We start from the raw sequence: 72,089 nt of genomic DNA, 5'->3' as shown, positions 1-72,089 counted from the left end.
ACCAAGTGCGATTATATTTCAGTAGGGTACCGCTAATCGTGTGCGACATCTTCTCATACTGTTGGGTGAGACTCACTTTGGCAATGACCGCAGCTATCCGTTGCTTTGACGCAAGTGTGATGTGGGTGATCAGTAATGCCTCGTGGACTGTTATGCCGCGTGGTAGCATGTGGAGCAGGTAATGTTATGGGGCAGGTGGCAGGTTTATCCCTACCCTGGATTTTATCAGGTCTTGAATTTGTTGCCAGTATCGGCTGAGTGCAGGGCAGTACCAGAATATGTGGCTTAGGGTGCCTTCCTGTTGATTGCATCGCCAGCACGTTGCCCGGGTGCCCGGGTATATTTGGGCCAACCTTTGGGGCGTATAGTACCACCGAAGCCACAGCTTGTAGGCCGCTTCTACATGGTCTATACAGTGTGTAGCTTTTTTTACCAGTGACATGGCCCCCACCCACCTGTGCGGCTCAAAGGTACCGTTCAGCTCCCTTTCCCATTGTAACATGTAGGATTGTTTTGTTGGTCTATCTAATCTAGTAGGCGGGGATAGTGGGTTTTTGTTTTTTTTTGGCCCAGGCACATCGTGTCAAAATAGTTGTGGGGTTGTGTGAGCGTGGTTATTTTTTTGACGTCCCCTATTATATGCTTTATGCGTTGTAAGGAAGAAGGTATTTTTTATGGAGGTCGGGGAATGGTAGTAGACCCTCTATTCCCAGGAGATGTGATATTCTGGTCACCCCTTTTTCTGTCCATCCCTGCAAGGGGAGGTCGTGAGTGTGGCGCTGGAGACTAGTCAACGGGGCAAGGGCTTCTATATTCCCGCTGGTCATTTTTGGGGCCCATCTGAGCCACATCTGAAGTGATCCTCTCGTTGTCGAGAGTATCTTGGGATGGTGGGGTTGGGCCTGTGCTGGAATCCACAGTAGGTCACCGAGGGATAGAGGTGCGCTGAATGTGCTCTCCAGGTGGTACCACATTGGGTAGTCTGAGGAAGTCAGGAGGCGTGCTATCTGGGACAGGTGTGTCACTAGATAGTATTTGGTTATGTGGGGTACTCCCACTCCGCCCCCTCCCATGATCATGCTAATGTTCGCCAGGGATACCCTTGGTGGTTTTCTTTTCCATATGTGCGCATTAATGAGGCTTTGGAACGCCCGAAGGGTGTATTTAGGGAGGGTAATCGGTAGGGCTCTGAAAAGGAATAGTATTTGTGGGAGGATGACCATTTTGATGGAATTTATTCATCCTAGCCAAGATGTGTTTTTGTTGCCCCAGCTATCCAACCGTCGCTCTATGTCTCCCATCAATTTCCCATGATTATGCCTTATGAGTTTGGTTTTTGTGGGCGTCAACTGTGTGCCTAAATAAGAGAGGGTATCCTTCCTCCATTCGAAGGGGTAAAGTGCTTTTAGAGACTCGAGGTGGAATCTGGGCAGGTTCATGGGTAACACCTGTGTCTTTGCCACATTGTTTTTATAATAAGATACTTATAATAAGATAATAAGATATCTTGTAAGAGGTGCAGTAGAGTGGGGAGGTAGTCTGAGGGGCTGGTGAGAAAGAGGAGAATGTCATCCGCAAACACTGCCAATTTTTGTTGTCCAGTTGGGGAGGGGACACCCGTGATGTTAGGGTTTGCCTTGATTTTGCGGATTAGGGGCTCCAGTGCTAGGATAAAAATGAGGGGTGAGAGTGGGCAACCCTGTCGTGTGCCGTTCGTCAGATCAAAGCGTCTAGAGACGAATCTGGAGCTCATGACAGTAGGTTGAGGGGAAGTGTACAGGGATAAGAGTCCTGTCAGAAATTTGGGTGGGAAGTTAAACCTCCGACATGTAGCCCCAGTGGAGCCTGTCGAAGGCTTTCTCTGCATCTAGGGCAATCATAAGGCATTGTAAACGGTCAGAGTCCATGAGTTCCATTATGTCGAGAGCTCGTCTGGTGTTGTCCTCAACCTGGCGAATGGGAACAAAGCCTGACTGCTCAGGTGAGACAAGTTGGCATAGGAGGGGGCAGATACGGTTCGCTAGGACCTTGGCGATTATTTTGTTGTCGGCATTAAGGAGCAAAATCGGGCGGTAGTTTGCGCACAGGTCTGTGGGTTTGCCCAGTTTGGGAAGTGTAACAATTGTGGCTTCTAACATTTCCGGGGGTATGTTGCCCGTGTCTAGAATGTGGTTAAATAGTGCCGTGAGATGGGGGAGTAACAGGTCCTCAAACACCCTATAATAGTGTGCGGAGTAGCCATCCGGTCCTGGGGCCTTGTGCCTTGGGGTGTCACGTAAAGCCCGAGTGATCTCGGCGGGTAGAATCGGATTTGTCAGTGCTGTGGCCTGCATGGTGGAGAGCTGGGGAAGGTGTATACACTCCAAGAAGGTGGCGATGTTCTGAGGAGTGGGCTGGTGCTGGGTGGGATCCCCGGAGAGATTGTATAGTTTTGCATAAAACGCAGCAAATCCGTCTACAATCGCTTTGGGGTTCATAACTTTGGTTCCATGACCATCCTTGACATAGGGGATTTTTACCTGGGAGATTCTCGCCTTGAGCTGAGAGGCCAGCAGTTTACCCGCCCTGTTCCCCTGCCTGTAGTAAGTCGTTTTCATCTTCCTAATGGCCCGTTCGGCCCGTTGCATTTGTAGTGTTTCTAATGTGGTCCTAATTTTTTGGACTTCGAGTCAGTGGGTGAGGCTTTGTGTCATGTTTCGGCTAACTGTAAATCCTTCAGTAGGGAGTCACTTTTCTCAGATAATTGGCGCTTCAGTTTCGCCCCCATCTGTATGAGTGCGCCACGCGTGACTGCCTTGTGGGCCAACCATGTCGTGGTAACGTTTGAGTCAGTGTAGTGATTGACTCCGAAATAGTGTGTTAGAGATCTCCTGATCACAGAGGCTTTCTCGGGGTCGTCTATGAGAGACTCGTTGAGTCTCCACTGGCCCCGCCCTTGGACTGGATGTAGTGTAGTGAATGACGATGCGAGGGGGGCATGGTCCGACCAAGTTATCGGGGCAATAGCGACCTCCGCTAGGGTATCCAGGGTTTTAGTATCGACCCAGCATGATGTCGATGCAGGAATATTGGTCATGGACCCTGGAGTAAAAAGTATAGTCCCTAGAGGCTGGGTAGAGTGCCCGCCAGGTGTCATGCAAATTATGGAGATGGAGGAGTGTCGTCAGTTTGTCCCCCAGGAGCGTAGCTCTTGGGTGGGAGCCTGGTGCCCCTGACCTATCTAGGTCAGGGTCTAACATGCAATTAAAGTCTCCGCATATCATCGTCTGTCCCTTCTTTAGTTTGTCAACCCTTCTCAGTGCCTTTCGTAAAGGTTTGCTATAGTCACCTGTGCATCATTGAGGAGGCCCAACAGGATCAGGAGCCTACCATCAGGGCTTTTATATTCCCTTTCACATTGGAAATGCCAATCTGAGTGGAATAGTGTGCTGACCCCTCTTTTCTTGTTAGGCGCTAGGGCGTGATACGCTAACGGATATGAGGAGGACGAAAACTTTGGGGGGTTCGTAGTTGAAAAGTGGGTTTCCTGTATACATGCGACCGAAGCATGCAGGGTCCTTAGTTGAGACAAGGCCAGCCTACGTTTTTGTGGGGTATTTAGGCCATGGGCATTCAGGGACACCAAGAGAAACTTGCTAGGGGGGTTCCTTGCAATTGGGGTTGGGCGCTACATAGGCACATCTGGGTGAGAGAGGGTGTCTCGTGGATTTAGCGCAATAAGGCTTAGGGAGGTCTTTGGTGAGTACTTCATCGCTTATCCTATGGTAGGAAGGAAGCATCTCAAGTGTAGGGCCGGGGCATGGGATATAACATAGCTGATAACAAAACGGTGATAACAAAAATATACAACATAAACAAAGTATATACAGAGCATATAGCTAAGAAGCATTATGTGGAGGACCCCACCGCCGAGCGCGCACCCTCTACTGCTCTGAGAGGGGGCTACAGCGGCGGGTGGTGTCCCAAGAGAATTTCAGGGGCGGGGGGGGTTCTTCAGCATTCGGTGGGGCCTATACGCCTGTCACAGACCAACCACTTGGCAGGGCTGAGAAATAGAGGAGGGGTGACGCTCTCAGGGCCCACAGGGAGAGACGGTAAAGGCCGGTGGCAGCAAAGACTGCGGTATAGGTCTAGGCCGGTTCGTGCGCCTCATCTTGGCCCTCTAGGGAAGAGCAGGGTGTGGGGCAGGGGTGGAGAGACCCTTCGCCCATTAATGGTGTAAGTCCAGACAAGTCTCTCCCTTGGGTAAAGTTCCTGGTTCCCGAGTGGGGCGGTAAGCCCAGAGTATGAGGTGGCGGGAAAAAGTAGTGTTAAGCTGGCTGAGCGTGGTAGGGCTAGGGCACAGTTGTACTCACGTGCAAATGAAAAACCCTGTTGTTACCACAGTTACATAGCGCGGACGTAGGTCTGAAGGATGCCACAGGCTTTGGAGATTTAGCCGGGACCCGCCTGAGTAAGTAAGAATGGTAGCTGCAACACCGTGGGGGCGCCATTGGCTAGGCCTTTGTCCAGCTTGTGGCCACTTTCCACAGTGGGGCCGGAGGCGTGGGTGTGTTGTCAGTGGGGAATAATCCCCAGGATTTGAGTGTCTCCATTCCCTGGGTCGGGTCTTCAACTTTGGTCAGTGATCCATTTCGCCATATCAAGAGCTTAGTGGGAAAACCCCATCTGTAGGGCACTTTGTGGTTTCTGAGGCACTTTGTAACATTAATAAAGTCCCGTCTCCTGGACATCGTCGTCGGTGATAAGTCAGCATATAGTGATATCTCCTCATATGTAGGTGGCATTTCGGAGGCCTTTCTTTGCGCTGTAAGGATAGCTTCCTCCGCGCTGTAATAATGTAATCTGGTCACTATGTCCCTTGGGACATCTCGAGCGATATTGCTGGGTTTTGGTACCCGGTGCGCCCGATCAAGGCGTAAGTCTGCTGGTGCCAGGGCTGGTTGAATAGCTTGAAAGAGGCGCAGTAGGTAGGACGGAAGTTCCTCCTGTGTTACCTTTTCCGGCACTCCCCACACGCAGATGTTGTTGCGGCGGGAGCGGTCTTCCAGGTCCACCATTTTTTCTGTCAGGCGCCTGTTGTCGTTTTCCAGTTGCTGCAATTTGCTCACTATTGCGTCATTGGCTTGACACAGTTCATCAGTTTTTTCCTCCAATACATTTACACGTGTCCCCACTTCCAGGAGGTCTTTGCGCATATCCGAGACCGCTGTTTGAAAGTCGGTTCTCATAGAAGTGCGCAGTTCATGGAGCATGGCTGCTAATTTCTTCTCTGACACAGAGAGGTCACCTGTGGAGGATTGCCTTGACTCATTGTCAGAGCCTGTTTCAGATGTGTGCGTTGGTGAGCGGGAGCCGCCGTTATCTTTGTCGGAACGGAGCCGGTCTTTTTTTCCTTGTCGGAAAAAGTCCGACGATCGTTGGGCTTTTGGAGGTGCCATGTTGGGGTGGGAGGGGTGTTCCCCTTACCTCTGACGTCGTTTGTGGAGTGGTGTAGGCTGTTTGTTTAGGCCGGTCCGGTCACGGAGCACTCAGAGCATGCGACCGTTCAGTTGGACCGGAAGTCCCGGCCCCCCGCCTTCTTTTTTTGAGTGCTTCAATTGCACCAATAACCTTGCTAGTCTGAATGGTTTTATCTAAAATTTCTTTCTGTGCTAATTTTGGGTGTTTGTAATCCTTCCAAGAAGTGGTCTAAACTCCCCAGATTAGTCTTATTGGCACTATTATATAGTCACTTATATATATTAAAACCTGGACCGATATCTTTAGGGGATCTGTAGATCTTATCTTTGTATATTAGTTTATCTATCCTATACACAGCCTGCTGTTTTTTTTTAATTTGTTAATACGCAATCTGTCCACTCTGTTACTTTATATGTACCAGTTTTGTTTTAGTCTTTCTAAATTGTTGGAGATTCTACTCATATTGATTAATCTAATTCTATCAGCACCTTCTCTCGTTGTTATATCCTTTTCGCTGCTCAGGAGGGCCTCGTTCAAATCTCTACTGCCTTTTATCCCTCTTCAGGTCATCCTCTACATCCCATACAACTGCATTATGATCTGACCGACGTTTTTTGTTATAAAACAATTGAAGATTATACTAGCTTTAGTGTACTAATAATCTTAATTTTAGTAATGACAGGAGGCAAATATTTGCATATCTTTCTTTACTGAAAACTCCAGCAGCATAGAAACAGTAACAACCAATCAGAGAAAAGATATGGTGCCCATAAAAGGCCCTGTCTATGACATCACTTCCTCTTTCTTTGAAGCGAATGATAAATAACAACAAAACATAACCAAATTACGTTAACAATTCAACAACATAGTAGTGAAAATTAACTCCGGCAGTTCCATGGTGTAACGGTATGGAAGGTGAGTCTTTGTCCCGAAGAGAAGACGTTCATGCTGAAAGAAAAAGAAAAAGGTGAAAGGTCTCTGGTGTGGTAACATGTCCGCATACAATAAACATTAAGAGCCTGAAACACCAATGGATATTAGGATGTGTAACCTATTGATATACATATAACTTCGAAAGCAAAGACGTGTAAGAAGTAAAAGCACAACATAATTCAAGGAACATGATCAGTTATACAACCGATACATGACTTTCAGGCTATATGTCTAAGTAGTAATAACAATCATAACATGCATGCTTTCCTGAACACCAAGACATAATCTGTATAACACGAGATAACATGGGAGGGATCCTATAGGGTGGGAAATATTCGCCTCCTGTCATTACTAAAATTAAGATTATTAGTACACTAAAGCTAGTATAATCTTCAATTTTACCACATGACAGGAGGCTTCATATTTGCGTTTTTAAAGCTTAGAATTGACCAGTGTGAAGGAAGTATGAGATGTTTGCCGAAATAGAACGTTCTAAACGTACCCTCTCGCGCTCAAACCGCGCATCGTATAATGTCGGTTAGGGAAGCGTCGGACGAAAAGGACTTGTGAGGCCGCCGCTCCCTTGACCGAGTGGGCTCCGAAACAAGGTTCGACGCCCGCTAGATACAATAGCCAGCGGATCCATCTGGCCAGTGTAGCGGTAGACACCTCTCCATGAGGTTCCACGTAAGAAAGTCAGGAGTAGACCCGTCGTATGAGTACGAAGGGGTAGTGAATTCGGTATACCCCATTAGCGTTCCGACCACACCTAGTTTGGTGTCTGACACAAAGTATGGGTATGACACCGAAGATGAATTGGATTTAGTTTGTCTCGATATGGTAAAGGTAATCCCGTCTGGTGTGATAGAGAAAACCATCCATATCGAAAGCCCTAACGTCCGTCACCCGTCTAAATAAGACAAGGCATAACAAGAGGGCTAGTTTGGCTGAAAGTTGTTTCAGTGACAAACAAGGATTGTCCTGCTATTCCCAAGGAATCACAGCACCACATCCACCTGCCCGAGGTGTGAATACTTGGTAAAACTCGATAATTCGGCACCCTGTAGTAGTCGACAAACCAGTGGCTCTTGACCTATTGGTCCGCCCTGTACCGGAACATGCACCGCCGATATGGCGGATCCGATCACGTTGAGGGATCGATATGACTGCCCCAACGAGACCAGGTGTGACGGATAGTAAGGATCGGTGGGGCAGGTGAGGTAAAGGTGATGTAGAATTATTAAAAACCTGTATTGAACCTGTGTTGAATTTTTGCACTCCATTTTAACCCACATTATCTGACAGATCCTCCATTTTAAACTACATTACATGACAGAATTTCCTAACAGCATTTAGCGTAATGAATAGAGACTGTATTTTCTATAAAGACATGACTAACCCCGGAATTATTGAATCTCCTGTAACATGCAACAAAGTATAGCCAAGGCCATAGCCAAGGCCATGAGAAACTGGCCTAATGAAATGTTCTATTCATAAAAAGAACCCTGCACCTGACCACGAGTCTGACATCACTAACTACCCAAAATGACGCTCAAGCCCCCCTCCCCACCGAGTAAGCCTCGTGCTGGGTAAGATGGCGCTTGAGCCATCTGTCCACACCCGTGTCCAGAACAATACCACCTCCCGGTGGGAGGACACCTAGCTAACCACTTAGTTCTTGAGCCAATTAATAATATTGATGGGTTGACATTGACATAGCCACTTAACATTTAATCCAATTAATGATGTTTATTTACTGATATCTTGATATTCAATGATGATGTAATTTTGCTGTTATAAGGGTCTGCGAGCCCGCTTTTGATGAGATGCTAATACATTTTCTCGAAGTTCTTTTAACCTGAACTCCATGTGTCAGTGTGAACTTACTTCTGCGTATACGCAATTTCATCATCTCAGATTTGGACAGGAACAGATAGACATTTAAACATATTTGTTTATTTCTAAATTAATCTACATCAATTTGGCGCATCCAACGTGGGGCACTGGGATATGGCCTCTGGCCGGTAAGCCGTCCTAAGGAAGACGCTGTTGGACGGAGGAATCCGGGGGGAAGGAAAGGAGACTGATCACCTCCCTGTACACGGTAGAGACTACTGCAGAGCCTATCTGGTATGATTCCAGCCCCTTTGGTTGACCCGTCCACGTGTCTGTGACTGCTACCGGGAGGACATCAAAGACAGGTAATATCTTGCCCGGTGTCTTGTTGTTACCCACCTGTTTACCTGCATTTAGTCTATCTGTTGCCTGGGTGTGTTGGTATTGGTCTGTCTTTAGCTTAAGTGCCCGGGTAGAGTGTTTATCTGTGCACCCCTTTTGGGATAAAGGGGGGTGGACCTGTGGTAGTTTGCCTGGGGGTCCTCTGTTTGTTTGTTTACCCCTTTTGGGATAAAGGGGGGTGGACCTGGGGGTGTGTGCCTGGGGTCCTCTGTTGCCTGTTTACTCCTTTTAGGAGCCACGTGGCTGTGGCTGTAGGGAAAAAGGGGGGTGGACCTGTGGAAGTTTTCCTGGGGGTCTTCTTTGCCTGTTTACCTCTTTTAGGAGCCTCGTGGCTGTGGCTGTAGGGAAAAAGAGGGTGTTGGATCTGTGGAGGTTGTGTAGACTCATAGCTTCCTGGGGGTCCTTCTGGTGTCACTTTGATAGCCTAGCTAGCCTCATTGTGCACATAGCTCTGCTTGCAGAGAGGTGGTACCCTCCAGCTTCGAGTGCTGAGGCTGGTGGCATTCCAATTGTTATTTGTGGTGCGTGGATTCGGGCAGGCATTGCTGTCTCCATCACCACAGGGTAGTGAGACTTATGAGTGGGTTCATAGGGGCGCTACGAGGGTGAGGATAGTGGTGGCCACACTTAGTGGACTGCTGTAACGAGGGAGGCATATGGATTTCGGACCGGTGTTAGCTGTTATCCTTGGCCGCTGGTAGTGAGACTTGAGGAAGTCATTCTCCGAGCGGGGACACTACGAGGTTGAGGGAGGTGACTTTGGTCACATGAGTAAAGGAAAGGGATTACTGTTAATTTTATTTGAACTGTGATGCATGCACTGTATTTCAATTGAATTGTTGTTTTGTTTAATTGGGAGTCATTCAAACTCCTGTGTCTGTCTCTAAATTTCACTTTACTTTTACTTTTACTCTACTTCCTGTGTTATTTACACTTTCCACTCCTATTTCTCTTGTGAGAGAAGTGATTGGTCACACACTTCTCACCTTGCTCCAATCCGTGACTACCACCTCGGGTAGGCGGATTTAGTGACTAGTCTACGTTTTGGGAAGACGCACTTGGGGGGACCCACCCTCCCGAGTGGCAGTCGAGCATTGTAGACGTTCTGTCTCATTTTCCTTTCCCTATATCTGGGACGCCTTTTATAGGGGGATATGGGACAGGAATTGAGTAAGCCTGGTAAGGGCTGGCTAGCATGTGATTTAGTTGAGGATAGAGAGGGTGAAGAGATGGTTAAAGGAGTTGAAAAGATTGCTAAAGTGTGTAAAATTGCTGTACCTTCATGTGGTAGATTGCAGCCAGAAAGCTGGCGTAGATTACTGACAGAGAAGAAAGGCAAGCTTACAGATAATGATTTATTACGTACTGCTGAAGCATGGTACAGAGTAGCGAAGGCTATTCAGGAGGAAGGTTGGGTTGAGGAAGAAATAGATCACAAAGGTGTAAAATTGTTTGTGTATCATAATAATTGTGTTGCTGGGGCATTCCCTCAGCCAGCGCCCCAAAATGGCGCCCAGGGGATGTCCATCCCCAAGGTTCAGTCAGCAATAAGTAATAATCCTCCCATCACCCATCCCGTCATTTCCCCTGTCTGTCCGGTCCTGAATTCTGATGGATCATTATTTTCCCCATCATCATCCCTAACATTCCCATCATCCTCATCCATCCCTGCACTACCTTCTCTGCCTAATCCAAGCATTTCATCCGCCATTCCCTCTCTACGCTCTCTCTCCGTCAATAATCCTACCCTCCCTTGCTACTGTCAATCCTACTACACCCACTCCGGCTCCTCCTACTACACCTGCCTCTGCTAATCCCTTTCCGCTCCTTCTCCTTCCCACTCCTCCCACAGCCCAGGTTCCCACCCCTTCAGTTTCATATCCGTATCTCGGATGTCCCACCTCCTCCCCTAATCCCTGCCCAACTAAACCAACCTCCCAAGGTTCCGCCCAAAACCCTACCCAATTATCTTGGCCCTACCCCTTCCCTTACCCCTTGGCCCTGCCCTATCCAAACCAAGCCTACTTCCTTTCCCAAGCCACTCCCCAGACCCCGGTCATGCCCAGTCCGGCACAGTCTGCCCCAGATGTGCCCACATCCAACATGGCCGCCACCTCTTCCCTTAACCCTAACGCAGCTTCCTTTCACGCCTCCAATATGGCGGCCCCCAGTCATCCAGCACCCCTAATGCCGGTACTTCCCGGTGATTACTCACCCCAAGCTCATAATCCACTGGCCACTCCAGCTTCTGGGATTCCCTCATTTCCCCCGGTTCTGACACCTCAAGTGGGCCCATTACTCAGAGGGGTCCAGGTCATGAATGAAGATGAGTATGAGGAGGGATCCCAGGGCTCACAGGATGCCACGGGGCCCCCGCCCCGCCGTTCCCTCGATGATCCTTTCGGACATACGGGCCGGGGGGATCGGGCCCCTCCTAAATATGTAGCTTTTAATCCTACCCAAGCTAGTGCCCTGATGAAATCACTCCCTGACCCAGAAAAACAACCTATGCCTTTTTACCGAGGAATAGTTCAGATTCAAAAGACTTATTCTGCAGCATGGCGTGATTTACTGAGCATTTGTGCTATTAAAGCCGGGGATGCATACTGGCCCAGCATGGCCCGCCACCTCAGTACAGATCTGCTTCTAAGTGACATTGATTACCCCTCCGGAGTAACTTTTTGCAACCAACTAAAAGAATGGGCTAAGGACAAACTTGCAGATCAGGCTGCTGGCCTTACTGATATTGTGCAAGACAAAGGATAATCAGTGGAAAGGTTTCATGCAAGACTGTTTCAATTGTTTACAGATTTGGGATTCTATCTTACAGTCAAGATCCATTCTCAAATGCTGTCTGGTGCGTTTGTCCAAGGTGTTAAAGACTCTATACGTAAGGGAATCATTGCTGCACGCCCGGAATATAAGGTAGTCCCTCTGGATACCTTACTCTTAGTTGCTAGGGGTTTGGAATCTGCCCAGACTCCTAGAAGGCCCAATTCAGCTCCTCTCATGGTGTCCCGCACCGGACCTGTCCCTAAAGGCACCAAACCCGAGGATGGATATTGCTTCAATTGCAAAGCTAAAGGACATTTCAAAAATGACTGCCCTGAACCAAAAAAGGTGTCCAAGCCTGCCCCTAGCCCCAAGGCCTCAAAAACAGTTCCAATAGTTGAGGAACCTGATGATTAGGAAATTGGCAAGCCTGTGTCATTAACCCCTGTCATGGCAGTGTCTTCAGGGGATAAAGGGGGGCCACTTGCCACTGTGACTCTACCCATTGAAGGACAACCTACTACATTTCTTGTTGACACAGGTGCAGCCCGAAGTGTTCTACGAGAACAAGACCTGCCAGACCCATCATTTCTGTCAAATATTGATGTCTCTTGTGTAGGAGTGGATGGCCAACCAAGACACAATCCCTTAACAACTCCATTACGAGTTGGCAACTACCCCAGCTTGCTTGCTCGTTTTGTGGTATCCTCCACATGCCCAATTAACCTGTTGGGCGCTGATGTCCTCTCACGCCTGCAGGCATCTATCATCTTCACTCCAGATGGACAGGTAGAACTATCTACCCCTCTATCTGTATCAGACACCTCAGCCTTGTGCTCCCTGCCTCTGATGCTGCATTTAGAAGAACCCCATGGGGAAGCAAAGGAACAGAGGTCCAATTTTCCAGATGCCCTAAAGACAAGGGTACCTGCAAAACTATGGTCCTCAGGCCCAGAGGACATAGGTCACCTAAAAGTTCCACCTAAAACTCATTCCAGGAGCTAAGTTGCCAAGAAAACCACAATATCCTTTAAAACCAGCTCAAGCTGCAGCTATTTCAATTCAAATCAAAACACTCTTGGAGAAGGGTGCTCTCGTGAAATGTGAATCAAAATGTAACACCCCATTATTTCCTGTGAAGAAGAAAACCCCAAAAGGTGAACCAGAGAAGTATAGAATGGTTCAGGATCTCCGTGCAGTGAATGAAGCAACAGTCCTGGACACCCCTATTGTGCCAAACCCACACACTCTGCTCTCTGGGGTCCCACCTTCTACAAAATACTTCACAGTCATTGATTTGGCCAATGCCTTCTTCAGTGTACCACTGGATCCAATTTGCCAATACCTGTTCGCTTTCACACATGAAATGCAACAGTACACATGGACTGTCATGCCCCAAGGGGCACAAAACTCTCCAAGTCAGTTTGCAAAGGCCATGTGCTCTATCCTTGATCCATGGCAAGCAGACCATCCAAATGTTGTCCTGCTCCAGTATGTGGATGATTTACTGCTCTGTGGAGATGACATACCAACAACTGAAGAATGTTCAATTAGTCTTCTTTGCTATTTAGCAGAACAAGGATGCAAAGCTTCACTTCTCAAGCTGCAATTCTGTCAATCTACAGTAATCTTCCTTGGACATTGTCTATCTCAAGGCAGCAGACATCTCACTCGGGACCGAGTTAGAGCAGTACTGGATATTCCACCTCCAAGGACTTCAAAATCTCTACATGCCTTTTTAGGCCTCATTTCCTATTGCCGAGCATGGATCCCAGAAGCCTCTCTGCTCATGCAACCACTCTATGATGCACTCAAGTCAGACCCATTCTGCCTGACCAATGAAGCACTGGATAATTTCAATACACTAAAACGTGCCATTGCATCTGCTCCTGCTCTAGGCTTACCAGACTATACCAAACCCTTCAAATTGTTTGTCTCTGAAAGACAAGGCCATGCTACAGGAGTCCTTACCCAAACAAATGACTTAAGAGGCCGTCAAAGGCCTATTGGATTTTTCTCCTGCCAGCTGGATATCGCGGCCAGAGGGACCCCTTCTTGTCTTAGGGCAGTTTTTGCAGCAAGAGAACTCATTGAAAGAACTGCAGACCTGGTCCTTGGCCACCCTCTCGTTGTCTTGGCCCCTCATAACATTTCTGCCATCATCAACCAAGTACAACTCAAGCATGTGTCTCCTGCAAGACACCTACGCCTCCAATGTCATCTCCTGTTACCTGACAACATTACCATACAAAGATGTCAAGTTCTCAATCCGTCCACTCTTCTCCCACTTCCTGAGGGAGGTATCCACTATGGGTTTATCATGGATGAAACCTACATCTACCTTCTTACTGGTACCATTAAGAAAATGCATCCTGATTTATCCTTTCATGATGAACAAGCTCCTCTCTGCGAGGGACCAGGATATGCCTTCTGTACCATGTGGTATAAGCCAAACAGCACTCCTGAGCCTTGCTACGAATATGAGCTTTATCACCTGGTGGAGGTGAAACTCACTGCTCAAAATTTATACTGTGACTCTGAAGGCAACAGCATGGCCTTGATTCAATTACCTTCAGAACTCAAATACTTGTACCGTCATTGGGATACTGCCATTCCACATGTCCCTGTCACCAAGTTGAAAACAAAATCATGGAATGATCTTGGGCCCATGGCTAAATTATGGGCCACCATGGATGAATTACAGCTACAGGAAAATGGCATTGTCAAATACCCAACAACTGACCATCTTGAAGCATGGCCACGCCACTTCCTGGAAAATGAATTTCAAGATCTGGTCATAGTGAATGATTATGACCCAGAGACACCTCATGACTGTTTTGAACAGATGAAAATGGAGACAATACATCTACCAACTGTACATGAGAATCCATTAACAAATCCTGATTTCACTCTGTTTGTGGACGGTTCAAGGTATGCTGATGAAGAAGGAAAATACCACACAGGATATGCCGTAACCACAACAGATGAAGTTATCAAATCATCATCTTTACCACCAGCAATGTCTGCACAAGAAGCTGAATTGTAAGCCCTGACTTCAGCATGCAAAATCTCCGAAGGAAAACGTGCCAACATCTACACAGATTCAAGATACGCTCTGGGTGTGGCACATGACTTCGGCCTAATTTGGAAAACAAGAGGATTTCTTACCACTGCCGGTACACCAGTCAAACACAGCTCTGCAATCAAGGGACTAATGGATGCCTTCTTACTCCCTGAAGAAGTGGCCATCTTGAAAGTTAAGGCACATGGGAAGTTGGATACAGATGAAGCAAGGGGCAACCATTTAGCTGATCAGGCTGCTAAGCAAGCAGCAAGAGAATTGCAGGAAGTGGATGAAGAAGTGTCCGGACACAAAGAAATTCCTATTTTTGCCTTGCAGACCCTCCCTACTGACCTAAGAATCTTACGGGAACAGCAAGCAACAACTGCCCCCGAAGAAATACAGAAATGGAAGAAGAAAGGAGCAGTCCTAAAGGATGGAGTATATTACAACAACTTTAGATTCTGCCTTCCTAAGAATTTATATCCAGCAGTTGTCCAATGGGCACATGGACCTGCACATCTGTCAAAAGACTTAATGGCCGCCCTCATACAAAAGTATTATGAAGCACCTGGAATCACAACATTGATCAACAGCTTCTGTAGGGCCTGTGTCATTTGTGCAAAATGCAACTCAGGAAAACCAACCAAAGTGCCTTTGAAACACCTGGCTAAGCCCATGTACCCATTCCAGAGAATTCAGATTGATCACATACAAATGCCCAAGAGTGGGCCTCATGAATATGCACTAGTAATAGTGGACATGTTTTCAGGCTGGCCTGAAGCCTACCCAGTAACCAATATCACTGCAAAAACAACTGCAAGACGCCTACTTACAGATATTGTATGTAGATTCGGACTTCCAGAAGTCATTGAGAGTGACCAGGGCCCAGCCTTTACAGCAACAGTGACTAAAGAAATTTGGAATGCTCTGGGAGTGACCCTAGCTTTTCACACCCCTTACCACCCACAAAGTAGTGGTAAAGTGGAACGCATGAATGGCACCCTAAAAGCCAGAATGTTAAAAATGTCACAAGAAACAAAGATGCCCTGGCCAGAAAGCTTGTCAGTAGCTTTATTCAGTGTTAGACACACACCTAGAGGGAAGCACTCACTATCCCCATATGAGATTCTATTTGGGACTGCACCCAGACTAGGTTGTTATTACCCGCAACAGTTGCAGCTTCAAACTGATGTTTTAGTAGACTATGTAACTGAACTTGCAAATGCCTTGAACAAAATACATGCCCAAGTTTTCTCTTAAATTCCAGATCCCGAATCTGATACGGGTACCCACAACCTGCTTCCCGGAGAGGGTTCTAGTCAAGAAATTTGTGCGGAAACATACCCTGGAACCAAGATTTGATGGACCATTCCAAGTTCTCCTGATCACTTCAACCTCCGTCAAGTTGGCCGGCAGGCCACATTGGATCCACGCTTCCCATTGCAAGAAAACTCCTGCCCCGGAGGAAGCAGATACCGCACAACCATGTACCTCTGGTACATCATCTCCTTAATTAGCTTAATTAAGGCCCAGCAAGTAGCCATTACCAAAGATGCCAGTGGGTATACCTTCTGGTACAATTCTTCATGCACCCGTGTGGCTACTTACACTTTTGATTACTGTGACATTGTAGATTGCCCATTCCCTACGTCACAAATTCAAAATATCTATAGAGATATCCCTCATTCAAAAGACCCATATGTTTGTGTAGTTGACAAACAATGGGGGCATAATTGTAACCATTGGGGGGCGGCGGGATGGAATGCCGGGCCTGCCTGGGGTTACAAACCAAAAAGTGCCTTATCTAAAGTAGATGATCATGGTAGGTCCCTCCTCCAAAGAATGACCCTAACGAAGCCTGGAGGGGGCACACCCATGAAATTAATCCTAAATATTGAGCATCCCAGTCCAACAGATGCAGATCAGTATGTAATGGGAATGTATTGGAAGAAAGGTTCCTATAACAAGCTAGGGCACTTCTACCTTAAAGATATGTGCCACTCTCCAGAGTGTCAAGGGGCCACCCATATGGTCTCAAATCCATTAAAACCACACATCCAGTCCTTTAAAGACATGATGGCCATTGCAAACCCCACTTTTGAAGATACCATGGCCGCTGAAACAGGTTTTAATGATGTTAATCTATGGTTGGAATGGATGAAATATAATGCCAACAAACATAACAGAACCGCATGCTATGTGTGTGGTGGTGCCCGGCCTCACCTCGGCACCGTACCTTTAACTTTGCCAGTAGATATAGAAGAATGTGTTTTGAGTCTTTTTGCCTACCACTACAATTTCAATAGGTCCCTATGCAAAGCATGGACAGTGGAATATCCTCTCTTAGCCAAGGATGTCAAACCCCCTGATGGTGTTACAGTTTATAAAGGTAATTACACTTGTTATGCTAATTATGATGGAATTGGTAAATTCTTGGGTAACTTCTCCAAAGGGTATTGTGCCACCTACAGAACTGTCTCTATGAACCTGCTGCAATTCCATACTAGGTCATTGGGGGATATTTACTGGTTGTGTGGGGATTTACAGCTAAGATCCAGGATGGACAATGAATGGTGGGGGGAGTGTACTCTAGCTAAAGCCATCATGCCTATACATATTATCTCTGACACACACCCTGACACACATGAGTCCAAACACACACCAGCCAAGGTTAAGCGTGAGGCCCCAGTAAAGGGCAGTTTTGACCCACATATATATATTGATGCCATTGGGTTGCCTAGGGGGGTGCCCGATGAATTTAAAGCAAGAGATGAAGTTGCTGCAGGATTTGAATCACTTTTTACCATAGTTACTGCAAACAAGAATTTGAATTGGATAAATTACATTTATTACAACCAACAACGCTTTGTTAACTACACCAGGGATGCCCTCCAGGGATTAGCCGAACAGCTGCAGGCTACATCCCAAATGTCCTTCCAGAATAGAATGGCCTTAGACATGATTCTAGCTGAAAAAGGGGGTGTATGTAAAATTTTGCCCGACACCATGACATGTTGTACTTACATCCCAGAAAACACAGGCCCTAATGGTAAAGTCACCTTAGCCATAGAAAAATTAAATGAGCTCTCTGAAGAGTTAAAAAGGATTTCTGGGATAAAAGATCCCTGGGAAAGATGGTTTGGTTGGATGACAGGTTGGCAAAAAGCTTTAATGCATATTGGTATGGCAATACTAATTTCTCTTTTTATCTTTGCTCTTCTCGTTTGTTGTGTCCTCCCTTGTCTGAGAAAATTCCTACAGAAGACTGTAGACCAAACAACACCAACTTTTGCACATCTGGCAGTTGATGACCAAGATTTTCAAGATCTCAACTCACCCTGTATACCGCTGCAAACTATCCCTTTTGTTGATAAAGTGCAAGAGTTCTAGGTAGGGACCAGCTTAGGGACAGCATCCGTCTGTAATGGGTAAAGTCTCCCGTGTGGAGAAGTGGTGGGCAAGCCATCGTGGGCCACCCATGGGAGTGAAGCGTTCGAGAGCCATGCTGACGGATGAGTTAGCCTACTAGGGTCAGATTAAGGGACAGAATTGTACTTTGCATTAACACCTAGCTAGCGGCCACGGGGTTTCTGTGCCTTTGGGCTAACACGTCTTCTGGTATTAACAAATAAAGTTTATCTTTTTAGAATCTAACATTTCATAGGGGGGACTGATGTAGAATTATTAAAAACCTGTATTGAACCTGTGTTGAATTTTTGCACTAACTCCATTTTAACCCACATTATCTGACAGATCCTCCATTTTAAACTACATTACATGACAGAATTTCCTAACAGCATTTAGCGTAATGAATAGAGACTGTATTTTCTATAAAGACATGACTAACCCCGGAACTATTGAATCTCCTGTAACATGCAACAAAGTATAGCCAAGGCCATAGCCAAGGCCATGAGAAACTGGCCTAATGAAATATTCATAAAAATAACCCTGCACCTGACCACGAGTATGACATCACTAACTACCCAAAATGACGCTCAAGCCCCCCCCCCCCACCGAGTAAGCCTCGTGCTGGGTAAGATGGCGCTTGAGCCATCTGTCCACACCCGTGTCCAGAACAATACCACCTCCCGGTGGGAGGACACCTAGCTAACCACTTAGTTCTTGAGCCAATTAATAATATTGATGGGTGGACATTGACATAGCCACTTAACATTTAATCCAATTAATGATGTTTATTTACTGATATCTTGATATTCAATGATGATGTAATTTTGCTGTTATAAGGGTCTGCGAGCCCGCTTTTGATGAGATGCTAATAAATTTTCTCGAAGTTCTTTTAACCTGAACTCCATGTGTCAGTGTGAACTTACTTCTGCGTATACGCAATTTCATCATCTCAGATTTGGACAGGAACAGATAGACATTTAAACATATTTGTTTATTTCTAAATTAATCTACATCAAAGGGATCGGAATCCCTTTCCACCCACCAAACACTCCAGGCCGGTCAGGCAGAAATATAGCATTTCCTGGTGCCGGGAGCCTATGAGTCCCATCAGAGGTCTTAGTTGATGCCATAGGTCGTGGACATTTCAGGAGGCCCTGAAATCGTCCAGGCCACTAGTGCCAGTCGTCCTTCCATGACAAAAGGAGTGGGCTTCCCCTTGAGGTCCCATCAAAAGTAGAGGGAAGGTAGGGAGTGGTAGAGGGTCTTCGGCGAGACGTCCCCAGGCGATCCGGGAACCACGGTTGGCATTGTCCGAGGGGTGTCATGAGCAGGAGCGATATCCTGTGTGTATCGAAGCACCCTTGCCATTGTGGAGAGCGGTTGGGTCCATTTGTATGGGTTCATCCACCACTACGCATCCGGAGGAAGAGTCAAAGATCGATTTGTCGATCCAAGTTTGCAAGTGAAGTAATCACCATCGAAATTCCGTCCTCACTTCTGCCGACAGTGGGATCCAGTGGTCGCATGAGTGACCGGCGTGTACGTATCTAACCAGCAGTCGTTGCATGGCCCTGTAGTGTAGTGGGCCAGGGAATATCGGTTGTATGGAGGAGGAGAGGAGGAGAGGAATCCCACAATCCGGTGAGTATTCTGAGAGGAATCGTATCCAACCTTAGAGTGTGTCCGACATCCATCCGTATAGGGGTAATCTTGTCGGGGACCGACGCGGAACGTAGTTCTCCAAGCCGATGTCAAAACCGAGGAACTGACCCAACACAGATGGGGGAGCGAATTGTCTGCGTACTACCAAAAAACCCGTGGAGACCAGAACGTGAACGTCAAATTTGACTGCAAACGTAGCCCGGATTCGCAAAGGGTCAACAAGTCTTCCAGGTACACGAGACATCGCCCGTCCAAATCCGCGGATGTGAGCCCTCACCGGCTTCAGTAGCTTTGTGGGTACCACAGAGTCGTAAACTGCTGTGTTAGTCCTCATCACTGGGATCGGAGGAAAACTAGGTAGTTTAGGGTAACGGATATTGACAAGTATGTGTCCTCGGGTTCCAGATGTGTAAACCAGTCGTTATCGTTCAGGAGGTCTAGTAGAAGGTTGATTTTCTCTATCCTGAAGCGTTTGCATACCACGTAGGAGTTCCCTTGATGATAGATTGACTCACTAGTAGATGAAGCGGTTGGTGGTTCGGTTCCGCTACCGACCAGTCCTCCCAAAAACACCTTTCCCCGAAGAGGTGTGGAGGATTTGCTTCAGCGAGGTCTGGGCTAAAGTTAGTGTGGTGGATAAGTTCCCGCCGTCAAATAGTAGGTCTTGTGCTTCTGGGCCGAATACTAGTCTTTCTTAGGTCTAATAGTGTGTTGTCGATGCGGACCAGTACAGGCTTTGCGCCCGCCGGCGCATAGTGCGTCCTTTGCTCTGCCCAGGGGTTTCAAGCATTGAGTCCATCCTCCGAAGGTGGTAGGGTTGAGTTGTGTACCCTGGTTGAGTGCCAGATTCGCAAAATAAAATATCTCGTAATCAGGTCTGGTAAACCAAGTACTGTATTGTGTGTTGTTGAGTTCGGGTGCGACTGCCACTTTGTCTGGCAGCAGTGGTCTGGGGTATCTGTTCTTGGGGTGTGCGCATACATCCATCCCCAGTGGAGCCCTTCTCTTGCCGTTTTGACATGAACGCTCGTGGGGCTGAGGTCTCCAGCAAGCAGTTTGGGGCAGAGCTCATAACAAAAAAACCTTCTACACTGAGGCCGCTACTGCATCGTTTATCAATGCCTAGAAGTCCTGGGGAGGTTGAGAGTGTCCTCCATAACCCATTCTCGTCCTGTTGGGAGATAGTGGTAGTCAGTGAGAGTAGTGTTTGAGAGTCAGCACGTAGGGGTGCTAGACTCCTGGAAGCACTGGGGGTCACCCAGGTAAAGCGGCTTGAATTGCCCGCATCAGATTGTCTGAGTGTATGAAATACTCGAGCCAAGTGTAGAGGGGTCGCCTCCAGTAGTTTAATCCGGCTATTGGGAGCTGAGGCGTAGGCGCGATTGACCGGTAGCGCTGGTCCGGTTAGCCGGGTTCACCATAAATGCACGCCAGAGCTGTATGCACGAATGTAACTATACAGGCTTATTATAGAAGCGCGTGGGACCTGTCTCCATAAGGTCTGCAGCCGCAGGGCCCACGTGTATTCGACTGGGGTCATCCCAGGTGGTGTGCCATGGTAACCCAGAGGACACCCACATTATCATTGTTGGCACCTTACAAGTATTGCATGCATGTCTGGGGGTCACCCCAGGTGGTGTGCCATGAAAATTTACCCAGAGGACACCCACGTTCAATATGTACGCCAGGTACAGTAAATGTACGGATATGTATCCCTGTGAAGGGTACTCCGCAATACACTCAGTTCACTCATGATCCTGCCTGCAAATCGTATCCAGCAAGGTGGTACTGTTGCTTTAATGTAAAACTGCCAGGCAGTGTTTAAACATCCATATATGTATGCAGTAATCAGTGATAAAGTTGAGGCGTAGGTCTTCCGTGCATTCCATCGGGGTTCACCCCGGGTGGCGTGCCATGGTAACCCAGAGGACACCCACATCAACGTAATGGTCTATGAATGACCTTGCATGCATATCTGGGGGGTTACCCCAGGTGGTGTGCCATGAAAAATACCCAGAGGACACCCACATCAACGTAATGGTCTATGAATGACCTTGCATGCATATCTGGGGGGTCACCCCAGATGGTGTGCCATGAAAAATACCCAGAGGACACCCACATCAACGTAATGGTCTATGAATGACCTTGCATGCATATCTGGGGGGTCACCCCAGGTGGTGTGCCATGAAAAATACCCAGAGGACACCCACATAAATGTGTACGGTCAGGTACAGTAATATAGTATGACCCTGTGTAGGGTATAATAGTACAGTACGCCCCTGTGTAGGGTACGGTAGTAGTATGTCCCATGTAGGGTACATTAATATAGTATGCCGCTGTGTGGGGCACAGTCATATAGTATGCCCCTGCGTGGGGCACAGTAATATATCATGATCCTGTGTGGCGTAGATATAGTATATGACCCTTTAGGTCACAGGAGAAAAACATTCAGTGTCCATACAATGCTTCGCATGCTGAAATAAAGCAACCATTTAAACAAGGACAAATTGACAGACACACACAAACTTACTCTCACTGTTCTCAAAGTGCCCACCAGGGGATTCGAACCAGAGCACTTTGCAGGCCTGAGCCTGCTGTACTGCTTTCAAAGCCACAGCAGCTCACTGTATATATATATATATATATATATATATATATATATCTTCAAGCATATGGCATGAAGTAAAATTGCCGTATGGCCGAGGGTTGTGAGAGTCATGGTGCAGCTAGACCTGCCTTATGGTGGCCTGTGCCACAGCATGGTTTGCCTTTGCTCCCTACAGCATAAGAAATGGTCTAAACTGACAAATGTGTAAGCACATCACGTAGATTGTTTAGTGACTTAATGGGAATGATACAGTCACAGGGCTGTCCTCAGCTTTCCTTAATACAGAAAAGCAGTGTCCTTTAAAGGACCACTCTAGTGCCAGGAAAGCATACTCGTTTTCCTGGCACTAGAGTGCCCTGAGGGTGCCCCCACCCTCAGGGACCCCCTCCCGCCCGGATCTGGAAAGGGGAAAGGGGTTAAATCTTACCTTTTTCCAGCGCTGGGCGGAGAGCTCTCCTCCTGCTCTCCTCCTCCGATCCGCCTCTTCTCCTCCCCGTCGGCTGAATGCGCACGCGCGGCAAGAGCTGCGCGCGCATTCAGCCGGTCACATAGGAAAGCATTCATAATGCTTTCCTATGGACGCTTGCGTGCTCTCACTGTGATTTTCACACTGAGAATCACGCAAGCGCCTCTAGTGGCTGTCAATGAGACAGCCACTAGAGGAAAAAGGGGAAGGCTTAACTAATTGATAAACATAGCAGTTTCTCTGAAACTGCTATGTTTATAAAACAATTAGTTAACCCTAGCTGGACCTGGTACCCAGACCACTTCATTAAGCTGAAGTGGTCTGGGTGCCTAGAGTGGTCCTTTAAGTGTCTCATACAGGCTATACTGATACAAAAAGACCAAGTCTCAGGAAAAGCTACCTCATGTACCCGCAGGCACCCCATGCAGAGGTCACTCACGATGAATACTAGTAGAGCTCGGCGATCGGGTGATTCCCGAACCACCAAGCGAGCGGGGAAGGCGGCCGTCGGGATCTCGCGAGCCGCGAGATCCAAAATGGCCGCTGCCCGCGTGTGGAGGAGCACGACAATCGCGCGGCAGAAAAATCTAAGGAAAATTAAGATAAAACTAATCTGATCTAGCCACCCTCCACCCGTCTGCATACAGTCCCCCAAATATATAAAGGGCAGGTCCGCGGGGTGAGCACGGCACGGGCAGTGACCGCCAGGCATAACAAAGTAAAATACAGAGTGGGAGAAAAAAGGAAGAATGTGCAAGGGACAGGTTATAAGAGGGCCAGATAGCAGTAGTTGAAAAAATCATTATGACAATTGTAATACAGTGTAAAAAAGAGTATACCAGAGAGGTAAAATACTCTGACCTGTTGTAGGCTGGAGCAGCAAAGAAAGAGGAAGTGATGTCATAGACAGGGCCTTTTATGGGCACCATATCTTTTCTCTGATTGGTTGTTACTGTTTCTATGCTGCTGGAGTTTTCAGTAAAGAAAGATATGCAAATATGAAGCCTCCTGTCATGTGGTAAAATTCTTAACACAGTTTACGATCATGTTATAAGCTAGTATATCTATCCTTGCATATGAACAATGTCTGTGTGAAAAGTGAGTGAAGCCATGATCTTGTGGGTGGAGTAATCTCCACACATCATGTAAGGCGGCCTTTTTCACAAGAGTAAAAAAAAAAAGTTATACAGTATCACACAGAAGTGAGTTCACCCCTCACATTTTTGTAAATATTTTATTATATCTTTTCGTGTGACAACACTAAAGAAATGACACTCTGCTACAATGTAAAGAAGTGTACATCCTGTAAAACAGTGTAAATTTGATGTCCCCTCAAAATAACAACACACAGCCTTTAATGTCTAAACCATTGGCAACAAAAGGGAGTACACCCCTAAGTCGAAATGTCCAAATTGGGCCCAAAAGTATTAATATTTGAATGTGGTCACCATTATTTTCCAGCACTGCCTTAATCCTCCTGGGCATGGAGTTCACCATAGCTTCACAGGTTGCCAATGGAGTCCTCTTCCACTACTCCATGACAACATCATGGAGCTGGTGGATGTTAGAGACCTTGCGCTCCCCCGTCTTCCATTTGAGGATGCTCAATAGGGGCCAGTCCATCACCTTTACCTTCAAATTCTTTAGCAAGGCAGTGGTTGCCTTGGAGGTGTGTTTGGGGGTCATTATAATGTTGGAAAACTACCCTGTGGCCCAGTCTCTGAATGTAGGGGATCATGCTCTGCTTCAGTATGTCGCAGTACATGTTGGCATTCATGGTTCCCTCAATGAACTCCCCAGATCTGGCAGCACCCATGCAGGCCCAGACCATGACACTCCCACCACCATACTTGACTGTAGGCAAGACACACTTGTCTTTGTACCTCTCACCTGGTTGCCACAACACACGATTGACACCATCTGAACCAAATAAGTTTATTTAGGTCTCATCGGACCACAGGACACGGTTCCAGTAATCCATGTCCTTAGTCTGCTCGTCTTCAGCAAACTGTTTGCGGGCATTCTTGTGCATCATCTTTAGAAGATGCTTCCTTCTGAGACATCAGCCTTGAAGACCAATTTGATGCAATGTGCGGCATATGGTCGGAACACTGACAGGCTGACCTCCCACCCCTTCAACCTCTGCAGAAATTGTGGCAGCACTCATACATTTATTTCCCAAAGACAACCTGTGGATATGATGCTGAGCACGTGCACTCAACTTCTTTGGTCGATTATGGCAAGGCCTGTTCTGAGTGGAATCGGTCCTGTGAAACCACTGTATGGTCTTGCCCACCATGCTGCAGCACTGTTTCTAAGTGTTGGAAATCTTCTTATAGCCTAGGCTATAGTAATACATCTTTATGTAGAGCAACAATTTTTTTTTCAGATCCTGAGAGAGTTCTTTGCCATGAGGTGCCATGTTGAACTTCCAGTGACCAGTATGAGAGCGTGTGAGAGCGCTATCAAATTAAACACACCTGCTCCCCATTCACACCTGAAACCTTGTAACCCTAACGAGTCACATGACACCGGGAGGGAAAATGGCTAATTGGGCCCATGTTGGACATTTCCGCTTAGGGGTGTACTCACTTTTGGTGCCAACAGTTTAGACATTAATGGCTGTGTGTTGTTATTTTGGAGGGGGACAGCAAATGTACACTGTTATACAGGCTGTACACTTACTACTTTATATTGTAGCAGTGTCATTTCTACAATGATGTCACATGAAAAGATAAAATATTTACAAAAACATGAAGGGTGTACTCCCTTTTGTGCGATACTGTATACTCTTAGCAACCACTTTCCTAAATGTAACCTCTTGTTCTATTTATGCAAAGATTTCCTTTGAAGCCATAAAGATAGCTTATGAGGGTCCTCAAAAATGTCTGTCATTCCCCTGTATCACCATTAACTTAATCTGATTGTTCCTCAAAATACTAATTACCATTACAAAGGCTTTTCTGCTTTTCCTGATATACCAGGACAAGACTTATTTTCAAATCAGAGTAAGGAAAAGGTTTTCCAATGTTTGCTCTATGTTTGATCATGACTTGTTCTTTAAGACTTCCCTCCACCCCACGCACATTTGATGTGGGAAGAGAGAGAGACATTTGCTGGACCTCCTAAAATGTATAGTTTTTTTTTCTGCAATTGTAATTTTAAATGTCATTACCAGAAATATACAACAGTGGTGCTCACAAAACCACACTATCAGACAGCTGAACAGAGCTGATGTTGAAATAAATTGCATTAGACATCTAGGTCTACAATTTTGTTTTGTTTTGACGCACAGTAGTGGTGGTTAGCACCTCCAGCATTTTTTGCATGTTTTCTATGTTCTACCATGATAAATCTGTTATTGTTATATAACGTTGTTCTTTTTCGTTAAACATTTTCGTTAAAGGAACACTATAGGATCAGAAACACAAACATGTATTCCTGACCATATAGTGTTAAAAACACAGTCTAGCGCAGTTTTACCATGCTGCTTGCACAAGCTGTTCATTAATAGTGGTCAATATTTGATTGGTAATTAATGAAACTCACTTTTATTGCTTGTTATATAATTTTTTCTTTTTTTTTAATAAACATGAGGCATTTTCTAAACTTGCTCCTTTGTCTGGTCTCTCATGGAGTGTCCCTTAAGTATTTGGGGTGCGGTACAATCTGGATAGAACTACAAGTCCATAGCAGTAGAGGTTTCAACAATGGGCACTTGCAGGATTAAGATTTCACGTCAAACAGCCAGTAAATATTTACAACAAGGCCAAAAATAAATATTGTAGAATATAATATGGAAAAATAATGACTGCATAACATTAACAAATTGAGAATCTTAATGCTTTTGGTGTTCTATACCGATCATAAAAATTCTGTTATTTGGAATATTTGAAATTAACGCATTCTTCGTAAATCAAGTAATGATTTAATGCAACATAAGCAATTTGCAAGACACTACATTTCTTTGAGATTTATTTGAAAGATGTGCAAACTGTAAAAACATTTGATGCAAAAGCATAGTTTACAAAAATAGTTTTATTAACACTATACATTTTTTTGAATATGTATCAAGATGTGACACGATCTTATAGATCAATAAAACATTTACTACAATAACCAAGCGCACGTTAGTACAACTTGTAAGAAAAAAAACACACCATTTGTACAGTCAAGGATTTTAAAATTGTATACAATGCATATTTAAAAATGTACAATGGGACACTAGCAGGGTAAACAACATTTTAACGGTGTGAAAAACATAGCTGCTTTCATAATAGAACTGTCTAGCCTTATTCTAGCAAATAAATATTTGTTTCAGTGTGTTAAAGATTATGGCAGTAAGAGCCTTTAGTTAACATATTTTATAATATTGTAAGGCGCTTTGAATAAGTTGGCACTCTATAAATGCCAATATTAATAATGATAATTTCAGCCCACGTTTACATTTTTTCCCCCCCATGAGAAACATCCAAGTATAGGACTGAAACTGCTACATGCTGTTACCACTATAATCTCTTCATTAACAACAGCTTTTGGATATTACAAGAAGTCCAGTCGATAAAAAATGAGTTTGCCCAATGCTGAAATTACCCCTTATTGCCATTTCCCCTTTTACCTACATGCTGTGCAAGCCAAAAGGCAGCAAAAAAAAAAAAAAAAATGAAAAACAAGCTATAGGTAGGTCTTTGAGTTGTGGCTAACTGCTGCCCTCATAATGTATCCCAAGTTTCTTGGCTAGTACAATATGTAGACAATTAGCTTCATAGACCAGTCATATTTCCCACTGAAATATATGTTTTTTTTTTTATTTATTTATTAATTTTTTTATTTGGGGAAGTCTTACCTAGAGATAAAGTTAGTCTGTCTTCAAAAATGAAATACTGAGGGAAAAATTGACAGACTGATTACAAAATTTCCTAGTACCTTATTACTGAACTCAAAATACTCTCAATTTATAAATATCTACATCAGCAATTGAAGGGAAAGGATATATTCTGTACACGTACGCACACACAGTTTAGATCAGTCATGTAGGTTTAAAAAACAAAAACAAACACAACACAATTTTTTTTTAAAACAAAGGGTTATCAGTGCAAGAAAATGTGCTTTGGTACAAATTTAAAATAAAAGCCACTCCCAGAAATTAGCTTTACTTTTTTTTTTTTTTTTTTTTTTTAAACATAAGCAAAAAGTGGAGTTAAAAAAAACAAAAAAAATATGGCAAGTCAAAGTAATTTGAGAAAAAGTCTAGTAATATCTTTAAGCTGCAAATGCACCATGGTCACTAAAAATATATTTTCATTAGTGTTTAAAAACCGTATCCTCAGATTAATATTAACATATTCAAGCTTTAGTAAGTTTACATTAAATTAGGAATTTGAGATCTTGCACTTTGAAAATCTTAACAGAAGATATTAAATCATAAAAAAAAAAAAAAATCTTGTAGAAATAATTTAATATAGGCAGCTAAACAATCTGATTTGCCAAGTAACTCGTATAATTTTACAGGACGGTGGACCATTTGTGCTTACACAGACCTATATTCCGTTCAATGTGTATAAAAACACTACTGAGCACATCTATTTGGCCAAGACATTTTCAAAGTCTGTATAGTGCACAGAAAATGTTTGATGACAAGAGCTACTATCTAGTATTGGATAGACCTAAATAAAAAAAAAAAATTAAAAACATGCCAATGAATGAGCCACAATTTACAAAGAAATCAGATTATTTTTTGATGCCACTTGTATATGTGGGGAAGAGGGCAGCATGATTTTTTTTGTTTGTTTTAATTTAAGATATGATAACTCAGATTAACTCAAATGTGGAAGTAAAAGGTGTTCATAAACATAAGTTGGAACAAGGAATATTTATGGTAGTTAAGTGGCTTACAACACACCCTAAAAAGCACAAATATACAGTTGGTCCTAGTCTTGACGCAAATTAAAATAATCCAGCAACAATAAAAAAAGAAAAAACAAATTGTGTTAACAAATCATAGATCGCTTTAGATATTATCGTTCTGGATATTTGTGCAATGTGTTTTAAAAATCCAATTAATAACAATTCACCTCTTAAAACACAAAATGGAAAAAAATAAAACATATGCATATTTTTTACTTTTTTGCACACACTTCTGCCAATGTCCTAAATTTAGGTTCAAGCTGATTTAGAAAGTCTAGCCTTTCCTCCTCGCCTCGTAGTTCACTGCAGCAACCTATTGAACCAGCCACTGACCCTTTTCCTTCGTAATTGTATTGCAGAACATAGTCTTCACCTTTGTGCTGCTCTTCATCCTGTCCACACATGTATAGCTTCTGTAAAATATAAAGAATATGTTTAAAAAGGCCAATACTCCCATACAAAGCAAAAATACATAGTGCCCACAAGCAGCTGAATCCTGGCACTTAGGGTTTGGGAGGGGGACAAATTAATCCACTTGTAAAACCATATTTTGCTAAAAGGTCCCACTGGTGGACCAAAACAAGGAAAGGTAGAACAAACACACTAAGCAAAATGTTTTCCATAGCCACTGTAAGATACTAAAACAATGAGAGAAATTTGAGTGTGAGATTTTGAAGTACACAAACAGGCCCATTTTTGTGCCATTAGGTTCACAGACAAAGTAAAAAGTAACAAATAGAGGGGAAGGAAAATGTTAATCTATATTTTACAGCTCTATTTATTACTTCTTACTTGGATCTGTGAATAAAATTAACATTTAATGGCTGCCACCTAACAATTCCTCCTCACCCCCTTATTTGGTACCATGGATGGAACTGCAAATCACAAAACAGCTTGTGATCATTGCCAATTTTGCTTGTTTTGTGATTCGGCAATATGGGGATTTAAAGTTGTAAAATTCAGATTAATTGTAAATGATTTTAGACAGAATGCACAATTCTAGTAAATACTACTGCCTCACCAAAGACCTTGCATCTGCAGGGTAATTGGAGGATATTAAAGCTCAAAAATATTCCCAAATATTGGGCAAAACAATTAGTTTGATGGATATAAGTGGTTACTCAGAAGACTTACATCACCGATGTGGCTGTTCATAAAGGTTTGCCATTCTGAATAAGTGAGTCTGTTGGGATCTTGCATGCTATGTCCCATTCCCATTGTTCCAAATCTTGAACCACCTCTTGTCATTTGCTTGTTTATTTTTGATTGAGTAAACTGTTGCCCACCAGATTCACTAAAACTTTGTCCTCCTTGACCAAATACACCAGACCTAGTTGGAGCAGTTCCAACTACATTGGCATCGCTTATGTGAACTGGAACTTTAAAATTTTGATCCTAGAACAAAAGCAGAAAAATAAAATAAAAAAGACAGACGTGTTAGTTTGTGTTTCATTTCAGAGACAGTCCAGTGAATTTTAGTATAGTTGCTTCTATTTAAAGTGCCTCTGTCACTGACTGGTGTCTCTGCATTATAATTACCTGAACCGGTCCCTTGTGGCCACTGTCATGTACTTGCTCATGGCACGTCAGCTGTCAGGAGTCACAAGAGCACAACACAATGGTCCACGAAAGATGCTGCAAGACTAGGGGATCCCCCTCACACAGATCCTTCCCCTCCTTCAGCTATTACTAGTTTTCTAGGTTTCCAATTCAGCTAATTTGGCCTACATTTTGTAAGTTCCCTGATTAACTCCTGACATTTCACAGTTTAGCAGACAACACTGTCAGTTACGTGTTTATACACATTTATATACGTACATATACACAGGGGGAGAGAAGTGAAGAGATTTGTAAGCCATTGGGCTAGAGTTTCTAGCAGATTCCAGGCAGCAATGAACCTATAAGTGTGTGAACAGTGCCATGCGTGGCTGAATTGGATGCATTGAGTGTCAGGGTACAACTGAGTTGCAATAGTGGGATGTGAGATACTTGCAAAAAAGATGTAGATAAGTAGTAACATACAGGCAAATCTATCCAATTTTGACAAAAATGGCTATTGGCAGTCTAGAGCCCAATGTTAAATATGATGCAACATGTTTTTAAGAGATATGACAATCCGTATAATACAGTCAACATTGCAGACCAATATGAAAATAACAAAAGATAGGTCTGAAACTGACTATTTATCACCGCTACATTAAACTCAAGACCATTTTTAAACAAGTCAAAAGTGCTCTCTATTTTGTACCTATGAATTTCACTTTGCAAATCAAAGCGTGGAAGCGTGTCATAGAATATTACATATCCATACATGCATTCTTTTATGATAGTCTTACCATGACATCTGCTCCTGGTGCTTCAGTGTTTGTAACAATTAAATTTTGTTGTGCTGCATCATCAGGAAAACCTATTTTATCTTTTCCTGCTCCAGAACCACATGCGCAAGCTAACAAAGCACCTAATAAATAATAAATTAAAAAAAAAGAATGTTTTATTTTTTTTTTTAAATTAACTCTGAACGAGCGCTAAACATTGTTCAGTTTTGAAAATCCAAGCATTTGCTAGCCATGGCGTAAGCACTAGTAACATTTTGATGCTTTAAAGGTGGCATAATGTTCTAGTATTGCCACGCCTTTCAAGTAAAATCAGGATTAAATCTATGATGTGGCAAAAATTAATAATAAACAACTATGCCTCAATTTTCATTTACAGCCACAAGCTGGTAATTATTAAGGACATCACTGAGGACTCCCTCAAAAGACCCCATTTGGGTTTTCCTGCAGCCAAATGCATGGTAAGATTGTCCAGTAGCTATCAATGTTTGTAATCAGCCTTGAATTAATTTTAAAAGCTTGTCACAACTCTGGTTTTGCAGCTAAGAGATCCCAATTACAGCATATGCTGTAATTGGACAGTGCAGAGGGCTCAGTGAGTACATGGATAAATATGTAGTGACATCCTGTTAGTGTAGACTAAGCATATTTGATGAGTTTATCAGCAGAATTGGCAATTTCTAACACAAATCTTCTCATTAGTCCTTATGTAACATACTTTCATTTTATTGCATTGCAGAAAAAATTGAAGGTGCATTGCCACTATGGACAAGCCTCCCAGGAATAAGATATATGCCAGAGTGTATACTTTTGCTATATATTTGGAGACCAATTTGAATTTGTGAGACCATAATATGTGCCCAAAATGCAACATACTTCCATTAATTTTCTTAGTAGATCAACAGTTTATTTAAAACCCAGTAAATCATATTGTGTGTTGAACACACACAGTAAACAGTGTCTTGGTCCTTCAGGAGCAAACAAGTAAAATCACTGTCCCCTGGGGTAAAAGTGAACACACACACTGAAAGTCAAAAATAAATACTTACATAAAAGAGCAGCAACCAACAATGCAGAGAGCACCATCAGAAGAATAGCCAGTCCTCCAAGTGAAACCGATTTATCAGAACGAGCTGAACTACAATTAATACCATCAGCGCAAATGCATTTAGTAATCTTCAAAATCTGTGTTTTACCATGGCCTTGCTGATCAGTAATGTGGAGAGGAACATCATAGGTTCCGATAGCCATATCAGTCACAGGTTCTAGCCTTATGGAATTTCCTGGAGAAAAAAAAAAAATCTTATTAAGGCAGCAGGGAGAGCAAAAGAAGATCCTGGCTGTAAAAATAAAAATGTTCAGATAAGCCCCATTTAGACCAAGTTTCATGAAAGGAACACACCATTAATATATTTTGAATGTTTCTTTTTTTTTTCCCCACAACCTATTTACTTCCCTCCCCCAACCCCCCCACAATTTAATACAAAACTTGCCAAACTTAAGGAGGAAGTGCCTCTAGCGCTTGTCAGTCACAGAGCCACTAAAGGCATGTTCTCAGATATATGTAAACATTGACATTAGTAGGAAATAGCAATAGTCTGAAAAAAGTGACAGGACCTATGTACCAAAACCACTGCATCACAATGAAGTGATTTTGGTTGTTAGAGTGTTGTTTTTGCTAGCAAATACGGAATTGGACAGTTTTGTTATTCATACATGGAAAAATACATTTTAAACTCAATTGTGTTGACAGAATGTTAAGGGAACACAAGTAAAATAGAACTATTTTTGCTTTAAGCTCAGACAATTCTAGAGTTGATGAAAAAGAAGTGTTCCACACAAAAAAACAACCCAAAAATGTAAACAAAAAATGCTTTGTAAGCAATCATCTAACCTACCATCAGTCTGTCCAATACGCCACTGATTTGAGACAGATGGGTCTAAAGAGAATTTAAAGGGTGCTGAATAAGGAGTACCATCTGGATCAGCTGCTTCAACTACAGAATATGACTTTCCGGTAGTACAAATATTTGTGCCATCCCTAGGGACGAATGGCATATTATCATTGACATCATCCACAATAATCACTAATGTACCAGTGCCTGTTTTCCCACCTAGAAGGAGGAAAAAAAAAAAAAATCAAGACTGCTTTATAGATTTGTAAATGCAATTATATATATATATATATATATATATAAAATATTAATATTATTCATTCATGCAACTAAATATCAGCATATGTAACTTTTCTTTCACTACACACTTACTTTGGTCAACTCCATAAACAGTCACATTGTGCTGATGGTTTGGTGCTTCATTTGATTCATAATCCAGAACTTTTATGGTCGTTAGCTGGCCAGAGGTTGTGTCTATGCTGACCCAAGATAGACTATCCTGTAAACTGTATCTGGAATAGGAAAGGGGAAAAAATATAAATAAAAGAAATAAAGGATTTCACTCCCCCTCCCCCTTTAGGTGATAAGACGTTTGAAAATACAATTAAAGGTAAAATTTAGATCTTGAATAGAAGAATCTGAGGGAAATATGAGAGATACTTACATAATACCATTGCCACTTTTTGTCTCTGGATCAATGGCTTTGAAATCTCCGATCACAGTCCCAATGGTTTGATTTTCACGGACATGGATTACTTTTACAGCTGGTTGGAATTCAGGTCCTTCATCCACATCTTTAACAATTACAGTAACAGGGACAGTGCTCAATCCACTAGTTTTTGTACCGGATGGAGTAATAAGGCTCACCTCATTAGTTACTCCTACCTGTATCAGAATTTTTTGAACTTCCTCATAGTTTATTCCCTGTAAAACAAATGAATAATTTACAAACCAAACACATACAGTTACAATAGCAATTCAAAATCGGTTGTATGATTCACAAAAATGTACAACGGCCAAAAGCCATACACATATATACTTTCAATAGCCCAATACAGGAATGATGAATGTGTCAGTTAGAAATCTCTAAAAACCAACATTCTAAAATATTAGTGAAGTCACTCTACCTTTACAACACTAAGTAGACCCTCATTGGTCACTGGATCAGTAGTTATGTTAAAGTATCCTTTTTCATTGCCTTGTGTGATGCTGTATTTAGCTCTCCAGTTGGAAGAATTACTTAAATCTTTGTCTATTACAGGTATTCGTAGTATGATCATTCCACTTTCATTTTCATTCACTTCAGTCTGATACTAAAATTAAAAAAAAGACAAAAGAAACACTTTAATGTAAGCAAGTCCAAAATATAGCTTGCACATACTGCCTAGATATTGACTTACCAATAAAAAAGGTTATAAGTATATGTATAATTTATGTAAATGTGTGTTACAGCACTTTGTGTGTAAAACAAATTCCTAGGAATGTTTAAACCCATTTGCCATTAACATTAGGATCCAACAGGAGGAGAAAAAAAAAAAATCTAAGCATAGTGTGTAATTTTTTTTTATCTGAAGCCAAGAAGTGTCACATTTACTATAACAAAGGGCCATTCTTAACACAGCATGCCTATACAGGCAAGCATTCAAATTAAACAGAACTTTTATTTGGTTACATTTAAAGTTCAAAATTCATGTAACCATTGCAATGTTTGTTTCCAAGGCATATCTGAACATCTGATGCATTTTGAACTGCCAAACTATTTCATAGGTTGCCAGGTATATAATCTATACCACCATCTACTGTATAGGATAAAGACTTTAAAATGGAATTGAAAATATAGATCCCTAAAGACCTTAAGGAAACAAAATCCTACAGTATGGAAGATACCGTACACAAATGATACTTGCAAAACTATAGAGTGCAGTGTGTGTGTGAGTATGAGTGCAGTGTGTGTGTGTGTGTGTGAGTATGAGTGCAGTGTGTGTGTGTGAGTATGAGTGCAGTGTGTGTGTGTGTGTGTGTGTGAGTGTGAGTGTGAGTGCAGTGTGTGAGTATGAGTGCAGTGTGTGAGTATGAGTGCAGTGTGTGAGTATGAGTGCAGTGTGTGTGTGTGAGTATGAGTGCAGTGTGTGTGTGTGAGTATGAGTGCAGTGTGTGTGTGTGAGTATGAGTGCAGTGTGTGTGTGTGAGTATGAGTGCAGTGTGTGTGTGTGTGTGTGAGTATTAATGCAGTGTGTGTGTGTGTGTGTGTGAGTATGAATGCAGTGTGTGTGTGTGTGTGAGTATGAATGCAGTGTGTGTGTGTGTGAGTATGAATGCAGTGTGTGTGTGTGTGAGTATGAATGCAGTGTGTGTGTGTGTGAGTATGAATGCAGTGTGTGTGTGTGTGAGTATGAATGCAGTGTGTGTGTGTGTGTGAGTATGAATGCAGTGTGTGTGTGTGTGTGAGTATGAATGCAGTGTGTGTGTGTGTGAGTATGAATGCAGTGTGTGTGTGTGTATGAGTATGAATGCAGGGTGTGTGTATGAGTATGAATGCAGGGTGTGATGCTGAGCCTTGGTGGGGGGTGGGCATTTTTATTATTATTTTTTAATTATTATAATTTTATTTTATTTTTTGTTATATTAATATATATTTATTATTATTATTATTAATATTTTATTATTTATATTTTTTTCATCCCCGCTCCCTGCTTGATACATGGCAGGGAGGGGGGCTCTCACTCCCTGGTGGTCCAGTGGCATTGGCAGTTCAGTGGAGGGGGATGGCAGGGAGCATTTACTTACCTCTCCTGCAGCTCCTGTCAGCTCCCTTCTCCTCCGTGCCGGTCCGGTCAGCTCCCAGTGTAAGTCTCGCGGCCGCACTATGACCCCGCGGCTCCTGCGAGACTTACACTGTGAGCTGACAGGGGAGCTGACCGGACCGGCGTGGAGGAGGAGGGAGCTGACAGGAGCTGCAGGAGAGGTCAGTAAACGCTCTCTGCCAGCCCCCTCCTACACAGCCCCTGGTCTGTATTATGGCAATGTAAGTTGCCATAATACAGACATTGACTCGAGTATAAGTCGAGTTGGGGTTTTTCAGCACAAAAAATTTGCTGAAAAACTCGACTTATACGCGAGTATATACGGTACATGAGATATATAAAATATGGACAATAGGGTACAATGGGGATATCCATTTGACCTAGTCAGTGTAAATGAATAGTTTACAAGCTGAGATGGAACACCTCAAGCCTTTGCAAATCCAATAAAATTGCAATCAGAATCTGAGCTCCCAGGCACGTTTTATCACCAATATTAGATTCTTAGATTATCTTTTATATGGACCCTTCAATTAATTTATTGGTTATTAAACATATTTCTTGCTTAGACTACCATTATATAGTTATCTCTAGGATCCAATGAAAAAAAAGTGTTTCCTCTGCGATGCATCAGCGAGTCTCCAGGGTGTGTGTTATTTTAGGATGTCTCACGAAATTTAAGTACATGTCATTTAAAATGCAATACCATAAGAAGTCACAAAAGTATTCACAGATTAAATATATTAAGTAAATAAAGACTGCCAAGGTTACAGGACATAAATTTACATTTGCTAGGATCTTCGTGTATAACACACACACACTTGGGATATACATATTAGCAATAACGTGTTACAGTTTAGCTGCAAAATATACACATTTTGTTTTCAACTTAAGTTTTTAGAGTGTAATGGATGTTGTAGAGCACTTACCGACTGCTGAGTAAAGGTTGGCGCATAATCGTTGATATCAGTGACCGTTATTAATACGGTTCCAGTTGAGGACAAACAAGAAGCAAACCGTCCACCCATGTCACGCACTTCAATTAGGAGGACATAGTTATCTGCTACCTTGAAGATAAATAAAAATGTTATATAGTAAATGGCAAAGATTGTGATGTTGCAAAGTGGAAAAAAACAAAACAAGCACAAATGTAAGTTAAAAAGTGCAATATTGAAATCTTTACCTCTCTGTCAAGATTATTTGAAGTTGTAGTAATTATGCCATAATTTGGATCCACAGCAAACATTATAGGTGATGCAGGGATCTGTGAGATAAGACTGTATCTTAAGAGAGTATGTAGACTGTTTGGTTCATCTATATCCGTGGCATTTACTCTTCCTACAATTGCTCCTGTAAGTAAGTTGAGAGTTGCATTAGAAAGTAAAAAACTAAAATAAAATGAGGGCTGGAGTACAATATACAATATATTCGTCACAATCCTTTAAGATAGAGTTGGGTGAATTCTGGGGTATTATTTGCTGTGTGTTAAGCAATCCAAGACCACTAATTGCAATCGATACAAATAATGTGCAGAATCGCACAAAATTATGCAAATACTTGCAATACATTTCTGCCCAATAATACACAAGCCTCTGCTGGTCATGCACAAGCTTTGGGGATTGTGAAGTATGATCAGTTACTTAATACACGGAGTAAAGTCTGAAGATGAGTAAGTTTTAGAATTGAGAGAGAGAGAGAGAGAGAGAGAGAGAGAGAGAGAGAGAGAGAGAGAGAGAGAGAGAGAGAGAGAAAAAAAAATGTAGGTTACTGCAGGAACATCTAAACAATGGCAAGGAATAAATATTTTTTCTGCAAAGAAAAGTATATGGAATAGCAGACCATCGAAACAATTGACAGCAGGGACAGGTGCAGGGGGGCAATTGTCCCCCAGGCTGCTCTAAATTCAGGGCCGTCTGCATCCAGCAAAAAAAAAGGAAATATCTGTATCCCCTGCCTCTGTCTGGGGACTCGGATTTTTCAACTTCCCTCTCTCCCTGCAGCCAGTGGAGTCAGCCGGCCTCTCCTGATGTCAGGTGAAGGGAGCGTGACTTTCACTGCTCTTCTCCCAGGACTTCTGGGGAGTCTGGGAGAGGAGCAGAGGAAGTCATGCCCCCTCCTCCTGACATCAGGAGAGACCGGCTGACTACACTGACTGCAGCTCTTGGCCTAAGGAAAGACTTGGGGAGGGGGGAATTACACTTTCTTTTAATCCTCCTTCTCAGCCCCTGACCCCCTTCCTCAGCCGTGTGTGTGTGTGTGTGCGCCTGTGTTTGTTTGTGTGTCAAATCAGCAAGTTTGTGTGTGCCTGTCGGTGAGTGTGTCTGTTTAAGGGGGGGCAGTCACATGGGAAATGTGGGTTTACTCTTCTCTAGGTGCAATGGGCCACTTGACTGGAATTGTTCTTTAAACGGACACTCCAAGCACCGAGACCACTTCTGCCCATTGGAGTGATCTGGGTGCCAACTCCCACTACCCTTAACCCTGCAAGTGTAATTATTGCAGTTTTCATAAAGTTTACATCGCAGGGTTAAGTCCTCCTCTTGTGGCTGTCTACTAGACAGCAATTAGAGGGACTTCCGTGTTCATAGAACACGAAAACCGTGTTTTCAGCAACGCTGGACATCCTCACGCTATGCATGAGGACCGCCAGCGTCGCTGGAATCCCCATAGGAAAGTATTGTATCACGTCGGCGGGGGAGGAGAGTAGGTGGAGCCCGATCCAGCGCCGAGGGACATCGGGGGTGGGAGGGAGAGGAGCACTGCGGGAACCAAATGTTTTCCTGGCACTGGAGAATCCCTTTAACAGATGTTACAAATGCCTAGTCCACATTAATTACAGAATATTCACTTACTAAGTAACTATGCACAAAGGCCAGATTACTGAAGGAGGAATATACTATGGTTTTAATTGTTCACCAAGAGAATTTAGTGAATAAAACCTTAAGTATGACTACTAGTTCAATGCCCTTCACCGTCTTTTATTTCAAAATAAAAGCGTCCAACTTATTGTATGTAATGAAACTTATTTTTCTCACACCTCTATTGCTGTGCTCTAAAATTTCCATGCAATATGATTCTTCTGTAAACAGGGGTGCATTATCATTCATATCCTCCACTTTGACAGTAAATCTTAAAGGTGTTTCTGGTGAATATCCATCAGCAGTTCTCGCGTAGCACATTAACTAGGAACCAAATGCAGAAAGATATGAGGTAAAAAAAAAAATGTTTTTCTTAAAATGGAGCAGTCTAAATACATAGAAAAAGATAGAAAACTAAATGTGTTACATACGGTATAAAGAGGAATTTCTTCACGATTGACCGCCCTGGTAACGAATATGTTTCCGGTCTTTTCTTCAACGTAGAATAAACCCACTGGAGGCTGATCAACACCAGCGCCACTAATAGAGTAGTATATGGTATAGTTCACCTGAGTATCAGACTGAATCTGTAAGGGGAGAGAAAACAAAAATAATATAGTAAATTTATTTTTAACCAGGGTTAAAACTGGATGACATAAAATGGTTTCAATTTTTACGTTTATTAGCACCATGTAACTGTATCACAGGAGAGTATATTTGTGTGTGTGTTTAGAAATTTATTTTCATAGACATCTATACCAAGTAGAGTAAGAGATGATAAAATTAAAAGGACTTATGTTTATTAGAATGTTCTTTTCATTTCTCCAACTCTAGCTAATTGAGCAGATAGCCACTGAGAAGTTGTAAAAATACGGCTTATTTGATTGCTTTTATGTTCCTTTACTTAACTATACAAAAACAATTTCCAAAAAAGTAATGAAGAGACAAGTTGGCAAGTACTGCATGTTACACATTTCACATACAACTTAAAATAATTGGTTACGTACACATTCCTTCCAAGAAGAATAGGGTTGGAATATTCAATGACATTCCGATAATTTGGGATACTTTTCAAGCAAAACTTGCAATACAATAGATTCTGTGTTTGACAAACTGAGTCCTAAGTGCCTGATCTGAAAACAAGGATATCTCATAGACTGTTTCCACTTATATTAATAATGATGTTAATCTGGATGGAAATAATAAAAGCAGTTTTCTGTATAAATCTAGTTAGGGCCCTCTTCACCTGTTGCCCATGTATGTAAAACAAGTTTTGTTAGAGTGTTTTGTTTTACCTATTTTTCAGTACTGTGGATTATGTTGGCACTATATAAGTAATTGTTTTTTCAATGTTTATTTTATCATTTTTCTTTGGACACAAGAGAAAATAATATTTTTTTTTTTTAGAAAAACAAAACACAAAAGAAAGATGGTTGACAGACAATTATTCTCCAATATTTTACTTCGTATAATATATAAGTAATTGTAATTACTACATTCAGAGCACCAATCTAAGGAAATAATGTATGTCAAATGCTGCATTTTAAATGTAATAATTCCTATAGTTGTTTTAGAACAAGTGAATATAGCTCTAACCAATGCTGACAAAGTATGCAAAAATGCCACGCTTAGCAACCTGCCCCAGAACTGTAGTTTTCAACTCCCTAAAAAGCAATGACATACAGGACATGTAATGATAAAGACCCCTAAAGACTTTTAAGATGTCAAAAATATGGATTTCGTAGTTCAGTAAAAGTATACCTGAGAGATACCAGCAAATAACACTTGGAAAAAGATTTAATCTTCTAATAACCAAAAAAAAAATCTGCATCTCCCAGCATTGTATTTAACCATTGTTTATAATGAAACAGTACAAAAATGCTACACTCTCACAAACACAACATGGATGCATTCTATTTTCGAGTGTGCTTTGCTTTCAGCCTAGAGCAATGGATTCTAATCGTCAAGGATACATCTGAAGAGGCACTGTAATGTTGGCTGTCTAGGCAAAAGGAGATAAAACGGTCTCCCCTAACTGGCTTACTGTGAAGTGGGTGTCATTTGCTTTAAGGCCCATCTTGCAATCTAGTGGACTGAAAAGAAAACTATAGACAGACAAATTAAAGAGAGCCTCATTGACTCATCAGCTGTGAACCACTGTTTTAGAGGCATAAAAGTAGAGAAATAATTTAGGAAGAGGAAAGTGATACATTATAGTTGAAAGATTAATTACAGCTGCATGCTTCATATAGTTTGCGTAGAAAAATGACAAACTGTTTACTATAGGTTTTACCTGCTGAACAAGAGCTGGGAATGGACCAGGTGAATTCTCCATAATTCCTGCAGGCATAGGTTGCCATCTTCTTTTGGTACGTCTCAGCAAACCTCTAGTGTATCTCTGTTTGCTGGTCTGAAATTAAATATCTGTTATATATACACACACACATATATATATATATATATACACTTAGAAGAATAAATAGATGTATATATTAGCCAAAAGGAGAACATAATTAGATATATACACATAACTCTAGGACCAATTCCAGTTACCTGTAGCATTTTCAACAAACCTAGCCATGGTGCTTACCAAGTACCTTATAAAATGTAACAGACTAGCCTTGTATCAAAAGAAGCTTAGTTTATTATTTCATGCATGCCTATAGGTAAAACAGGGCAAATGTTGGTGGGCCGTGGCAGCCATGTGCAGAGGCTGACAGGTGAGATCAAATGATCTACGCAACAAGCCCAGAGAGTGAGCTCTATTGACAATGGGAAAATCAAGAATGCTCCCTCACTGGCCAGCCATTTCTGATAATATTGTAAATGACTCCCCTGAACACACACACACTACGAACTCCATCTCTCCTCACATACTCTACACAGCCTATTCACCAATTCATGGCCCCTCATAAGCAGCATTCTGCAAGCCACACACACACACACACACACACACACACACACACACACACACGACTCCTAGCATGGTCTTTTTTTATCCCACTTATTGGGACAGCTGCAAATGCAGAACAATCATTTAATTTTCTTGCACATTGGGCATTTCCCTGATACAAGAGCTCTTCAACGGGCATTTGCACATGGGCCTGTCCACTGCTTTTCTTCATAAAAATCAAGCTGTAGAATGGAATACAATCTATGAGTAGACTGGAATGGTGACAGTTTGAAGACAACACAGGTTTAGATACTTTACCTCGTGGACAGTTAGAAGCAATTTCTACATGTCCCAGCTTTAATACTAGCACTGCTGGCAGTGTCTTACATGGATTGTTAAATGGTCACAGAAAGTAAGTGACAGTCTAAAATACCTGCTGGCCATGAGGTTCTACATCATGATAACTTAATATAATTATCCCAGTTTGAATAAGAAAACAAAAAACACTATTATATCCATTCATAAATAGTTATTGTCAACAAATCTGATCCAAAATAACAAGAGTCACAAAATCCAGGAAGCTTTCCACTGATTAATAATGCTATTATTGGCTTTGATATAGCATCAACATATTCTGCAGAGCTTTACAATTATAGAATGGGAATATTTGCCAAAAAGACCAACAAAATATTAAGAGACAAGAGGTGAAGATCAGAATAATCATGATTAGCATGATTGTGGCATGATCATTAAGCTCCTGGTCAGTAAGTCAGAAATAAAAGTTACAGAGAAGGGATAATCTTGAGGGAACTCTCAAGAACACAATGTTCCAGTCTATGGTAAAGACAGCAAGACAACAATGCGATTTCTAACAGAAATCTCGACACGTGTCTCACTACAGCACAAAACAGCTCACACCTTCTACCCACGGCCGAATTAACATGTCAGATGCCTGAAGGCACATAATTCTAATGCACCCTCTGCTCCCAACCCCACAATAAAGCAGATAATGTATTTAGTAACTGGACAATGTGGGACTAAAAAAAAATTAAAGTGTTCATATCTGACAACTGCATAAATGTATGTGTATATTTCTGCTTGAAATGTATTGTGTCGGAGTACAGTGGGACCTCGGTTTACATACGCCTCGGTTAACATAATTTTCGGTTTACAAATGAAAATAATTCCTCGGTTTATAGCACCACCCCCTGCATGCTGGAGCCTGTGGGTAGCACGTGGCGTCGAGTGTGGAGGTGTTGGAGCCATTTTGGAAATTGTTTGCAGTTGTTTTGGGACTTTTTGGAGCATTTCTCAAGCTGTGGAAGAGTAGGGAGCGGAGCTTCGTTGTTTGCATGCCTTTTATTGTGGGTTGGTTTCCATGCCAGCTCATTTTGACATCCAGAACGGATTAATTGGTTTTCAATGCATTCCTATGGGAAACCGCGTTTTGGTTTCCAAATTTGTCTCAATAAGAAATGTCCGGAGAACGCATTAAATTCGTAAACCGAGGTCCCACTGTATATTGAATTTATGCAGCTGTAGAAATGCATGCAGGGTTAAAGATAATGTTAGAGTACGAGTTTTGGGTTTAGGTTTTGAATGCTGGAGTCTGAAGAGTTATTTGCAAAGTACTCTCCCTTCTGTATACCAGTCAGATTGAGGAGATTAGAGCTGCAGGAGTGGTCATACAGTCAGTGTGCTTCACCAAGAGTTCCCCCTGCAATGCATTTCCTGTGTGAGAGGCTGTTAGCGGGCAGATCGGATATGATCCCTCCCACTTCATGTCCAGCCTCACACACAGACGTGTTAGATGACGGGAAAGTTTTATACCGTCTACAACGGTTTCTGCAGATCTGTTAAGGTTGACTGGGAAATCCAGCCATCCTTCTACCCTTACCAAGGTCCAATTGCTTGCTCAACTTTAATGCTAAAGGAGCTCTCTTCATGAGCAAATCCTTAGTTTATCAAACACAATAATAAACGTGGTCAATTCTTAAAGTACTCAACACCAACAACTGACTTTCCCCCAAAGAGATGTACCAAGGATGACAGATTCCACCACTCTACTGCGGAGACTGCTAAAGCCACATCAAGTTTTCCCTCTTCTTGCTCAACTTTAGACATACAACACTACTGATCAATCTTTCAAAGACTCATTATGTAAATATCTACAGACAGATAAATAACTTCTGTAAAAATGTGTATTTTATAAATGGAAAGACATGAGTGATGCCTCAAGCTGTATAGAACAGCAATATTTTCATTATAGGCTTTAAGTGCCTCCAGTGTATTTCACTCAAACTATGGCAATGCATTTATTTTCTGTGATCATCGATCCTAGGGATACATTTGTATTCCTAAAACAATAGGGTTATTTTAAGCAATTTGTCAGAATAAAATATCTGGTTAGCTTCGAAGTAACCATTTTACCCTAAAGGCGAGATGGATTTTGAATCTATTTGTTCTAGTATCAATTAAAAGGAATTTTATTTGTGCAAATAACTTCAAACTATTTTTGCACAAGTCAGTCGAAAGTCATCCAACCAGGGTCTCAAGACATTGAACCATGATCCAAGACATGGGCACCGTGATCAGTAACTAAAAAATGCAATAGAAAGCAAAAAGCTTACCTCTGGTTTTGCCACTACTTTAATTGGCATCTTCTTCTTCATCATGGTGGAAAAATCCAAGAGTAAAATTGCAAAAGATATTTTTTTTGTATCAGACAATGAAATCTTTCTTTTGGCATAAATAGAACCGTCTTCAAAAACTTCAAATTTTGGATTGTTTGATTTAGCCAAATAATCATAGGAGTTTAAGCAACGATGCAGATCAACTGTGGAGGTGGAAAGAGAACAAAAAAATAAACATAGAAATAGCTCCCAATTCTAGGAGGTTGTGATTTGCAAAATGAAAGTCAACCCACTTAATGTGTTCCACTTTTGTCTTAAATATATTTTTTTACATTGAACTAGCCGAGACTTTGAAATTAAGGCTAGTAACAAAGCCAAGATTTAATGCAAAATATTAGGTTTCATGGTTATATAACTGTAAGCTCGTTTTGGCTGCATCCTCAACCTATTGTTCCAGTAACATTCTGTAGTAGTCTCATGTATTGTTACATTTACCCCCTTTTAGAATATTGTAAAGCAATGCGGAATAAGCTGGCGCTATATAAATGCCAAAAATTTACATTAATTGATGCTACAAAGTTTTCAAAACGGAAACCATTTTCATTGGTTACTGCAGCACACACACATTTGTTATTGCAGATTTTCTTGAAACAGGAGGGGGGACCCACACACCCACCAGTTTTGTGGCAGCCTGAACAGAAAATAAAACAAGCTTGGTTTAAAAATAGATAAACAGTTCTCACCTTTCCCAATTAAAGATCCAGAGTGTATTATTTCAGAAGGTACAGGCAACGTAACTTTATGGCAATTTTCACCAAATGCACATAATGGCTAAGGAACGAAAAAGACAAGACAAGAATATTAAACGATAATAAAATTTACAAGTGGCAAGCTTATAAAGTAGATGCACAAATACAAGTAAATGGCTTGCGTCAGAGGCACATAATTTGCCTTTTGGTACAACTAACTCTTTTAGACATACTGATCATTACCACTTTTTGGGTGAGGGTAGCTTATTTATGCAAGAACAAAAATCTACAAGGGCCCCTTCAATTGTAAAAAAATAAAAAAATAAAAAAAAAATAAAACAATCTTGATGAATTAATTTTATAGCAACAAAAAAAAAAATGAAACACGACGAGTCAATGTATTTGTCTGGCTTGTACATTAAATACTCATGAATTGGTCATATTGGTCTTGATAATGACCCTATAAGGTTGAAACGTTGGTTTTGTTGGACACACAATATATATATATATATAAAAAAAAATCAATTATATGTTTACAAGAATACAAAACCTACAAAACCTTGAGACAGAGGAGCAAGGCACATTCTACATACATTACCTCATGGCTACATACATACATACTCTCCAAAGGAAAGTTGGATGAAGAGGGACACACACAAACACACACCAGTCCAATACCGTTTAACGTAAACGTATTTAATAATGGGAGGAAGATGACTGTATTCAAAAATGAGATCCCGTTAATGTGTACATTAACACAAAAATAAAGGTTGAAGGTCACATTTCAGTTACAAAAGGATCAGGAATCAGAGATTTATTTTTTAAATTGAAGTATCCAGAGTAAAATCTATAGGCTAAAGAATAGACTAGTAGTTAACATAATGGGGCAAGGTACAAGAAAATGTATATACACACACACACACACACAGTAAATGTATAAACACTGCAATTAAGATATATAAATACATTTTCAAAAATGTCTATTTTTATTATTAACTTATTTATGCATTTATTTTAAATTGCAGTGTTTAGCCACTTTTACTTTAATGTGTAAAACTGGTAAATATATTATATAGCAGGCAGGTTGTTGAAATACTTGCCACAATCCTTTATTAATGTTAGTTTGTTTACAGTGGCCTTCTAGGCAACATGGTTCACAGCTCCTCCTCCTCACCAAGATCCACTCAACATTAAGGCTGCTTTCCCTGCAGCTAGGCAAATGAAAACCTGTGCCATGTCTAAAGAACGGTATTGGTTACATTTTCATGCCTAGTAGGGGCTATAAGAAAGGGAGCCACTAAGGGCTTCAAATCCAAATTATATAATAATATGAGAATAATAGAGAAAACACTGGATTGACAGATTGCCATGTACAAGCGAATTCTCAATGGAAAGCATTTGAATGGACAAAATCAGGATTGGGCCGTGAGGAGTCTGCCTCAGCCCAGGCACATGTTTACTGGCTTTTTTCCTCCCTCTTTAAATTTGGCCTAGTAATTTAAAACAATAGGGTGAGGTACAAAGAAAAAATAATAAAATAAAAAAAAATTATGTATCAATATATCTTAATTTTTCCCCCCAATTTTGTTCCTCCCCCCAATTGTTTAAAATTACTTTAATTATAATATATAAAATATATTTTATATTTAAATTCAAAATAGAACTATGCATACTGATTAAAAATGTAAAACACACATATACATATTTTTACCAGACAATCTTTAGACAACCTGTGTACCATTTCTTTCTTCTTTTAATCATTAAATTCCATTGTAAAAAGGATATGGAGATGTTTTTAAGAGAATACGTTCAACGGTGGTGAAACCATGTGCTGCTTTAAAATCAGTAGTTTGTAAAACATACTCCATTTAACACTTTAAGGAGATAATGCATGATATTCCTAATCAATTAAGGCTCGGTGCACACACAGAATGTTCTGTTGCTGCAACATGTGTGAGACTTTATTTTGACATGGGATCTTTAAAAACTGTAATCTTATAAAATAACTGTCAATAAAAATAACTGGAACCAAAAAAAAAAAAGTAATACCTTATACCAGGTGAACGGAAGCACATAACATTCCACAAATGGACAATGCAAGTACACACAGGTCACCCAACCCTGTTTAACCCCTTCAGGACGGAGTCAATAGTACACGTTCTGATCAAAACAAAACGTAAACAAAAACTGGAATTTGCGCTATATGTCTGTTCACCCGTAGTTCCCCTCTTTCATATTAAATGCACCCACACTTATTATATATCATTTTGTTCAGGAGAAACAGGGCTTTCATTTCATATAAAATATTTGTATTTGAAACAATTTATTATGAATAAAATTAAAAAAAACTGTGAGAAATTTGATTTTTTTTTTAAAATTTGTAGTTCCGCCTCACATTTTAGCTGTAAATGTCATAATACTGTTAGGTTTTACGGCAACAAAATGCACATATTTGTAATCAGCGATGTCTCACGAGTACAACAGTACCCCCCATTAACAGGTTTTATGGTGTTTTGGAAAGTTACAGGGTCAAATATAGAACGTTCCATTTTCAAATTGAAATTTGCCAGATTAGTAATGTTACCTTTGAGACGGTGTGGTAGCCCAGGAATGAGAATTACCCCCATAATGGCATACCATTTGAAAAAGTAGACAACCCAAGGTATTGAACGTGGGGTATGTTTAGTTTTTTTTAGTAGCCACTTAGTCACAAACACTGGCCAAAGTTAGCGTTCATATTTGTTTTTGTGTGAAAAAAGCAAAAAACTAATATTTGGCCAGTGTTTGTGACTAAGTGGCTACTAAAAATGACTGGACATACCCCATTTGCAATACCTTGGGTTGTCTACTTTTGCAAATGGTATGCCATCATGGGGGTAATTCTTATTCCTGGGCTACCATACGGTCTCAAAGGCAACATAACTAATCTGGCAAATTTCAATGTCAAAAAAATGAAATGCAAGCCTTATATGTGACTCTCTAACTTTCCAAAACACCATAAAACCTGTACATGTGGGGTACTGTTATTCTCGGGAGATTTCACTAAACACAAATATTAGTGTTTTAAAACAGTAAAACATATTACAACAATAATATAGTCCATAAAAGTGCCGTTTGTTTGTAAAAAATGCAAAAAACTTCACTTTTACTTAAAATATCATCGTTGTAATACAATTTACCAGTTTTAAACACTAATATTTGAGTTCAGCGAAGTCTCCCGAGTAAAACAGTACCCCCTATGTACAGGTTTTATGGTGTCTTGGAGAGTTACAGGGTCTAATATAGTGCATGCGAATTAAATTCTCTGCACTTTCTCCCTGTGTTGTCAGGCATGTCAATCAAATTTTAATTAATCAAATGACATAATTATGTTAAAAAATTACTTAAATATACACGTAGAATTTTAATATATATGCATTTATAGGTATATAAATTCTACGTGTATACTAATGTAATCTTTTATGTAATTATATGTATTTATCTCTCTATATATATTTGCGGTTATTTGTATTTTATATATAGATAGATATATATAGAATGTCATTCTAAGTGTATTCTGTTTCCAATATATATATATTAATAACAAAATACAGTTAGAATGAAATTACATATGAATATATAATTTATTTTATATTTTGTTTCAATATTTTATTTATTTATTTAATTATTTTATTTATTTATTATTGTAATTATGCGTATATATATATAATATATATATGTAGATCTATTATATATATAATATATATACATATTATATATATGTAACGTCATTCTAAGTGTATTTTAATATTAATATATATACTAATATTAATATTAAAATACATTACGTATGACGTTACATATATATAATATGTATATATATTATATATATAATATATATACATATTATATATATATAAAAAGCCATTTAATTTATTTTATAACATTTTTATATTTATTTTTTTACACTACCTACCAGCAGGGGGACTGTCTAATATTTTAAACAGTCCCCCTGCTGGCAGATCCATAGCCAGCTATAGGGGGCCATGTGATCGCTCTTTGAGAGCGATCACATGGCCCCCGGGGGCCTCATTTGCCGGAGGGGGGCTGCCTGGGCTCTCAGACAGCCCCCCAGAAGAGGATCGCGGCGGAGGTGAGTACACCTCTGCTCCTGGGGCTGCAAGCCGTTACGGCGTTCTATGCCGCCGCAACGGCTTTAAAGCCCATTAAAGCCGCGACGGCATAGAACGCCGTAACGGCGTTAAGGGGTTAATTGTGCAACAGCACATTATTATTATTATTATTATTATTATTATTATTATTTTCATTTATATAGTGCCATCAGATTCCGTAGCGCTGTACACAAACAATCCACACAGAACGGTCTTGTAATACTGTACACTATAGTTTGAGCCATAATCCGCATAACAAACTGATTGATTACAATATGACAGCGAAAAGATCACGCATGATCCTGTATTCTATACTGTTACATTGTTATGATCCCTTCTTGTTTGTTTATTCCATTTCAAAACGGTTACATTGGTGCACATACACCAACCAAATGTATCGCCTTTTAAAAACTCAAAAATAAAGAATAAAAAAAAAAAATGCTCACTTATACATTTACAAGAATACAAAACCTGCAGAACTTTGAGACAGAGGAGCAAGGAACATTCTACATTTATTACCTCATGGCTTAAACTTTTAACTCGCCATTGAGTTTAGCAAGTTTTCCATTGCTACAGAATATAGCTACACTACACAATTTTTAGAATAGAATAAATAGTGCTACAACTGACATGAATACTACACCTAAACTGAACGGTTAGATGCTTGGTTGGGCTTGAACCTACAGACTTTGACTCAAAGTTCATTTCAGTGTGTTGTACAGCACCAGGGAACATGATATATACATTAGTAGAAGAGTTGAATGCAAAGGAACAGTGGGGTTGAGGGCCCTGCTCAAATGAGCTAAAAAAATACAAAAAAAAAAAAAAAAAAACACCTAGGAGGGAGTGGGTTCTAGTGGCACAAAAAAGAAAGATGGGGTAGAAAAGTAGGTTGCTAGAATGATTTTCAGTGAGGGTTGTTTGTTTGTTTTTTTTGTACCCAACATATTCCTTCCTTCGAAATTGCTCTAAAACTATAGTCAACTATTTCACTAGATGCTGGCCTTGGTCATATGAGAATGGGCCTGGGAAGAATGGGAGCCAACACACTATATTTGTTGGAACGGATCTATACACTAAAAAACACACACATTTCTGTATCCCTATGGATCCCTCAACCATTAACCACCAGAAGGCCTTCTGCCATCTCTATTAGTCTTTTAAGTTTTGAACGTCTTAGGTGGCTAAATTAGGTAAGAAAGTTAGAATATTTTATCAATAAACTGATCATCGCAGAAACATGAGACTAGATAAAATGTGCCAACAAATTGGAAATAGGAGTATCGAACCATATTCCTAACGAGCACTGGTGGATCAAAGAAAATGTAAATAAACTTTTAACAAGTCTCATCAAATTTTTTGTACTTGCTTAATTCAAAATGAACCTTACAATTGAAAGAAGTGTGTAAACAAATACAACCCAGATTTTGGCTATAAATATGGAACAAAGATCTTTCCCACACATTCGTTTTCTTTAGATCAGCCACCAGGCTGTGTACTTGGGCTTCCCAGCTACTGAATAGATTAGAACACGGTGACTAATACAGAAAGAGGGAATAAACTAGCTTCTCAAAAGAATTAATGTAAGCAACAAACCTGCAATTTATCTTATTACAGATATTGCATACAATGTCATAATATAATACTGTAAGACAAAATAAATTTATATTATATATATATTTATATTAAAAAAAAAAAGAGAAAAAAAAAAAGCTATAGTCTTTATACATAGTAGGACTGCGGGTTTAGAATACGAAGTATGGATCCCACGAGATAAAACAGTTTTGATTTTTTTTTTTTTAAATATATATTTAAAGACACACACACACACACACACACACACACACACACACACACACAAACACACAAAGGGCACAGTGGGTGCCTTGGCAGACCCCCATGGCACTATAACCAGTAGGGAATGAGAACTTACCAGAAGAATCATAAAGAAGCACCATATGTGAGGGAGTGATATGCCAGGTGAACCTATCGCCCCCATTCTGAGATCCGGCTTCAAACGATGACAGCAGCCGGTAAACACAGACAGACACCCTGGCACCAGTAAACGGTGTAGGCAAGCAGGGGGAGAGCAGTCACTTGTATATCTGATAATATCCACACAGAGAGCTAATCCTCCAGACAGCCAGGCTTCTCCTCTACCTGTACTGCTGTTTTAATGTCCCAGCCCAGCCAGCTCCCTGCTCCCTGCTCTCCTTCCTAATAGAAAGCCTGTGAGTGCCAGACACAGCAGCTCCTACTCCGGCACCAACAAAACTCTCCTCTTCCCTTTTCTTCCCTGATTACACTCACTCGGCACCTGTCCCTCCCAAATGGGATCGAGAAGGTGTGACCTTTATACTGGGTGTGGCTTACATTAGTTTCATAAACTTTTATTGAATCATTCACTCCCCACCTCTCTTTCCTAGTTTGCATCACAGCCTGGCTTTCTGCTGAAGGTAAACAGTAACAATGTAGCTCTCAGTGCAGGAAGGGCAAAGTTCCATTTACAAGCTGTGTATTGGGTTTCATGTTACATGTTTATGGGGTGTAGCTTTAAAGATGCTGTGTGAGGCAGGTAACGGGTCCTGGGTGAGAGTTAGGATGAGGAATAGTGAGGGCGTCCTGGGGTCACTGGGCAGAGTGGGCTCTAGACTAGGGGGAAGGGCAGCCTTCAGCATTCCTTTCTTCCAAAGCCTTGTAGATACAAGAGAACTCTTTTATGATTCATTCCTCCAGACACTGTTCTCACAGTTTAGGCACCGGAAATTCAGGTATCAACATTAGGTTATTATTTTATAAATTACCAACGCGTTCCTCAGCATTTATTTTCAAGCATTGATCTGCAACTATTATTATTTTTCATTATTTTTAGCTCTGCTGTTTTGGGATAAAATGTATAATCCCCAACAATTGTATTTATTAAAAATGTTGAATCTTTGCATTTCTAAAATAAATAGTGTTGATTTAAAAAAAAAAACCCAAATCTAGCAGATTTCCAAAAGTTTTCAAATCCAGATAATGTGACTATTTTAGCCTAGTTTTTGTTATTCACTGTTCATTTTAACACAATTCGCTGTTAAGTGAATGAGCACAATTGTCTTTCTTTTCCAAATTGGGAAATTATCCCAATGATGCAAATTATGAAAAAATAAAAATATATATATATATATATATATATATATATATATATATATACACACACATACTGTATAATCATCACAATGTATCATTTGTAATTATTGCAATAAAAATAAAAAAGCTTTCCTTTTTTTTTTTTTTGCAATGTTTCTGTCTGTGGGCCTTATTTATCACGCAGTGAATAATGATGTTCAAAAAGCCACAGTTTCTAAAGTTTGGCTATAATAGCAGGGCTGTTGGTATTGCAATGTTTATAACCAATTCTAGTCATACACCTGGGTGGAATAAAGTCATTTTATTAGAAGCTTTCAGACTTTACATTATTTAAGACCATTTACATAAATGTACCACACAATATTGACAAACACAATCTTGACTTTGGAAGTAGTTCCTCCCTGCTAACTCGAAATTGCCATGCCATGTTAATCTCTATGAATCCAAACCCTCTCCCAAAAGATTTTGGAGGCTGGCTTTTGTGCCCTAACAGCGAAACAACTGTGCCCTGTGATAGGGTTTGTTGGGTGGGGAGTTGCTAGCTGACAGCTGCAGGCCATGAAACAGATGCTGGCAACTCCTGGCTCTTGGCCCAAACAATTATCTGGATCTGGCTAGGCGTTTGTGCAAGTCTCAACGTAACATGTATGAGAAGATTAAAAAGAATACACTAAAGGATCTTGCATCATCTTGCCAAATGGGCCCAACATTTTGATATATATTTGTTTGGAAGACCTGTCAGTCTGCACTCTTTTCTTTCGTAGCAAATTTGTCAGGTCGCATGGAGATGAGATGTAATAGGCCCATCATCCACAGCAGAGAGCTGTGTCATGTTCTTTGCCTACCAAGCATCAACACACCAAGCACTAGGACCCTTTCTGTGTTCCCCATGTCATAAAAACATGGACATATGTGTGTTTTGTGGTTTTTTTGTGTTTTTTGTGTGTTTTTTTTTTTTTTACTTTTGAGCATAGTTTAGAATTCCACAGCAATGCACACTTTTCATATGAGTGTATAATAAAGTGCCAAAGTAATGAGTGATGTTTGGATTCTTCAGGAACACGTAGAATGCATGAGTTTATCACATTCCACAGAAAAAAAATCTTTCTTACAGATGTGCTGTTTGCACATGGGGGCACCTGAGCTGTTTCTTGATTTTAGTTTTATCTGGCCTAGAACCAGCTCTGCATATTCCCAGTCCTACGTGTAAACACACCACCAGGTCAAGCTTCCTGTCAATCATTTGTGCTCAATAAGTTTACGAGTTTGTGACTGAATAATCCAGCTCTACCAGTTGTATACGCTGCGTATGTTGACCTCTAGCTTTTCCTAATTTCTCCTTTTGGTCTTAACTACCTCTACTCCTTAATACACAGGACATCACTATTGATGGCTAGTGTTTTAATATATCATCAGCATTGTTGTTCTATCCAGAAGTTTGTCAAATTCAGTTCAATTCACCAAAATGCACAGTTTATAAACCTCCTGTAGTATAACAAAAATGCAATTTAATTGCACTCTGTTGCATTGCAAATACCTGGAGCTTTAAAATGCAAACCATTGCATTGTAAAGCAAATCATGTCTACAGTGGTTAAAATATTTTGTGTGGCTGTAGTGATTATGGTGCCAGGGCAGCCATAGTGCTCCCACTCCCATTGTAAGTAGTAAAACCATTTTCTTACCTGGGATCTGATGAACAATGCTTTTGGTTACTTCAGAAGAAGAGCCACAAGGTCCTAAGCAGGATGTTTATCAGCCTATCTGTCCTGTCAATATTTGCTGTAGCTTGTCTAATTTGTTGTTAAGTTGTAATACTTATTTGTGCAAAATAATACTTTAAAGGCTAATAATAATAATAAGCCTTGCCATAAAGGGCTAAATCATTGGCTGAGAATGTCTGCTGAATGTCAGCCAGTAAGCTAGGCCATGCACTGCCTGGGTTAGCTCAGACAGGTAGCTTCCTGCTTCCTTTCAGAATAATTTGGCTGGCAGCAACACCTTGCGGAAACCCGGTAAGCAGGGCCGTCTTTAAGGAGGGGCAAAAGGGGCAGCTGCCCTGGGCCCAGTTACTCCTGGGGGCCCTAAGGCAGCTGCCCCATGGGCCCCCTGCAGCACCTGAGGTAATCAGGGGCCACAGCCCTTTAATACTGTTCTGGACCTGGCCCCTGTAATATGGGGGTGGCTGAATACATACTCACAGCTAGCCCCCTCACACACTGCCCTGTGATCCCTTTTCTTCTCCTTGGCATGCTGGGAGGAAGTAAGGTCAGATCCTCCCAGTAAGAACAGATCACTTCCTCCTCAGTGCCGCTGGGGAGGGGGCACACACCACATGGAGGACGCAAGCATTGTGGGGGAGAGGGACTGAGAAAGCTGATGGCAGGCTCCCATCAGCCTGGGCCAGCAAGCTCCCACTGGACCCCAGGGAAGCCACCTTTCTGTACCCAAAAGGTAAGGAGACAGGAGGGTGGCTAAATATTTTTAGGTTTTTTTGTTATGCTAATTTATGACACAGGGAATAAGTACATGTTAAAAATCCTAGAAGAACCTGGCAGTTCCCCATTAAATATAAATGTAAAAAGTATTTATTTTAACATATTATTGCATCAAGTGTTATCAAAGGCTGTACACCATTTTCAAATGTCACTTTTGCCAAATTCTGGACCAGGGTATGTAAGAACAGAGTTGAGACATTATATTGGCCAAGGTTGCTGGGAGTTGCTGTCCAAGAGCTGCTAGAAGGCAGAGATTAAAATATGTAAATGTACACATATATGTGTGTGTATCTGGCTGTGTTTATGTCCTTGTGCGTATCTGGCTGTGTTTGTGTCAGTGTGTGTATCTGGCTGTGTTTGTCTGTGTGTCAGTGTTTCTGTGTGTATGTATACCTGTGTATGTGTACTTGTGTGTCAGTGTGTATGTGTTCCTGTGTGTGTGTTTGTGTGTATGTATGTGTCGGTGTGTGTAAGTGTGCATCTGAGTGTGTGGTAATGCATACATCCCAGCATTTTAATGCCAACACAAATACACTCCTATATTCCATCTCTAGCACTGTACACATATCACCCCTGCATTTATACCTTTATGTATGTGTGTATCTGAGTGTGTGTGTATCTCTGTGTGTGGATGTGTCAGTGTGTGTGTGTATCAAAGTGCTTGTATCTGTTTGTCAAAGGGTGTGTATCTGAGTGTGTGTGTGTGTGTATGTATGTGCCAGTATGTGTCAAGGTGTGAGCATGTGTCAGTGTGCTTATGTGTGTATCTGCGTGTTAATGTGTATGTGTATATATGTTATAGAAATCACACAACATGCAAACAGACCCCTGCAAACACAAACATTACATACAAGCACACCAGTTTGCTGAAACACCAATACTACACACAAATGTACATATGCATTTAAAACACAATACTACATCCAAACACCCCCTGCATTCAAACGCAAACACTACACACAAGTACACCACTGCATTCCAATGGTAACAGTACATACAAATACACCCCTACATGCACACATACACTCTATACAATAACATGCTGACATTCAATTGCACAAACACTGCTCAAAAATACAACCCTGCAAGGATGGTAGATCCCCAGCTGGCATAGCATCGCAGGAGTTGTATGACAGATGGGGATCTATCTTTTCTTTACTCTTGTGCTACAGGGCAGGCCTGAATATTTTTTTTGCACCAAGGCACTCTCTACATTAGTTTCGCCTCTAGGTTGGGGTGGAGGGAGTGATTGCATGCACAGGGGCTCAAGCAAATGCTTGCCCAGGGTCCAATCAATATTAAAGACGGCCCTGCCGGTAAGATGTCAAACTATTCCAAAATGGTTTAACTTCTCAACATGAGATGGTGCCAGGGCACTCATAGCACCATAGCCACTACAGTGCATTGTAGTGGTTATGGTGGTCAGTGTTCTTTTCATAGTACAGTTACTTTACAACCAGAATGCTCTCATTTTAAACTAGGTATTTCATTGAGAGCATACAGGGAAAAGAGTCTGATTGAGAGAGCCTAAACTATAGGTGAAACATGTTCCATAGAGAATAGACCATGTTTTTTTTAATACTGATATTGATTTTATTTTAATTTGTTTTATTTAAAAGTTATTAGGTTTACAAAAGAATCACTCTGTTATTGTATCACAAAGAGGACTCCTAAGTTGATTAGGTATTGAGGATGGCATTGTGACCAGCCTCTGCTTATAAGTTGAGCCTGCATTGGAAGGCTCTAGGACACGTGAGTGTGGCTATATAATATTTCTTTGTTACTGTTATTTGGTTACTACACTATATACTCCATTTTTTCTGTTCTGATTTGCGAGAAACACAAAAGAAGGAGCAAATTTGCAGAAGGGAAGGAGTCCCCTACAAAAGGCTTGAAATCTGTTTATGAAGAGCAAGATCTGAGGCTCGTGTGAGTTGGTTGGAGTTTTATTTACTGTTTGTTTGTTCTTATCAGATTGTCTGCACTACTGCATGCTTTCTGTATATTTTATATGAAGTTTATTATACCTTTTAAGAAGACTAGTCCATATGTGACTATGGCTGTGTATATCACAGGGGATATCACTTTAAGAATTTGCTCAGAAACATTTCCTCATTTTTTTAAAAGCACTTTATTGTATTGCACTTTATATTCTATCTATCAATATCATTGTGCTGTATACAGATTTTGGCAAGTGTGGTAGCATGGCTATTTGTAATATAAATAGATATATATATATATTTTATATTAAAAAAAAAATATATATATATATATATATAGACACTAACCACTGCATCCCGGAAACACCCCACAAGATTTGTCGTTTTATAGATGCTCTGAACCAGTTTTCTAGCCATCACTATATGGCCCTTGTTAAAGTCTCTCAAATCTTTTCAGATCTTTTCACTTGCCCATTTTTCCTGCTTCCAGCACATGAAATTCAAGAACTGACTGTTCACTTGCTGCTTAATATATTCCATTGTAAGGTTCCTTGACAGGTGCCATTGTAATGATATAATCAATGTTATTAACTTCACCTGTCAGCGGTTTTAATGTTGTGACTGATCAGTGTATATGCTGCATCAGGGGTGGACTGACAGCCTTCTGGGCCCCCGGACAAAATTAGATCCAGGGCCCTTCGAAGACAAAATATTAAAGGAGCACTATAGTGCCAGGAAAACAAACTGGCACTATAGGGTCATTATGTCCCCTCCACTGCTGGGCTGAAGGGGTTAAAACCCCTTCAGCCACTTACCTTTCTCCTGCACCGGGCTCCCTCGGCTCTGGGGAATTCTCCTTCCTCTGCCGTCGTCATATTCGAATGCGCATTCGCGGCAAGAGCCGCGCACGCATTCAAACCGCCCATAGGAAAGCATGACTAAATGCTTTCCTATGGACGTCCAGCTTGTCTTCTCGCTGTGATTTTCACAGTGAGAATCTCGGAAGCGCCTCTAGCGGCTGTCAGTGAGACCGCCACTAGAAGCTGGATTAACCATTAGTGAAACATAGCAGTTTCGCTGAAACTGCTATGTTTTCAGCTGCAGGGTTAAAACTAGAGGGACCTGGCACCCAGACCACTTCATTGAGCTGAAGTGGTCTGGGTGCCTATAGTGGTCCTTTAAGGACTAAGTAAATGTTAAAAAGATTTTTAAAGTAAGTAGTCAAACCGTTTGAGAACCGTTTGTGTGTGGGGCAATGTGTGTATGAGGGGGCAGTGTGTGAATGTGTATGGTGTGGGGGCAGTGTATGTGGGGCAATGTGTGTGTGTGGGGGCAATGTATATATGTGTATGGTGTGTGGGGGGGCAGTGTAGGCAGTGTATGTTTATATATGGGTGGGCATATGGGTGGGCAGTGTATGTTTATATATGGGTGGGCAGTGTGTGTGTGGGGGGGCAGTGTGTGCTGTGTGTGTGTGTGTATATATGTGTATATATATATATATATATGTATATTTATATATATATATATATGGGTGGGCAGTGTCTGCATCGTGTGTATATATAGGTAGGCAGTGTGTGTGCATATATGGGTGGGCAATGTGTGCAGTGTGTGTATCTATGGGTGGGCAGTGTGTGTATATGTAGGTGGGCAGTGTGTGTGTATGCATATATGGGTGGGCAGTGTATGCAGTGTGTGTATATGGGTGGGCAGTGTATGCAGTGTGTGTGTGTATCTATGGGTGGGCAGTGTATGTAGTGTGTGTGTGTGTGGGCAGTGTATGCAGTGTGTGTATCTATGGGTGGGCATTGTATGCAGTGTGTGTGTGTATCTATGGGTGGGCAGTGTGTGTATCTATGGGTGGGCAGTGTCTGTGTGTGTGTGTGTGTGTGTGTGTGTGTATATATTTATGGGTTGAGCAGTGTATGCAGTGTGTGTGTGTGTGTGTATTGGTGGGCAGTGTGTGTGTGTATATATGTATGTGTGTGTGTATGTATGTATGTGTGTGTGTGTGTGTGTGTGTGTGTATATATATATATATAATATATATATGTGTGTGTGTATGTATGGGTGGGCGATTGTATGCAGTGTGTGTATATATATATATGGGTGGGCAGTGTGTGTGTGTGTATATATATATATATGGGTGGGCAGTGTGTGTATATGGGTTGGCAGTGTATGCAGTGTGTGTGTATCTATGGGTGGGCAGTGTATGCAGTCTGTGTATCTATGGGTGGGCAGTGTATGCAGTCTGTGTGTGTGTGTATCTATGGGTGGGCAGTGTATGCAGTCTGTGTGTGTGTATCTATGGGTGGGCAGTGTATGCAGTCTGTGTGTGTGTATCTATGGGTGGGCAGTGTATGCAGTCTGTGTGTGTGTATCTATGGGTGGGCAGTGTATGCAGTCTGTGTGTGTGTATATTTATGGATTGGGCAGTATATGCAGTCTGTGTGTGTGTGTATATTTATGGATTGAGCAGTGTATGCAGTGTGTGTGTGTATATTGGTGGGCAGTGTGTGTGTGTGTATATATATATATATATGGGTGTGTGTGTGTGTGTGTGTATATATGGGTGGGTAATGTGTGTGTGTATATATGGGTGGGCAGTGTGTGTATATGGGTGGGCAGTGTATGCAGTGTGTGTATATGGGTGGGCAGTGTATGCAGTGTGTGTATATGTGTATATATATATATGTGGGCAGAGTGTGCGCGTGTATATATGGGTGGGGGGCAGTGTGTACAGTGTGTGTGTGTGTATGTGTATATGGGTGGGCAGTGTATATATATATATATATATATATATATATATATATATATATATATATATATGGGTGGGTGGGGCAGGGTGTGTATATATGGGTGTGCAGTGTATGTGTGTGGGGGGGCAATGTGTGCAGTGTATGTGTGTGTGTGTGTGTGTATATATATATATATTAGAGTGTGTGTGTGGGGGGGGGCAGAGTGTGTTGTGTGTGTGGGGGGGGGCAGAGTGTGTGTGTGGGGGGGCAGAGTGTGTGTGTGTGGGGGGCAGAGTGTGTGTGTGGGGGGGGCTGTGCGTGTGGGGGGGGTGGGCAGTGTGTGTATGGGCCTGCTTACCTGTACAATCTGATGTTTTCTCCCTCCATCTTCCTCCATCTTCCTCCAGCAGCAGTGGGGCAGACAGGCTCCTCTTCTCACCCTCCATCCATGCTGTGAGTGCTCCGTGTGCAGATCTCCACAGTAGAAGCATGGCTGTGCTGCCAGGCCCCTGACTGACTCGGGCCCTCGGTCCATGACCGATCTGCCCGACCAGTCAGTCCGCCCCTGTGCTGCATAAAAAATTAAATCTGTTGTTCGCTGGCATCATATGTAATGAGCCTCTCACTTGCAGGAGTGCACCTGCAAAAGGAAGCTTTAGTATTGTCAGGATACTAGTTGATCCAGCACACAGAATTAAATCACACCTAGGACTAAGGATAACGTATAACCGTACCTTAGAAAGGCCGGACTTAACGTATCCAAGAATAGTCAAAATACTTGCCAAGGTCAGGGATACAGAGCGAGACACAACGATGAGGGAAAGCCAAAAATCAAGGATACCAGAAATCAGCGACGTCAAATACCAGAAATACTACGATCAGGAATACACTCTCGCATAACCAGCTAAGGTAAACCACGACAGGGCACTGATCAAAATGAAAAATGGGTTTAAATAACCCTCCTAAAGCCGCAATTGGCTGTAAGTGGCCTTTGACCCCAAAATGTGCGTGCACGTCTATGACGTGACGTCGCATGCACGTAAGCTCCAGCTTTGATATGGGCGAAGCCTATTTCTCTATTTAAAATGGAACCGCAGTGGCTATCGTCTGTAGTAGCGCCGCACACGCTGGGGACCGGGATGGAAGGAGGTCGGGCTTTGATCTGCCGCGGATAATAAAATATTTTGTTACTTATGTTGGCATGACCGCTGTGTTTCTGTGCAGCTCCGTGACAAGTATCCCCTCTGTTTGTGCGATCCCCCTGCCTCCCTCTAGAGAAGGTTACTAATTTTAAAAATAAATAAATCCCTACCCTCCTTTTTACCTCCTGCCTAGCTCTGACCTGGGGATATTATTTGGTAGCCTATGACTAAGGTGAATGCACACCGCGAACCAACCCACACTCACTATATTATTATTATTAATAATAATAATAATAATATTATTATTATTATGGCATTTATATAGCGCCATCAAATTACGCAGTGCTTTACAATTGGTGGACGAACAGACGTAGTTGTAACCAGACAAGTTGGACACACCGTAACAGAGGGGTTGAGGGCCCTGCTCAATGAGTTTACCTGCTAGAGGGAGTGTAAAATGACACAAAAAGGTAAGGATAGTATTAGACTAGTGGCAGGTGCAGAAGAGGAATCAGTCAGGAGCTAGTAACAGTTTAATTGATACGCTTTTATGAAGAAGTGGGTTTTTAACGATTTTTTGAAGGAGTGGAGACTGGTTGAGCATCTAACAGAGGAGGGAAGCGAGTTCCAATGGAACGGTGCAGCCCGCGAGAAATCTTGAAGGCGAGCATCAGAGGTGGGGGTACGGACAGAAGATAGATGTAAGTCTTCAGCAGATCGTAAGGGCCTAGACGGGACATACTTGTATATAAGGGAGGATAGATAGGTGGGAGCAGCATTATGTAGAGATTTCAAAGCAAGAATTTTAAATTGAGCTCTATATTTTATAGGAAGCCAATGTAGGGACTGACAGAAGGGTGAGGCATGGGAGGTGCGGGCGGACAGGAAGATGAGCCTCGCTGCTGCATTCATTATGGACTGTAACGGCGCAAGTTGGGAGCATGTAAGACCACTGACAAGCGGATTACAGTAGTCAAGGCGAGAAAGGACAGTGGAATGGACCAACACCTTAGTCGCATCTGGCATTAAGTAGGGGCGGATGCGCGCAATGTTTTTGAGATGGAAATGACAGTATTTGGTGATGGATTGAACATGAGGTGTGAAGGAGAGGTTGGAGTCAAAGAGAACACCTAGGCAGCGAGCCTGCGTGGTGGAGCTGATGGTAGCGCCGTTGACTTGGAGGGAGACAGACACAGGAGTAACAGCACTTGAGGGAGAAAAGAACAGAATTTCAGTTTTGGTCAAGTTTAGTTTAAGGAAGTGGGCAGCCATCCAGTTAGAAATAGCAGAGAGGCATTCAGAGACACTAGTCAAGAGGGACGAGGAGAGATCAGGAGAGGACAGGTAGATTTGCATGTCATCTGCATAGAAATGATATTGGAAGCCAAAGGAACTAATGAGTTTACCAAGGGAGGCAGTATAGAGGGAGAACAGTAGGGGACAAGGACTGAACCTTGGGGGACACCAACAGAGAGGAGTTGGGGAGAAGAAGCAGAGCCAGAGAAAGAAACACTGAAAGAGCGCTGGGAGAGGTAGGAGGAGCACCAGGAGAGAGCAATATCTTGTAGACCGATATTGCGGAGGATGAGAAGAAGCTGTTGATGATCAACAGTGTCAAAAGACGCAGACAGGTCAAGGAGAATTAAGATAGAGTAGTGACCACGAGATTTTGCAGCAAGTACATAATTGGATACTTTGGTCAGTGCCGTTTCCACAGAGTGCTTAGCGCGGAAACCAGACTGAAGCGGGTCTAGCAGAGAGTTGGCCCCAACTTGGTAAAGGGGTGATATTTATGCCGATTACCACCTCATAACTATGGGGAATTAAACCAAACTTACCCACTCCGATGCTATGCTCTCCTTAAGTCCCCACTTAAGACCCAAATTCAAGACTCCATCTCAGCCATACCATTCACACAAGGATACACAACCCCCCACCCTCCTTCCCCCCACTAGTCCACTTCCGCACCTTTGTTTTCGTTTTATGTTTCATCTCCACTTGTTGCGTTCATTGGAATTGCCAGGCTCTGTTCAAAGCCCACGACTGGTAGCAAACCTATGTACCATGACTCTACTTGAAGTATGGATTCACACTCAAGATGGCCTGAGAGGATGAGATAGATATATAATGAGGGGAATGCCGTGTATACGACTGTACAGAGATTATCATTTTAAGGTAACAATAGCCAAGATATTTCATGCCAGAGGAAGTCCGCGTATTGTACTCAAGCTTATGCTGTATGTTTCCCGCAGATGTTAGATTTCACTTATGACTCATCACTTAGAACATGTCGAAGTCCAAACATCGAGATGTCTAGCTTGTAATAACCATGACATAATGCTTCACCATGTCGTGATAAAAATATGGAAGAATGACTGAATATTGCATATGTCTGTATCACTGTGTTACACTCACAAGAATACATGAATAAAGATATTAGAGCTATATAATTAATTGTAATTTATATTTCCCTATTTTCAGTTCCAGTCAGCGTTGCCTCCTGTATCTGCGAATACAATACTTTAAACTGTACAATAAATAAAAAGGAGAAATGATTCTAATTTTTTTTGTCTGTGTTGCAACTTCTCCATGGACCTGACAGTGGCTAATAATGCTCAGGGAATCCTGGCCCTTTCATTATTCTCAATAGGAAAACTGAACATGTCCAGACCTAAAGGATATGTATTTCGGTTTGTCTCTTCTTGGCAAATAGCCTCATTTATATATATATATTTTTTTTGTAGTACACAGACATGTTACAGTGCTGCTGCCCACCCCATTTATTCCCTATGAAGTGTGTAAGGTTTTAGAAAAACAACCCTCTCTGTCTTATTAGAGTTTTTGCTTTTCAGCTTAAAGGAAAGCTATAGTGTTAGGAATACAGTTTTTGCAAAGTGTGAGGACATCCAGCGTTGTTTCACAGAGTCAAACAGGTAGACCTCTACTAGAGGCAGTCTTAATCAATTAATATAAACATTATAGTTTCTCAAAAACTGCAGGGTTAAGAAAACAGGGACACTGCACCCAGTCAACTTTAATGATTTGACGTGGTCAGGGTGCCTATAGCTTCCCTTTAAAGCAGCAAGGTGAATTGTTAATGTAGTACTTAAAGGGAAACTCCAGTGCCAGAAAAACGATCCGTTTTTCTGGCACTGGAGGGTCCCTCTCCCTCCCACCCACCAATCCCCGGTTACTGAAGGGGTGAAAACCCCTTCAGTCACTTACCTGGGACAGCGGCGATGTCCCTCGCCGCTGTCTCCGCCTCCGCGACGCTCCTCCTAATGATTACGTCGGCCAGTGGGCGAGACTAATCTCGCTCACCGGCCGAGGAGACCTAATGCGCATGCGCGGAAATGCCGCGCATGCGCATTACGTCTCCCCATAGGAAAGCATTGAAAAATCATTTCAATGCTTTCCTATGGGGTTTTGAGCGACGCTGGAGGTCCTCACACAGCGTGAGGACGTCCAGCGACGCTCTAGCACAGGAAACCTGTGCTAGAACCCAGGAAGTGACCTCTAGTGGCTGTCTAATAGACAGCCACTAGAGGTGGAGTTAACCCTGCAATGTAAATATTGCAGTTTATGAAAAACTGCAATAATTACACTTGCAGGGTTAAGGGTAGTGGGAGTTGGCACCCAGACCACTCCAATGAGCAGAAGTGGTCTGGGTGCCTGGAGTGTCCCTTTAAAGGTTTTGCCTTGATGTTGCCATTACACTTTAATGGCCATTGGAGTAATACTAAAAAATGTCCCATTATTTAAATGTACAGAGAATTTGGATAGGGTGCACAGGTAACTTTTGTTGGGTTTTTATTCTATATTTGTTTGATTGATGCAAGTTTTGTTCATGCATGTGCATGGTCACTACATGGACTTGAATCCAAGCAGGGTGAAGCATGTATTGCTGTTGTGTCATTGAGTGAGGAATGGGCTTTTTACTGCTGCTGCTGTTTTGAAAATTACAGGGGGAGAGGAATCGGGAAGCTCTTTGTACTATAATTTCTGCAAAGAGTGTTCCTTTAAACTCCCCAAAATGTGGCAGTTCCACTACAGAATAGTAGCTATAAAATAATAAATGTTTATGTTACCAGTTCTGCAACATAAAAAAACTAAGAATTTCCGGTGTGACTCAGACTTATAGGGTAATCTATAACTTTAATTTCAATGTGCCAACCCAGCCCCGAAGAATAAAGAAAGTAGGCCCCAGTTCGTATACTAAAAAGAAATAAAACATTTGAAATGACTTGTAAAGAGTCTAGTTTTTCAATCACCTTACAGAACAAAATTATAATTTCTAAATACGAAGCACATTGATTGGAAAATATTTACTGTACACATATCAATGTGTCCAAGAAAAAATGTGAACTGTCACACATGGGTTTTGGCATAGACCAGATCCTAACTAAACATTGTGCACAGCCATGGAATACCAAATTGATTTCACCACAATGAGCCAGGTGAGCAAGCATTTCTCAGCAATGCCCACGTGCATCATGTATTCTGTCGATAAGTGTGTTTAACAACCTATCTCTACTGTTATATTCACACTAGTAAATGTTATTATAGGTTGAGGGAATGTGAAACTGACACTTTTACTGAAGTGACATTTCCAATGTGAAAGAAGATATTTAAAAATGAAAATATTGACTGTCATTTGTTTCAGGCTGTCCAATGAAGGGCATCTCATTATTTAAAGGGTCACTATTGTCACCACAACAACTACAGCTTAATGTAGTTGTTCTGGTGAGTATAATCATTGCCTTCAGGCATCTTCATGCAAACACTGCCTTTTTAGAGAAAATTTAGTGTTTACATTGCCCATAGAGACACCTCCAAGTGGTCACTCCTCAGATGGCCCTGGAGATGCTTCCTAGGGCAGTGCTGCACAGCATGCAACACTGCCGTTCAGCGTCTCCACGCTCTGCATGGGGACGCTGAATTTTCATCATAGAGATGCACTGATTCAATGCATCTCTATGAAGTGCTGATTGGCCAAAATGGCATTTGGCCCCGCCTCCTTGCCAATTTTAGTCAATCCAATGCTTTACCTTTACCTAAATTATGATGATGTCATCAAGGAGGCGGATCGTGGGCACGGAGCCAGCGCTGGTGGACCCGCACAGCCCTGGAAATAAGGTGTTTTCATTCTTTTTCAGGGGACTGAGGTGGGGCAAGCCACCTAAATAGTGGGTTATACATGTTTGTGTTCCTTTAAATACAAAAGTCCCTGCATTTCATGTATTGATGTTAACCTGGGACTCACAGATGTTGTTTTCCTAATTAATCTCAGATGCTTGGCAGAGAATATTAGCAGTTGTAGTCTAACAAACATCAGGGCAGGTTGACACCCCTCAACCCCCTCAACGCAACCATAAGACGTCATTTTCGTAGCCCGATAGAAGCCACCAGGAAGCTTATCCAAACCTGTTCAAATTGTTTATTCATGATTGTTTTATGAATGAAATTACTTGTATGAATGCTGTACAGTTTTATCATAGAAAGGTATCCGACAGATATTTGTATCCCATACAGATCTCCCGTGCAGGGCTTCATATGATTTGAACAGCTGCACTTTTGCGTTGTTCTCATCACTTTCTCATAGAAAATAAATATATCCTACATGTGTATACAAGCTTAAAACATTAAATACTTCGTGTGAAGCAATGACTTGGCTTGGAGTTAGATAAATGGAGCAGATCTGGGCATAAGGATTTGCATAATTATGCATCTGGCATAATAGAAAAAGAATCAATGCAAGTTTTTGCATGATGCTGTATCAAATGCATTCTGGGATATGAAAGTGGCAACATGAATATCCAGAATGTTAAATACAATGTATAGTTTAGACTGCAATAACTGGGAGCATTCTTTTTAACTTTCTCGTTTATTTATTTTTAATAATGATTAGTATTGCATCTGCCCTTTCTCTCTCCTCCCTCCCAACTCACGGTTTAATTTTTTGCTCAAAAATACTTCTGTTCATGATGTAATGGTATATATTTAGGGAGTTTTATTTTTACTGTTATCTTTCTACATCAGAAAACTGGCAATTGAGCTGCAACTCCCTCAAACCTTTGTTACACCTATAAAATACACGTTTTGTGATAAGCTCCTCAGTGCTGTATTAAAGGGAAACCAAACTTGTTTTCCTGACACTATAGCATCCTTAGGACCCCCCACCCTCAGGGCCCCCCTCCCGTGGCGCTGAAGGTGGTAAAACCCCTTCAGTTACTTACACTAATCCCTTGGCGCTGGTGACCTCTCCTCCCCCCGCGGACGTCAGCTCCCGAGTGGAGCAGAATGTGCATGCGCGGCAAATCCATGCGTGCAATCAAACAGTCCATAGGAAAGCATTACTCCATGGACGTTCTGCACGCTGGATGCAAATTTTGCATCCAGCGTCGCAGAAGCGCCTCTAGCAGCTGTCCGGAAGACAGCCACTAGAGGATGGATTAACCCTGCATTTTAACCCCTTAAGGACCGGACTTTTTTTGCGATGTTGTACATTTGCGACCAGGCATCTTTTTACACTTTTGTGGTGTTTGTGTTTAGCTGTAATTTTCCGCTCTCTCATTTACTGTTCCCATACAAATTATATATTGTTTTTTTCAGGACAAAAGGGGCTTTCCTTACATACCATTATTTATATAATCTCATGTAATTTAATTTTTTAAAAATGAAAAAATATGATGAAAAATTGAAAAAATACATGTTTTTGGACTTTTATGTGAAAAATCTTTTACTCATCTACAAAAGCGAATGAAAAAAACTGCTAAATAGATTCAAAATTTTGTCCTGAGTTTAAAAATACCCAGTGTTTACATGCTTTTTGCTATTTTTTTGCATGTTATAGGGCTATAAGTACAAGTAGGATATTGCGGTTTCAAAACATACATTTTTAAAATGTATCAATAGTGACATTGTAACACTATTATCTGTCATAAATCTCTGAATAACATCCCACATGTACATATTTTTTTTAAAGTAGACAACCCAGGGTATTCAATATGGGGTATGTCCAGACTTTTTTAGTAGCCACTTAGTCGCAAACACTGGCCAAAGTTAGCGTTCATATTTGTTTGTGTGTGAAAAAAGTGAAAAACTAAATTGAACGCTAATTTTGGCCAGTGTTTGTGACTAAGTGGTTACTAAAAAAGACTGGACATACCCCATTTGCAATACCTTGGGTTGTCTTCTTTTGCAAATGGTATGCCATCATGGGGGTAATTCTCATTCCTGGGCTACCATACGCTCTCAAAGGCACGTAACCAACCTGGCCATTTTCAATGTAAAAATATTTGACCCATATATTTGACCCTGTAACTTTCAAAAACGCTATAAACCCTGTACATGGGGGGTACTGTTATACTCAGGAGACTTTGCTGAACACAAATATTAGTGTTTCAAAACTGGAAAATGTATCACAACAATTATATCATCAGTAAAAGTGCTGTTTGTGTGTGAAAAATGCAAAAAAAGTCACTTTCACTGACAATATCATCGCTGTGATATGTTTTACTGTTTTGAATCACTAATATTTGTGTTCAGCGAAGTCTCCCGAGTAAAACAGTACCCCCCATGTACAGGTTTTAGGGTGTCGTAGAACGTTACAGGGTAAAATACAGTGATAGCAAATTAAATTCTCTGGACTTTCGGCCTGGGTTGGCAGGCAGGTCCCTTAAATTGCAATCAATAAAATAACTTCATTATGTAAAAATATTACATAAATACGCACGTAGAATTTAAATATATATGCATATTTATATATTTGAAGTCTACGTGTATATTTATATAATTATTTATGTAATTTTGTATATGGACATATGAATAGTTCGTATTCTTTTTATTTATTTATATATACATAGATATATATATACAATTTCATTCTAAGTGTATTTTGATATAAATATATATATTAATATCAAAATACAGTTAGAATAAAATTTCGTATAGATATATATATTTTTTTAAAATTTGTATTATTATTTTTAATTTTTTTAATTTAATTTAATTTACTTATTATTTGTATTTTATAATAATATATATATATATACAATATATATAGTTATTATATATATTATATATATACGTGTGTAATTTAATTATAAGTGTATTTTTATATTAATATATGTACATATTAATATAAAAATACACTTAGCATGACATTATATATATATGATATATAGACATATATTATATAGGTATAATATATGTCTATATATCATATATATATATACACATATATAATAATATTTTTTTTTTATTAACTTTAACTTTAATTTTTTTTAATGATTTTACAGCAGCAGGGAGACTGCCTGTCAGCACAGACAGTCCCCCTGCAGGCAGAGACTAGGACACCTATTGTTACCATGTGGTCGCCCTGTTGGGCGATCACATGGCCACAGGGGTCCTAATTCGCCATGGGGAGACTGTCTGGGCTGCAGGCAGTCTCCCCACACCGGGAGCACCGCCGATCGCCGCCGGGGCAACGACGGCGATCGGGTAAGTACATTTTAAATTAAGGACGGTTCAGGACCGTCGTCGGTCGGCAATGGGAAAATGCCGATGACGGCCCTGAACCGTCCCGCGTCCTTAAGGGGTTAAACATAGCAGTTTCCCTGAAACTGCTATGTTTACATCTGAAGGGTTAAAACCTGAGGGACCTGGCACCCAGACCACTTCATTGAGCCGAAGTGGTCTGGGTGACTACAGTGTCCCTTTAAGTAAAGTGACAACTTCCTGGCTTGCTGAGTGCACAAGTCACAAACAATATGCAGAAAGGTCTAAGATGAGGGTATTTTTATTCTTGTTTTTAATTTGTTGTGTTTGCATTTATCTTGGATGCAGAATCTACACAATGCATAAAAATAATGCATCAACTGAGTCTCCCTTTCAAGTTTCTATGTCACCAAAACTATACTTGATCTAATATGTTTCTTTCTCCGAAGCTCCCTGTTTCTGAATCTTTTTTTTTTTTTTTTTGCCAGAGTGCTTAACTTTTTTTAAAATGCATAAGAAAACTAGGAGCTACTTTTGTAGCAGTCCAGTTAACCTAACTTGGCAATAGATGGAGTTTAAAACAAGGTTCTGTTTGTTACCAATGAAATTGACGTGCACTTTTTCTCTAAAACCAATCCCACAGAAGGGCAAGCTGCAGAACAAAATGGCTGCTCCCAGCTATATGTTATATCTGGCAAGGAAGAAAGACAATAAATATAAAGACAAATTGCAAGGGAAGAAGGATAATTATTAAGATACAGGGGACATAAGGAAAGGAAAAAACAAAAGAGAAAAAAATGTCAGGGCTACTTTAAGTCCACTGAGTTTTCATGTTATCTAGCAATATGTAACAACTTCGCCATCTGAAATTAAGTTTAAAGATAGCTTTATCTTTTTTTTGCCAAGGCAATTGTAATGAAGCATTAGAAATGCAGTATAGCTGCAGAGAAGCTACAGGATTGTTTAGAGGGTGGCACTTGCTGCGCCCTGTTTTTCAAAGCTTCGTGTTGTACTTGCGTCCATGGGTGTGTGCACTGCTCACTCAGTGCAGCCAAGCCTTGGGGTGTGAGGAACAGCAATGAATGTATCATACAAACTAACTCGTTCAACAAGTGCATGCCCATAGATGCAACCACTTAGTAATCAAGTAATCATTTATGGAAATAACATTGGAAGCATTTCAGAGGAATACTCATAATTTTACTTAGAGGAGAAATATGTTCACGTGTCATGTAATGTATTTTAGCATGTTTTATATTTGTTTACAGTTGTGGAGTATGCATTTTTATTTGTTCATTTTAACATGCTTTAAAAGTTTTCTTTTTTGCCAAACATACCAAAACAAATCTTTTTTTTTTAAAATTTAATATTATTTTATTTCAAACAAATAGATCTCACAAGCAGATAGACTTAATCAATTATTCAATGTTGTGTATCATTTGCTAAATGGTACTCTTAGAACTACATTTATAAACAGAGGCAAAAACAACACATTTCTTAAGCATTTTGAGTGCTTAGCCTAAGTTTTACATTTCATGTTTCTTATGAACATCAGCCATTGTTTAGCTTATTAACCCATGCATCTCCTATGTCTGTTTTTCTTCCTGGTACACATTGTGACATTACGGTTTGGTTACTTGCTAAATCCATGCTTTAAATAAAGAGTATATTTTAACCCCTTAAGGACACATGGCATGTGTGACATGTCATGATTCCATTTTATTCCAGAAGTTTGGTCCTTGAGGGGTTAAAGAGCAATATAAATGTATAGTGCTATTTGGGTTCAAACAGAAGAATAACCTGCAATTTAAAGCCAAGAACCAACAGGTAGTTTACAAGGAAAATATTTTCATGTAATTTTTGTGTTAGTGTTTAATCCATTTTTCTGAAAGCAGAATATCTTCATTTATTTTATTCATTAAGATTTAGGGTTGCTGCGTATTTTTTTTTTTTTTTTTGGGAGGGTGGGGGGAATATCACTAATACATTACTTACAATGTGAGTACTATGTCTGGCAGCTCATGTCATTGTCTTAATAGTGTGTACATACAGTTGTCTGAGTGTGGAAATATAGTATTATAATAGTATTATGAGTATACTTTGTCTAAGTGTATGCATACCACCAGAGGCGAAAATCAAATATGAGGCCCCCCACGTGCAATAAAAAAAAAAGCAGGCAATATTAAAATTAACTGTGTATAAATTGCATATTTTAAGGCAAACATTAACCCCTTAAGGACCAAACTTCTGGAATAAAAAGGAATCATGAAATGTCACACATGTCATGTGTCCTTAAGGGGTTAATAAACCTCATAATCTCAGTATTCACAAACTTCTTTTTTTTTTTTTTTTTTGTCAATCTGTATTTTATTGAGGTATATATGAAGGGTACAGAATAAAGAAAGGGAAATGCAAGGGTATTCCACAAGAGATAAGGGTTAATACAGCAGTAACAGTGCTATGTACATTTACGGAATATAAATGCCTAATTTTTTTATTTTTATAGGACTTTTAACAGAAGCGTATATTAAACAAACAAGCTAAGCATATTGCAAAGTTAACACACATTAGATAGTAGCATGAGTATTTGCACGTTTTTAGGATATTAACCAGCTGAGTTAGGCGATTATACTGTCAGCAAAGACATGGTTAAAACAACTGAGAACAAGTAACGCTTAACAATTATAGATTAACCACAGTAGTATCAGTAAAATGCCTTCATGTTTCAGGGTTATGGTATGTTGAGGCTCCGACACGTAAAGATACATAACATGAGACCATATGTTAAGATAGGCAGCTGATCACTAGCTATACGTGTTAAGTAAGTCTGTTAACAGGTAGGTACGAGCGAATGAATAGCATAAGTTATGGTTACAAGTAACATCAGAATATTCATGCGTATATAGCGTATGGTCATGTTAGGGAGGAGAATTGTAGTGGGTTGGAGTCAATGTAATCACCAGCCCTCTAGTTTTACTCAATTTAGATGCAAGTTGTTTATAAGGTTAGTGACAATAGCATTCCATTTTACAAGCAGTTAACGTTTTATGTCTACCCAGAACTAAACAAAAAGAGGAGAGCAGTGTGTAACTTCCATTATTTCAAACAATCTCCTGCACTAAAATAAAGTGAGACACAACGTTGAATCTGATTGGCTAAAAGATTAAGCATAGCTCGTGGAGCCTAACTGCTAAGTAGCATATTATTAAGATTGCATCAAAGTAAGGAAAATGAAGATGAATAAAAATAAAAAAGTAACATAAGAGTATGGCGCTCGCTTAAAACTGGACTGGGCTATGCATAGGTGG

At 41.1% G+C, this 72,089-nt stretch overlaps 1 protein-coding gene across 1 annotated transcript; it reads right to left on the bottom strand.

Moving 5' to 3' along the window:
* Positions 1–26,560: 26,560 nt before the first annotated feature.
* Positions 26,561–51,141, bottom strand: LOC134608557 (desmocollin-3-like). Its single transcript, XM_063451448.1, has 16 exons — positions 50,768–51,141; positions 44,678–44,765; positions 43,932–44,137; positions 40,702–40,818; positions 38,840–38,995; positions 38,588–38,732; positions 36,734–36,900; positions 36,480–36,617; positions 33,877–34,062; positions 33,414–33,673; positions 33,122–33,261; positions 32,753–32,968; positions 31,904–32,137; positions 30,858–30,979; positions 29,656–29,916; positions 26,561–28,934 (listed from the first exon to the last, which is right to left on the bottom strand). Exons 1-16 carry the CDS (start codon positions 50,831–50,833, stop codon positions 28,734–28,736), a joined length of 2,703 nt encoding a protein of 900 aa, XP_063307518.1. The 5' UTR covers positions 50,834–51,141; the 3' UTR covers positions 26,561–28,733.
* Positions 51,142–72,089: the final 20,948 nt, after the last annotated feature.

The sequence above is a fragment of the Pelobates fuscus genome, chromosome 4 (genome assembly GCF_036172605.1).
Source record: "Pelobates fuscus isolate aPelFus1 chromosome 4, aPelFus1.pri, whole genome shotgun sequence".
Classification (NCBI taxonomy): Eukaryota; Metazoa; Chordata; class Amphibia; order Anura; family Pelobatidae; genus Pelobates; species Pelobates fuscus.
This window is presented reverse-complemented; position numbering and strand designations above follow the sequence as displayed.

Bases quoted from the DNA above. Each gene is read 5' to 3' on its own strand.
- LOC134608557 (XM_063451448.1), bottom strand. From the start codon at position 50,833: ATGGGGGCGATAGGTTCACCTGGCATATCACTCCCTCACATATGGTGC. The intron at 44,138-44,677 runs GTGAGAACTGTT...CCACCTCCACAG, and splicing joins TGGATCTTTAATTGGGAAAG to TTGATCTGCATCGTTGCTTA. The intron at 32,969-33,121 runs GTAAGTGTGTAG...TCCTCCTTCTAG, and splicing joins TGTTTATGGAGTTGACCAAA to GTGGGAAAACAGGCACTGGT.